This window comes from Cornus florida, unplaced genomic scaffold (genome assembly GCF_030987335.1).
Source record: "Cornus florida cultivar Cherokee Brave unplaced genomic scaffold, ASM3098733v1 CherokeeBrave_3.0.0_Hap2_Chr05, whole genome shotgun sequence".
NCBI lineage: Eukaryota > Viridiplantae > Streptophyta > Magnoliopsida > Cornales > Cornaceae > Cornus > Cornus florida.
In genome coordinates, this window is record NW_026775575.1 from 78,424,029 (window position 1) to 78,488,099 (window position 64,071).

The following is a 64,071-nucleotide window of genomic DNA, read 5'->3' on the forward strand; positions in this document are numbered from 1 at the left end:
ACCCAAAGGCTTCCGCAACTCAAAAATCGGATCATTTCTCAAACCGCAAATCGCAACCCCAATTGAAGCCAACACCTTCTTCTCACCCCCAACCGTCTCTTCGCTAACCAAACCCTTGAAATACAACCTAAAAGTCTCGAAACTTGTGTCACACATCATATTGGGACGAGTAAATGGGTAGGTATGTATAAGTACTTAATAGTTTAAGTTTTCTTTTTGGATAAATGGTAGGAGCTCATTTGTTATATTTGATATTAGAATGTATAAGTACTTAATAGTTTAAGTTTTCTTTTTGGATAAATGGTAGGAGCTCATTTGTTATATTTGATATTAGAGTCAGATTTAATCACTGATATGGTATTACGAAGGCGTTCGAGTGTGTCATTCAGATAGGTGTAAAACTCGGAACTTGTGTCGCATATCATATTGGGATAACTAAATGGGTAAATATGTAAGCAGTACTTAATAGTTTAAGTTTTTTTTGATAAATGATAAAAGTTCATTTGTTAGAGTTAATATTAGAGTTACACTCAATCATTGATCTGGTGTCACGAAGGCGTCTGGGTGTGTCATTCGGGTAGGCAGAGTGGCCCTGACCGTAACGAGGACATTGTGAATTCGGGTGAGGGAGCTTGTCATACATTAGATCTGGATAAAAAAGTGAATGTGTATAAATGAGTGACTATGCAGCACTACCAAATAATTTAAATTTTTTTTTTTTGATAAATGAGCGTTCACCAGTAATTTAAGTTTTTTGATAAATGAGCACTCACCCGTTATAATAGGGTTGATCATTTATCATGTGTGGTCGGTTATTGTGAGGAAGAGAATAAAATGGAAAGGAAATTATTTTAATTAATTTATCACAATATTATTTTATATATATATTTTTATAAAAATAATTATAAATTTAATATTAATAAATTTTTATTAAAAATACTTATTTATTTTTTTTTATTTTTTTTTCTGTCTTTCAAAATTTTATACCAAATTAAAAAAATTATATCCTTCCTTTTTCTTTCTTTTCATTTATATCCACCCCAATTGGGTCTTAGAGCATCTCTAATGAGGTTGCCATATAGGCTACCACTTCAAAATATTGTAGGTGGGCTTAAAAATGAGTTCTGCAATGCAATGCTATATGAGCTGCTATTTTTTAACTTTGCTATTTCTTATGCCAATTGTAGCAAAAGAAATAGCAATTGCTATATGGCTGGGGCTACAGAAAAGAAGGGACTGACTCCTAATTTGCTTCTGAAGGTGACGAAAGCAGATGCATTACTTGAGTGCCAATCCTAAAGTATATGCTTCCCTGTAGAATATAAAATAAATGCCAAAAATGAATTCTTGCATACTTTATTTTGTTGTTAATTGTAAACTATTGATAATATATTTGTTGTTGAATTAATAAGCTCAATTTATTATAGATAATAAAATATAAGACAACTTTTGTGCTCCAAATAGTCCAATCAATTAAAAAGTCAAAAAAAAGTAATAATAAATTAATAAGCTCAGTTTATCTTTCAATTTATTGGAAACTTGAAAGACATGGGTTTTGAACTTCTGATTCTCGTTGATTTTGTAGTTTGCAGTTGCAGGGGAGGGAGTTGAGAACGAGAATAGAGATGGAGGCGATTGGGGAGGCTGAAATGATTTGCCCTAAAAATATATATATTTTTAATAATAATATAATCAAATATATATAATATATATAAATTTTCGAAAAATATATATATATATAATAATATAATCAAATATATAAATTTTTATATATATATATATATATATATATATATATATATTTTGGTCATTTTTTTACCAGATATTTTAGATTTTTACTTTTTTTTAATTAGGTTTAATTTTAGTTTCCTTCTAATGTCTATAACTTGACTTAAAATGTGCCTAATATTAATATTACTGATGTAAATATGAATGGTGGAAATGATAGTTGAAAAAGAATGGTGGTTGTGTCAAAAAATAGCATTTTGCATGAAATGCACTATTGGAGCAAAATTGCTAAAATATAACATTTTGACACTGTAGTACTTATCAAAATATAAATTTGGCATGCGAAAATAGTTTTTAGCATTAGAGATGGCCTTAAAGAGATTTTTTATGCCCAGAGTCCCACACGAAGAGAATATTTATATCTGTGCATATATATGTATAGGGTCAGGAAAAAGATGAAAATATTGTAAAGCAAAAAAAAAAAAGGATTGTATCAACCTTTTGCTTTTATGTGGGGATAAGTCATAATCACATTCCACTCAAAATTCTAATTAATAAAATGATTCAATTATTCTTTAAAGTAAGATGTGTAGTACATTTTAAAGTCATTCAAAAAATTACTTTAATTTCTTTTTGAATAATTAAAAATGAATGAATAAATAAATAAATCAATAGTGGTGTTTTTTGTCAACAAAGATAATGAAAAACAAAAAGAAGAAAAATACATTTTTTTAAAACAATTGATAAGGGCAAACCGACAATTCATTTATTATTAAAAATTAAGGACGGAACTAATAATAATCACTACCAATTGTATTTAGAATGACAGGTTATAACTTATAATGGGATTAATATTTTAAATGAGATTTATACTGCTTCAAATTGACAGAATGGTTATGAAAAATGAAACTAAATTTGAAGTTTAAAATATTTTTCTTTATTTTAGTCATATAAACATTGAATTTTATTTTGAATTTCTTTCGCTCACACCCGCTCTGGCACCAGTTATGTAAAATGATTGAAATTTCTTTTGACTTTGTCAAAAAGCTCTTTAACCTCAAAAATTATATTAAAAGACTAAATTATCCCTAATTAATGCTTTGTAAATTTACAATTATATATATATATATACATACATATTTGAGGCAATTGGATACCCTTATTAATACTTCCAAAGCCAAAAAAAAAATAAAAAAAAATAAATTTGAACAGAAGTGAGAAAAAATAGAAAAAAAGATGCCTAATTTATCTTATATATTACTCCTAGGTTTCTTTCTTTTTTCTTCCAAGTAATGCAACTACAAGATCTCCCACGTCGCGATTTTGAATGCAGGTGTTGAAATGAGAGTTTGAATGTTCGATCATCATACACTTTAAAAACACAAATTATCTAAAGTCTAATAAGATCAATTAAGAACATAAACACAAGTAAAAAATTAAGACCAAAAGAATTTTTTTTATCAATTTTGAGAAGGTGCATGTTTCTAATTACTAAAAAAAATTGCACATATACAAAATAAATATATTAAGATTTTTTAAAAACAAAAATATATAAATACTGCCCCATGTTCACAACCCATAATGTTTTGAACTTTGGGGATTCACCCATGCTTAAAACAACAAAACATCATATCTAGTCTTACCTAAAGAAACAAAGTTCATGATATATCAATATAAATCATATGCATGTAAAGTTTAATTTCCACATAGTAGCCCTAATGTCCTTGTAGTCCCTCTCCTCCACTGAATGTTTGCTCCAGTTTCTTTGACTCCTTCAATCTGAACACGTACAACATAGAATGCAATTAGAAGACATTCAATAATATAACAAAGTTTGAGAACCATACAAAAGACACAAAGTATTTATCACAGTAAATCATGTTTAGGAAGAAGATGACAGAACCAACCATTAAGTTTAAAATTCTATCATATAAGTATTATAACATCTTACTTTGGATTTTGTTAATGACCTAATCTTTTAGGCAATAACCCGCTAAAGTGTTATGTTCATCGACTCTTCAAATGATACAAAACTTAATAATGTGGCTATCGTAAGTTGTTAAGAGAATTTAAATATTTAAATTACACCGTTTCTAATAGCTGAAGCTTTTAATATGGTATCAGAGGCTAATATTTAAAAAGTATGAATAAAATTTTTTTCTCGGCAACAAAAAAAAGATACATATGACCATAGGGAAAGTTAAATTTAAATTCATTATTTGTGTTGGTTCACACCCATGACACCAAATCACACCCAAATAGTAAGCTTTAATATTTTTTTTATTTATTTTTTGTTGTTGCAAATGTATGCTTTTCGTTTTTAGACCAAAATTTTAGATTTACAAGCTTCACCATCCTAAATTTCTATTGTTAGATAGGATTAATATCACCTTTTTTTTCCCCTTATACCAGGCTCCTCGAGGAATTTGATCAAAGCGGGCAGAGAATAAGTGAGTGAGTGTGCATGCAAAGATGAATGTTTACCTATCAAAAAAAGAAAAAGAAAAGATGAATGCTTACCTCAATCACTGTCAAAAAAAGGATCCGTCTTAGAAACTCATATACTATCTATATCCGCCATCATTGCTAGTAGTATCGGGATTCCATGGCGTGAAGAACGAACGGTCCTTTTCTAAGAAGGATAATAGATCTGAACAATCAAAATTCTCAACATCCACCGTAGAAAGCAGTATCATCTGACACAAAACAACGTACACATATACAGAAGATCGAGTTAATTTTAAAATAATATATTTGAGAGAGCTCTTGAAATATTTTAAAAAGTTTCGAGAATCTTACGTTTTCATAACCCAACAAGTTATTGCATTTGTTACAGTGAAGACAATTAATTGTATGGTTTTTAGAAATTCGTGTTATCACATTGCACCTGCATATTACGTGCAAAACCATATACAAATTTGAATTAGGCATGGGAACAGTACCATATACTGTAATGTTCCTCTGATTTTTAGTAATGATTGAGCTCTTACATTTCACTGAAGTGGGCCAATTGAACTCCAGGGGTACCCTTCATAAAAAATAAAAATAAAAAGTGTGAGAATGCATAATAGATAGAAAGTGAAAGATGGTGATGGATGATGATAGTTATGTACAACATAAATACATCTGTATCAAGGTTCTTAAAATTAGAATTCTATTGTGAAGCCCAAGGGCCCGTTTATTAACACTTTTAATTTCTAATTTTTACTATCAAAATTTGAAGTAAATATAAAGATTATGTTTATTAATGTAATTTACTTTTCACCTTTTAGAAAGCACTTTCAGCTTTCACGAAGGAAAGATAAAAAGTAAGAAAAGGATGCTTTTTGTGATTTCTCCACGCTGTATAGGAATTACTTTTCCTACTGTAGTTTTACTGTAGCACGGTTTATCAAAAAAAAAAACACAAAATTCCCAAAATTATCGTATCATCTCCACCCACGCTGCCGCCTCCTCCCACCATGGCCGCCGCCCACAACCATCTCCCTCCTCTCATACACAAAGATTCTTCAAAAACCCATCAACAATATACCCAAATCAGTAAATCAACTTGAACCAGTCACATAAAATAAAAAATCGAAAACGCAAACCCTAGCTGCCGCATTCGTCGTCGTTGCTGCAGATCCGGCCACCACCATCCCTGTCGCACAACCGCCACCACCGCCCCTTTAGTCGATAACCAGTAGTAACACCAACAACAATGGGACCAGATTGATAGATATACATACACTATATACTTGAAAAAATGTCTACGACTTCTTTCCTACCCAAATCCATCTCACCTTTTCTCACAAGGCCACCTTCAATCCCTTCAACCCACTCCAGCACACCTTTTCTCACAAGCCCACCTTCGATCCCTTCAACCCACCTCACCAATTTTTTTTGTGGCAAATTAACAAGCGGCCATGGAAGGTAAGCCACGGAGAGCGGTTTTTTGAGAGAGAAAAACGACCATCAAAAATAAAATTAAAAAGTATAATTACTAAACTTATTTCTTATTTTTTTGCTTTCAAAATATTAAAAGTAGAAAAAATTATTGAACACTATTCTACTTTTTATCTCAGTTTAAGAAAATAAAAGTGTTAGCAAACGGACCCTAAAAGAGCCTATCAAAACAGTGTGTCGCAAAAATACAGGGCAATGACAATGGGCACTGAAAACCACTCACTGTAGTCTAGCAGGTTAGTGTAACACTTTAGAGTGCCAGGCTTTGACTATTGCATCTACTAATCTAATTTCTAACACTTGCCTGGTAAAAAAAATAAAAAAATAAAAAATAAAAATCTGGAGGTAGAAAAAACATACTACTTTGCGTATTGACGTCATGCTAGTTCGTAAGGCAACTGGTACTCGGCATTGTCGACAGACATAATGTGGATCACCTCGAATTCTGGTTTCATCCGACATTGTTGTGTTTCAAGGCTCGATCTTCAAGAAAGATACAGGGAGTACCGAATGAGAGAGAGGACAAGAATGTATTGTACTAATCAAGGAGGAGAATTAGACAATTTTTGATTGTGATGGTTCTTGGTCGATTCGGAAGTATGCACTTCTAAGTCCAATATATGGAATGAGAGAACAAGAGAGAAGGAAGGAAAAGCTGTAAAATTGAGGAAGACGAAAGAAAGAAAGACTAATTGAAAATCTTCGAACATATTTAGAAGAATGAAGGCAAGTTAATATATAAAGAAATTTTTAAGTCCTGTTCTCAAGTTACCATATCGAGATCGGATGTAGAATTGGAATGTTGTTCAAGTTTGATAATCTTTAATCTACTAATAAGGTATGAATAACACTTTAAGAAGTTGTTTCTCACTTATTATATTCTTCAAGTTACTAAAAAAGAATTCTTTCCAAGTTTTAAACCTTATTTAGGATTCTGTCAAATGGGAACCCGTATCAAACTTGGGAACTGGTTCAAGAACCATAATTTCAAAGAATACATTTTGTCATTAATTTGGGAACGGGTTCCAAAGGTGGCTACCGGTACCAACTGCTCATAGGATTTCAATTTCCTGATTCTGTTCAAACTTCCTAAAGTGTTGTCAATTGAAATAAAAAGAGTTTTTAAAATAGTTTCTATAAAACTTAAACACAAATTACCTATTTATTTATTTATTATGAATTTTTTAATAAAAGAAAATCTAATTAGACAATGATATATTTAAAGAAAATAAAATGAAGGGTGCCGTGATCCACCGGTGAATTGTCGCGGTGACAGAAGTAATTTCCAATAGCAAAACTTTCAATATCATAGTTTTGGCTATCAAGTGAGTATTTCCAATAGCAAAACTTTCAATATCAGAATTTTGGCTATCAATGAAGTTTCCAATATCATTTTGACCTGCTTTGTTTTTGTTTTTTTTTCGACAAAAACAATTCTTAGTCTTCACACAATCGAAGTTTCCAGATTTATTACATGGAGATTACCAAGTATGAAACAACTTTGACATAAATGTGTTAATTTTCAATATAAAGTAGTTTGAATTTCTTTTTCTCGCAAGTTATAAGAACCTTATACCTAATATTTAATAAAGTGAGGTAGACAAAAATAAGAAAATACCTCTCAAAATTTTCTTTAATTAACTATTTGGAAAGTCGTGGTCTATTTTTTAGGTTTAATCTTCATACAGTATCTTTATTGGCGATTAAAGTTTCAATCACTATGTATATCAAATTGTATATGTTTTTTATATATACATCACATTGCATCTCTCTAACACATAGATATTTAAGATTGCATCTCCTATATATAATTAGATAGGCATTTGTTTCTTGCTATAATGATCAAAACTAATGATCTATGTGACTCCAGAGACAAAAACAAAGAGAGATATTTAAAGAAAAATTGCAAAAGCATTGAAAAATTGAATAAAATTGCAGTTTTTGTTCTAGATTTTGTACCAATCAAATTCTTATATTCGAGTACCATAAAAGATATTGTTAAAAGAAAAAAAAAAAAAAGATAAGGAAAATTGACATATTCTATGGAATCAAATAAATATCATTTTCCTAATTAGAGTACATTTTGGGCAATAAATAAATAATGCACATATTACATTGTCATGTAAACTGTGAGAAGAAAAGAAAAAAATCAGCTAAAATAAATATCAATAAAATTTTACAAAACAATCAAAATGATAATTTGATTTGGTCAATGAAGTCAAAAGACACAGAACTGCCATAAAAGTTTGTATAATTACTAAAAAAAATAGAAATAAAAGAGAATTCATGACAACTGTCACCTTAACATTGGTTAAATGAGAAAAAGAAGAAAGGAATGGAGACTGTGACATTAGCCTCTCCTCACGTTTGAAAATAATAATAATAATAATTATTATTATAATAGGGAATTATAAAATAAAGTTCTTCAACGATAAATAAATAAATAATCCTTTTAGCAATCCTCAACAACCAGAAAATTAACCAAAAATAGAGGTGGGTGTGGAAAATCAAGCCTGCACACATTTAATTTGACAAAAAGGCTACCGTCACCCTCAATAAGCATCTGATTAATTTGATCCTTCTTTTTTTTTTTTTGGAAAATGATTAATTTGATCCTTCCAGCATATATAAACATTGTTCTAGAGAAGATAAAAAAGGGAGAAGGGGTGGGGGCATTTGGAGTTAATGGCCTATATACCAGCAAAACATGTTAATCTGAACCTTCACAGTTTTCATCATCACCTTCTAATCTTCTATGCACACCTAGCCCTATCACGCTCGTCAATTGCGTATAATGTTGCGCTCATCCCAGATTGGACAATTACAAGTTGCTTTCTTCTTCTTCCACTCGATCTGCTCCACAAGTATAGCAGAATTCATTTCCACATCTGCAACAACAATGCAAACATAAGGCCTTGTTTAGATATTGGTATAAATAACAGTAACGGCAATCAGAAACATTTTACTTTGTGTATATTTGATTTATAATGGTTTTCCTCTCCAAATACTAATGAATACATGATATCAATAAAAAAATTGGAAAAAGATCACCATCTTCAAGATCATACCACAACATTCGCCCAATAAATTCTTATTTCTTATTCTAACCAAGAAAAAGGTAAATAAATCCAAGCCAACAGTTACAATGATCTCATATATTCTAAATCTCCTAAACTTCTTTAAACTGGATGCAAGAAATATAAATTAAAACCGACAAGACAAGAACAAGACATTATAGTACCTTTATTTGCGCTCTCTCTCAACTTTCCTAGTGTCATTGTAGTGCCTTTCAGCTTAAACCAAGTAGCTATTATACACACACACACACACACACACAAAAGGGTAGATGCTTCTTGCTGTTGCAATCGTCATTAGTTTTTATCAAAAATGCCAAAGTATCAAGAAAACCATTTCAGCTTGTTTGCAATTCACATTACATTATGATTTCGGTTTCAAATGGAAGAGTACAATAGATTATAGGCTTCAGAAAGGTAATTTCCATCATGATGTTGTCTAAAATTAACATTGATGCTTAGTAATCAATATTTTATGGATTATAAGAGGAATGCATCACACAGTTGATAGGCTGTGCTCCTGGTTAAAAGAAAAAAGTAAAAAAGAGTATAAGTCATTGGAAAGAGAGATAAGGGGGCGTAATTTGTCCGAAACTGCTATGATTGCTATCTGATTTTTTTCTTCTATCCCTCTCCCTCTCTTAACAATGTGCTGAACCCTAATAGATGGTACAGGTTTGGGTGAGTCAAATTGAAAGCCATTGCCACTCCGGCAACACCACCAATTTTGAATCTCTTATTCGACAGTTGCGTCCTGATATTGAAGCAATTTATGTGACATTCTTAAGATGGAGAAATAAATCAGAATTATAATTATATTTTTAAAAAGGCCAGCATCGTTTCAGAGCATAACTCTGGCTAGGGGAGGAATACTCATGAAGATCAGAGTACACTTCCATCCCCGGAAGTAGATTCAACAAAGTTGATTACTGTATATTGGTTGTTAACTTCTGGAAATAACACTTTGTTCATCTTCTACTAATATCTTCCATTTTGAAACATCAAGGTGTCTAATACAACATATCAGACTGGAGAGGGGGGGTGGAACAAAATACCTGCAATAAATGTGGTAGCAACCTTCTGCAAGTTCAACCATATGGTTGCATTTCACACACTGCCGCCAGGCGTTCCTTCTTGCAACAGACTTCAGTTTTGCGTCTTCTTCACATGGATAAGGATTTAACCTTTTGTAATCATAGCAGGTCATGTTATTATGCCAAGCAACCTTGCAATTCACACAGAAAAAGCCACCACATTTTGCACATTTTCTGGCTCCAACTTGAGTACCTGCAAATGCATTAAAAGGCACTCCCTATCATCTCAAATTTTGACATTAATGCCGAGCACCTAGGATTTGGGCAATAGACTTTATCTGTTGCAGGAATGGAAGCTTCCTTTATGTGCTGGCTCAGAATATCATATAATTCAGATGTCAAGAACTTCCTGCAGCTCTCAATTTTCAGCAGAGACTTGCATCCTTCATGAGGGCATTTAGGTAGCATCCCTTGATGCAGCTTAACTTCAACATGCTGTTTCATACAAGAAAAGCAGTACCGGTGCAGGCAATAATCAATCCAAAACATCTGAGTAACATCAGTATCTTCCATACATATTACACAAGCCTCAATCAAATTCTTGCCATGGCTATTTTCTGCTGGCCGGGTGATCTGAGAAACTATTGCATCCCTTGCAATTTCAAATGCAAACTTGATATCGTTTTGTGCCACGAGAGATGAATTGCAACATGTAAATTTTCTACGGAGAAGAGTCACCGGTTCAACTAAGGCAGCAATGTTGCACTGTCTTGGGCGCCCTTGGCCGGTGAGCTGGATAGCAAAATACAACATCAAACACTTATATATTCAGGTTTTCTATGACTTATCAACGCTATTAGTTGCTAAAGTGCAACAGTAATGGCCTTAAAAACGAGTTTCCTAGACACAGCAAACATTACTAACTTGACAAACAAACATAATTATAATGATTGTATAATTAATACCTATCTTGCCCAAAAGAATTTTTGAATCCTTCAAATGTAAAAGAATGCAAATCCATCATCAACACCTAGCTTGCCCAAATGGATATTTAAATCCTTTGAATGAAAAAGGATGCACATTCATCATTAAAAATTAAAAAATAGAATTTATTAAGATACATTGCAGCAGAAATTTCAACACAGTGACAACATGAAAATACCTAATTTGAAATAATAATTTAACATATTAATCTTATCGGTCAACAATTCGGACAACATGATGCAAATTAGGTAAACACTGAAAAGGCAACTGGAGATATGCTTTCCAGTTGTTTCTACCATGCAGCTTAATCATATCAAGAAATTTCAAAAAAGAAGTCTAGAAAATGGCATATGCATTGCATATGAAATGCTTGTTTCACTGCCAAATGATTAGCCCAGGGCTGTAATTTTCTCCTCTTTTAGTTCTCAAGGATACATATTGTTCAAGAAAATTTCAGGAAAGCGATGAGATAATAATGGTGAGAAAAAGGCAGGGAAGGGTAGAGAAATTTAAAAGAAAAATTACTTCTATTTATTGTGAAAAAGTGAAAGGGCAAAAAATTATGAAATACTGAAACAATTTCAGACTTCTACAGCTTCCAACAATTTCATTGTGTAAGGAGGGTAGACGAAATTATGAAATAATGAAAAAGTTAGTAATTTCTTTCGTTTTGTATTGATTTTTACAAATCTACCCAACAGACTATTTTTAAGCTATAAGGACTACTTTATAAGTTTTCTCCTAAATTTTTCCTATTTCCTATTGTTTCCACAACCAAAAAAGAGAAATGCAAATAATTTATTTAAGTAAAAACAATGAAGAAATCTCCTTTTTTTATTTTTTATTTGAGAGGTCTTAGCAATTTCATTACATCTTATTTACGGCTCTTAGCAACTCATTTGAGACTCTATTCGTGAAGAAGGCGGAGAAAAGGCAGACTAGGTCCTTCCAAGTAGCTGTACATAAAATAGCAAAATGGGAAGCTTTGCTAAAAAGTTGGCCCTTTGCTGTTGGCATATATTAGTTCTTCGAAGAAAAGGCATGCACATATTCAAAAAAGAGACACACCAGTCGGGTTTTAATCCTAGATGACTAATGTGCAAAACTCTGTTTTTGTGGATGTCATTCAATATCCAAAGCCTCAGGCATTTGCCATCGAGTAGTCAATGCAAAACTAATCACCAAAGAGAACTTTTAAAATCAAAAGATACTTTAATTTAAAAAATTACGAATAAAAAATAATAATAATTTCTTGGGAAATACATGCATCTTAGTTCTCCCAATGCTGTTATCATTGGTCTAATAAATTTTCTTTTTCGATCTGCAAGTTACAAGTTGTTTCCAACAGATGTGACAATAAGGCTACATGGCATACTAGGCCACCTCCATAAATCCAAGAGTTTCAGATCAACTCTTTTAAACTTAAACTCATTTAGAGGCTCTTATTACAAAAAACAATGTCAAGGACCACATTCTGTTGGATTTTGAGTTACTTTCATAAACTTGTCAAACTAATTTGCTATTTCAATTAAACAATGATGGTTAAGTTTGCCCTTTTTTTATTTTTTTTATTACTAACTAAGATAACACAAACATGTCGCCATGGACTAAAAAGCCAATCAGAAAATTGGCCAAAATAAAATCCATCTCCATGTTAGTTTAAAAAATTCAAACCAAACTCGAGATCCTCTACCTAGTATATGTCTTTCTAATCCAGTGTGCTAATGGACTTCGTACATATCCAACTTCCGGATTCATTTGTGCCAATTAGCTGTCTGAGCTTTTCACAGTTTGCAACAAAAGAAGCACTAGTTTTATCTTATATCAATGCACTATTTGCAACAAGAAATAATTACACTTCATTACACTGTACAACTAAAACTAGCCTCCTTCGAACCTGAGACTCATGAAGATGATCCCACCGACACCTGGGTAATAAAAAATAATATTTAAAGCTTGAACCTTTGTGGTGTCTGTTTGCTAAAAATTATGCATTTGAATTTCTTTAAAAAAACAGTTTTAACTTTTAACATGAAGCTTCAACACCAAAAGGGTTAGCGCAATGCATGAGGCACCCACCATTACAGGGTCTGGGAGGGTCAGCCGTAAGCAGCCTTACCTCCACACGCAAAGAGGCTGTTTGCCTGATTCCAACCCATGGAACTACCTTACATGTATCTATCAGGGACTTTAGTGGTATCAAATTGCTTACATATATCAAACTAGAATAGCAACATATATAATAAATGTTTCAGACAATGCACAATACAAACACACACAAACACACATGTTTCAGAATAGCTAAAAATTCAATTATTTGCCTCAACCCATTACCCACCCACACACAAACAAAAAATACATGCAAACAATACAATTGCGTGCATGTATTAACAGGGAAGGGCTTCTCACATATTGGAAGTGCGTATTGTCATCACAGTAAATGGTGACCCTCTTTAAACCCAGAGTGACAGCCGCATTGAGGCCTTCGATCAACGCTTTCACCTCTCGTCTCGCCGCCACCCAAAGGCTTCCGAAACTCAAAAATGGGATCATTTCTCAAACCGCAAATCGCAACCCCAATCGAAGCCAGCACCTTCTTCTACCCCCAAACGTCTCTTCGCTTACCAAACCCTTGAAATACAACCTAAAAGTCTCGGCATTGGCCTCTCCCGCCGCCAAGGTACCCTCGCCGTACGGTCTGTGGAAGTAATCGCCGGTATTGATCCACTCCTCCTCGGGCACACCAAGCAGGTCGCGAGCGAATATCTGATCGTGCATTTGACGGTCGATATCGTCGCGCATTCGCCTCATCTTGGCTTCGACCTGCTCGCGATCGCTGCGTTCTTGCTCGAAGCGATTGATCTCTTCTGCGAGGAAGTGAGCGAGGACGGAGCCTGTAACGTCGTCGTCTGGGAGGTGAACTTGCGGAGGCGGCGGCGACGACGAGGAGGAAGAGGAGGTTTGAAGAGAGAGAGAGAGGCGTTCATGAGGTCGGAATCTATGGCTTTGACCGCCATGATTTCACGCCGTTGCTCTGAGAGCATGCTCTGTAGTTTGTCAGTTTCCATTTTCGCGCCAAATAAGGAAAAGCAAAACCAAAAGCTGCAAAACGATTTCTCACTTTCCCTCTCTACTTTCTCTCTTTGGTTATGGGCTTATTAGGGTGAGGAGAGGAGTAAGGACTGGGGACTGATATTCTATTGTTAATGTTGAAGAAATGGAAGATAAAACGATGACCAGGTCTTAGAAAGTCTATTTGGTATGTTTGGTACAGTTCCAAAACGAAAAGAAATTATGCTTGCTTCTGATGTGTAGGAATGAAATCTAATGAAAATGGTAATAAAATGAAAATGGTAATGAAATGTGTAAAAATGAAATGATAAAAAGTATTTAGGTGTATCAATTTAAAATTTAGAATGAAATAAATTTTAAATTAAATTTGTCAAAATATTATTTAGTAACAAATAAATTAAATTAATAAAATAACATTATCTAATAATTTTTTAAAAATAAATAGTAGCCGTGACAATGGTGGATGGTGGGTGACAATGGTGGTGGAGGTGGAAAGCGGTAGTGGTGTAGGCGGTGGTGTTGGAAGGCGGCGGTAGTGGCAATGGTGGAAGGCGGTGGTAGTGGCAATGGTGGCGATGGCACTATTGGAAGGCGGCGACGGCAGCAACTGTAGTGGAAGTCAATAGAGGTGACTGTGGTGGTGGTGGTGGAAGGCAGGGATAGTGGCAGTGGTGGAAGGCGGTGGTTGTGATGAAAGGCGGTGGTAGTAGTGAAAGGTGGTCGTACATTATGGCGACAGTGGTGGTAGTGAAAGAAGGTGGCAACGGTGGTGGTAAAAGGCGACAACGTTTATTGGAAGGTTGTATTGGCTACTTTTATTTCTAGCCAGTGTCCAAATTTTCTTTTGTGAGGGGAGGTGCGAAATCTCTCTTCGATCAGGATTTGGTATGATAATTGGCTCCCGACCCAATGAACCCCAAAGCCTCCATTCCAATACAACTCCCCGCATTTCAATGGTTTGACGTTGATCAAGTCATGAAAATGCCGTCAACCCGCCTCATTTTTCAATTAAGCCAGCTTACATATTTTCTCGCATCATATGAGCAAGTTTCCTCCCTTCACCATCTCGATCAGGTTAGAACTCGCATGTGGAAGGAGATATGGAAAATCAAAGATACACCAAAAAATGTGTTATTTCTTTGGCAATGTTGTCATTAACGGATCCCCTATTAGGTTTTTTTTAATAAAACATAAAAATTTTTGAAACTTCTTATTTTTGAAGAGGTATGACCCTTATGATTAGTTGTGTCTATTGGCTAAGGGTGTGAAAATAGCCTATAAATATATGATTATTCTAACAAATTAAATACGTTTTTTACTTCCCTCATTTAGATTTCAACCAAAATACTATATGTATATATATAATATTTTGGTTGAATGAGTAGAGATTTTAGCCTATAGTAATATTATTATTCTAACAGATTAAATACGTTTTTTACTTCCCTCATTTAGATTTCTTTATGTTTAAAATCTTTATTCATTCAACCAAAATATTATATGTATATATATATTTTAAACATAAAGAATATATATATGAGTTTATGGGCAACATGACAATGGACTTGGTGTTCGTCACTCTGTGAACGTGTTTATGGAGGACATTGGAATTATATCTTGGAGCCTTTCATAGTTGTCACAACCTGTACATAGAGAAACTATAAAGGCTTTAGAACATCGCAAATTACTTACATCGCAAATTACTTGCTTCTCTATTATATAGGCAAGGCGTTTCTTTACTTTTCTCTTATTAATTTTATATAATTTTACTCCCTTACTACTTTATTATATTATTTTATTTATACTATCTATAACATGCTTCCATTACATTGTATAACACAATGGAATGGAATGTAACAATCTAAAGCCTCTTTAATAAGTATTCAACGTGTTTATTTAATCATTTAAATTCTTTCATGTATATTTGTTTTAGTGAATGATGAATTTGTTATCTATTCACACTTCTTTTACTTGTTAACAGTGTGTTTTATATGAAAAAAAAATACGTTGCATATTATGATCTGCTAAGGCCCTTGGAGAGTTAGGAATCTCTATGAGACCTTGAACAACAAAGACTATGTGATTGGATATAACTATCGTGTATGTATATATATTCATATGGTTACGTGTAACAAGGGTCATTTTGTCTCACATCGAAATCGGATGGAAAAGAGATTGAGTATAAATGGGTGGGTATGCAGCCTTACCTAACAGTTCGAACTTTTGGGTAAATGGGCAAGCACCCACCCGTTACAGTTAGTATCAGAGTCAAACTCAGTCCTTGATCCGCGCCCACCTATTACATTATGCATTGTTATAACTACAATGCTATTTGAAGACTCTGAATAGCGGTTAAGAGACACCATTTGGTTCAGGCGTAAGTTGTCCAGTCTTCAAATTTGCATTGTTATGGTTTTGTTGTCCAGTCTTCAAATTTGCAAAAGCTTGGTTGGACGAAGTTGCTCATGCGCTTAGCCGTTGGAGTCAAAGTCCACAATTTATTTATTATTAATTTTTTTTTTGCATCTGGCTCCTCCAACCTTGATTTGTCTCTTGGCCACATTTGATGGTTTTTTATATATTTTTTTCTGTCTTACTAAATTTGCCGTGTTTCAAAAAAAAAAAAAAAAAAAAAACAAAAGTCACTTGGGAAAAAATATTAATAATATGACAATAATATACCATAATACCATACAATGTGGCCATTGGACGGCAACAAAATAATTATGGTGACACCTTAACATTAGCCACTGCATGGTTATCTCCTTTTGTTTTTCTTTTTGAATATATTTTTTTTTATTTTACCACTGGCTTAATTTATGGTGACCTCATTGACATGTGTACATCATGCATGTTCTGTCAACTTAACTGCTGCCACCTGGCCAAGTTTATTTATTTATTTATTTATTGGTGGCAATCCTAACAAGGATTCGTATTTCAATTGTGTTTTGTTAGTTTTCAAAGTTCCAGTAGTAGTAATAGAATGGGTACAAATCTAACCAATGGTATCACCCGGACAAAGTAGTTAGGTGGACGCTTGTTAATTTATTTAAAAATTTAAATTGTTGGGTAATACTGCATATTCACTTATTTATACATACTTCAATCTCCATTCAAATTCAATGTGGGACAAGTTTCACTTGTAACATTCTTCCCCATCCGAACTTACGTAACGCCCTCATTGCAGCCGGACCACCCTGCCTATCCAGGGACAGATCCGGATGCCCTCCTGGCAAGGCGCTTGGCGTGACACCGGATTAAGAACTGAATCTGTCTCTGATACTAACTGTAACAGGTGAGTGTTTACCCATTTACACAAACATCCCTAACCAGAGCTTTCACAAGACTCCAGATCAAATCTCATCTTCCTCTTCTGCATCTCCTCCAAAACAAAGCAAGCATCACCCGTCTTCCCACACTTCACTAGACCCACAATCAACAAAAAGTTTCCAAACGAGGATAGTGCTTACTCATCAGCATTGCATTTAAAACCATCACACCTACCTCAAATTCCCCAGTTTGACAAAATGCGTCCACCATCATCCGGTGTGTAGCTGCATTCGGCTTACAACCTTGAACCTGCATTTCCACCAAATCTTTATAAGCCTCAGCAACTCTACCTTCCTTGCACAAATAATTAATCAATATATTGTATGTAACAACATCCGGCTTAAACCCCCTTTTCCTCATCTCAAGAAGCAAAGCTTTAGCTTCCTCAATCTTTCCCCTCTTTCCTAGGTCAGTCATCAAAACACCATAATTCACAAGGCGTTATTTACACCCTTGATACTCCATATCAAACATCATCTTTTTCGCTTCCTTATGTTTACCTGGAGAGCACAAACCTTTCATCAACAATGCATATGTGACAGCATTTGGGCGTTTCCCTTTCACAGTCATGTCCTCAAACAAACTCTTCGCCCTATCCACGTCACCCTTTTCGCATAAAAACCCAATTAAACCATTATAAGTTACAACAGTTGCATCTACCTCTTTCTCAAGAATTTCTTCAAACACTTGGCAAGCTTTTTCCCACTCACCCCTCTTAAGCCACCCATTGATTATAATATTAAATGAAACAGAATTTGGGCGAAAACCCATTTTTGACGAACGCTTAAACATCTCATTGGCATCATGAAACCGATCACTGTCAACAAGAACATTGAGAAGGGCATTGAAAGACTGCATGTCCAGACACAATTGAAAGAAGTCATCGATGAAAGAGTTGGACAGCCTTTTCGGGCAATTGGGACTTCCCATAATGTTGAATCAATGCAATAAAAAGGGTGTCTTTGCAACGAATGTTATAGTTTTGAATGCAACGAAGGACGGTTTGAACAGCTTCGAATTCGCGACGGCAAGCGAGCTGTAGATGAGTGCAGAGTATGACGGGTAGTCGTGTTTGAAGCCTGTTTGATGGTATTGATGGAAGAGAGCCACTGCTTCATCTGGATCGTCGACTTCTTTGATGTCGTTGACGAAAGGTATAGGTCTGCGAAGAACCTTTGAGGTGGGTCTGTGAGGTCCTTCATGGCGAGGTTTTTTGGTGGGTCTATTGGGTCGAAACGTGTGATAAGGTTGCGGAGGTATGTGATTAATGTGTGAAATATGGTGAGGTATGATGGTTGATGGTGTCTGGTTGATTGGTTTAGCTCGTGAAATGATCATGGAATGGAAGTTTCATTCACCTGCTGCAAATTGGCGGGAAGAGAGTGCTTTTACAGTGTTTCCGAGGATGGAAATGCAGGGAGCCAGGGAGGAAAATGAAATGGAAAGAAATGAGTATTATTCAGGCCCAGTTGGTTTGATTGTGAACATGAAGTGGGGTTGAACTGGTCGGGTCCAAGTTCAAGGAATGGCTCAAGATCACTTTAAATTGCATGCATTTATATGAACTAAATACATTTACATATGCGTTCACCCAAGTAACACAATTCTTCTAAATGAATATTGCTTTCACATTTCAGGTGTTTATGCTTTCAAGTTTCTTGGGTGCTTCTGCTCCTATTCCTATGTGACTTAGATTTTACCAATGCTCCCGCTCCCGTTCCTGCTCTTACTCTCACGTTCCAAGCGCACTCTCGCTCTTAAGCTATGCGTGTCGCTCTCATTCCTATTCTGTATGAATTGAATTTTGCTGCTTCTACTCTCAAGTTTCATGCACACTCTCGCTCTTGTTCTCACTCTATGTGATATAAATTTTGCCGCTCACTCGTGCGTTGTGTAACTGACTTAGTTCGTGCCTAATGTCACGATCCGATTCCTAACGACGCCATGAGCATAGAAGATACGCATGCTGGTTGGCTAAGAACATTCATTGACTGGGAATGGTTCCAGGGAAGGGGCGTGCAGGACCACAGGATGGTACCTCTTCAGAGTTCAGGCAGGTCGATTCGGTTCAGTTCGAGGTGCTTGTCGCTAGTCTTGGACTTGACTATGAAGAAGGGAGTTGGCCATCCCTGCACAAACTGGTCGGGAGCTGGAGCCGTTCCCCTGACGAGGCCATGGCAGGCCGAAACCAGTCAGCATGTATCCTTGGGAGGGCAGGTCGTGGTGGCTGACCAGGGCGCTTGCGCGAGCTGAAGCAACGCCTTGGTGCCGCACGGGCCGTGCCGCTGCGCCAAATCTCTAGGCCCGTGACAAATGGTATCAGAGCAGGACTTGGGGAAAAGCACAGAGGTGTGCCCTCTTGTCGATCCGGGGGTCTTGAGAATGAAGACGGTGCACTGAAAAAGCGTCGGTGGGTAATCAATGCTGTTGGAGGAGAGCCTCCATCTCCCCATGAAGACGCGTCCTTTGAAGCCGGAGGGCCGCGCTCATCGGGTGGCCGGAGGGCCGCGCGCACCAAAGTTCTTGCAAGTTCAAGAGGCGTGCAAACCGTTGTGAAGGGCGGGTATCAAGTCAGCCGGAGGGCGCTTGTTTGCTCGGGGTGTCGCGGAGGCGGCATAACGTGGGGTTGCGTCCCGAAGAAGTGGGCGTCCCTTTAGCCCGAAACCCTATCATTGGGCGAGTGCAGCCAGGGGTTGTACAAGGAAGCGATGGTGGGCAGGCGAGCATACCACTTGGAGGAGACAGGCTTTGGAATGTTGGACGCAGCGGAGTCAGCGCCGCACTGCGACGAGGGCGTCGCAGGATTTGGGTGGGGGAGAATGTCACGATCCGATTCCTAACGACGCCATGAGCATAGAAGATACGCATGCTGGTTGGCTAAGAACATTCATTGACTGGGAATGGTTCTAGGGAAGGGGCGTGCAGGACCACAGGATGGTACCTCTTCAGAGTTCAGGCAGGTCGACTCGGTTCAGTTCGAGGTGCTTGTCGCTAGTCTTGGACTTGACTATAAAGAAGGGAGTTGGCCATCCCTGCACAAACTGGTCGGGAGCTGGAGCCGTTCCCCTGACGAGGCCATGGCAGGCCGAAACCAGTCAACATGTATCCTTGGGAGGGCAGGTCGTGGTGGCTGACCAGGGCGCTTGCGCGAGCTGAAGCAACGCCTTGGTGCCGCACGGGCCGTGCCGCTGCGCCAAATCTCTAGGCCCGTGACACTAAGCTAGATTGTCCATTCCAGGTTTGATCGTTCTCTAGGACAGGCCAAAAACCTCCAGGTTTGATCATTCTAGATTTAGATCAGGCCCAAATCCACGCTTAACATCGGGCCCGGTTGAGGGATGAGGCCAGGAAATGAAGACATAATCAGGGGCAGGCACATGCCAAACTCAGCCAACCTCCCACTTTTAACCTTCTATTTCGAAGGAAGAGCATATATGTCAATTGAACTATATTTTTATTTTAAAGCCAGAAATGAAAACCTACCACAATTAGTTTTAAAAAAATTGGCAAAACAAACAAATAATCGAACAATCTTCAAATCATACCCATTGTTGGAGCTGAACCAAAATGCCGAAGTGTAATATATGTCCTCTGTAATTCAAATTGAACTTGAAGTAAAATACTGTTTACAAGTGCTATTATTCTAATTTATATTACAAAAACAGTTTTGCGTATATTAAACATTTTCCTTCCTTCACTTCCTTTCCATTACAACTGTTTGGAACAACTGAAATCGATGGGTCATAAAATCGTAAGCATCACCATGTTATCAGAAGTCTGAGAAAGTAAAAATAGTAATAGAACAAATGTTAAGACAGATTAACGAGCAGAGTAACGCTTTCAAGGGAGCTCCCTCACCATGAACTCTCCATTTTAACCAATGAATTGAAAGATGTATTAAATGATTCATTTGAATTTTCACAGATAAAAAATAAAAAATCAAAATCAAAAATGCCTAAATCCCGTAATTAAATATGGAAAGCTCATAACTTTTCTCATGAGAGTGCCCCAATGAGAAATAGAGTCGGAGTGGTGTTTTATGCAAGGAGATGGTGCTCTTATTCCCTTCAATCAGGGTGCAATGAGGTGTTTTAGGTTTGGATTATAAACAGGAAAGAATAAGAGATTGTTGTAAAGCCGTGCACCAAAACAGAGTATGTGTGCTCAACATTAGGATAAATAAGGTCAATTTAACGTACCATGTATGGGTGTGTAAGTATGGACATCTTGCAAATGTTGCTGCTGTGGTCACGGGTAAGCTGAAGCCGCACATGTGGGAGGCTCTTCCAACTGTCACCCAAAAGCTGGTTTAGTAATACCCATCTCCACTCACCATGTGATTGGTCACCTTAAAAACAATTTTCAGTATTTAGTATTAATCTAATGACAAAGAACAACGTCGGCCAATCAAAGACTACGAATCTGAGAAGCACAGTGCTAATTTTTGACATAAGGCCCCCGCCATTGAAGAGTTTGGGGAAGATCAGATGTACACAAACTTACTTCCACACATGGAGAGTCTATTTTCCATTTCAATCCCATGACTTCCAAGTCAAAATGGAGCAACCTTACCGTTGCGTCGAATCCGTCCTCATGTTCAAAGACAAAATATTTTTTATATTTATTTTTAATTGTTTTTGGGAAGTTACAAACACTCCCATTTGTCTCATTGGGGAACCTCAACATTCCAATTAGAAGGAGGAGATACCACTTGAGCCAAAATACTTGGTGGAAGTAATTTCTCTATATTGTTGGATCCGACATTCACAACATAAGAAAGAGAAAAGACCTTTCATTTGGCATGCGCATTCAGAAATTCAAATTGCTTATCAACTAAACGTCAGGAGAACAATTAAGAGAAGAAAGGAAGACAATGGATATGAAAGGAACAACCTTAGACTAAGAACTTGCATAAGTCCTTACAGCAATTAATTAAAGCCCTTTTTTTAATAATTCAAATTCAGGAATTTTGTGGATGGGTTATAAAAAAATAAAAATCAGTAATTTTGGAAATCCAGCAACTTCTTACAGATTCATTTAAAAAGTTGTGTGCATGCCATTGTAAATTACAGGATTAATTCTACTACTAAGCAGATCACTAACCACAGTTCAGCCCGCTAATGCAGTGTGTTATAAAAGCTATGCCTGTCAATAGAGTAGGTGATTTTGGATTAGCTCCTGGGATTTCGGGTTGAACTACATTAGTATTAACCTCTAAAGTATTTGCATGAAGTGCCCACCAAGCATCAAACCCAGATTCTTACAAGACAACCCATCCTTTACCGTCTATCACTATAATTATATTGTGATAAAATTCTTGAACTTAATGAAATATTGTAATAGTTCCAAATTTATTTCTTGAGCATGTAAAATTCATAATACATAGACTTAGTACTGCACAACATTTTAAGAAAATGACAACTCTTTCTTTCTTTTTTATTTTTTATTTTTATTTATTTTTGGTGGGTGGCTGGGGGGTGGGAAAAAATTAAGACAGTAAGGAACTAATATCCTCAGTAACATAACTCTACAGACTTCATACCCTTTTTTACAAGCTAAAAAGTTCCATCATTTTAGAGTTGAGTCTATGACCATGGTTCTAAATCATGGTCGCGGTGTAATGGGCAAGTGGTATAAACGGGCATTATGTAACAGTATTGGAAACAGCTGCTGTGAAATTTTCTCAACCTTGCTCACCATGAGATATGCTAACTCGACTGAGTCACTGGGGACTCATACGAGACCCATCTCGACTGAGTCTGATGTAATTCTAATTCCAACCATATCAGTGAGTATCAGATATGGACTCGACCAAGTCCATTATGACTCGACTGATACAACAATACTCGACTGATATGCGGAACCATGGTCATGACTTGAGTCAAGAAACTTTGAAGAAGTTGTGGAGGAGCAAATGTAAAACCTCATCCTATGTATCTAGTAAAGTATGATTTACATGCAAGAGTAGGTAGCTTTTGAACCCTGGCCACCAAGTATTGAGGTAATTAGTGAAGATATAGAATCAATGACAAGTAACTGCACCCGACAATCTCTCTGCATCTGAACCATATCTCAAATATATAAGAACATGGAATTACAAAATTCCACAGGAAAAGAAAACAAAAATATATGAAAGCGTGATTCATTTAAGTGAAAACCTGAGACCTCAAACTGGACTCCAGCTGATGTAACACATCTAAGAGCGTAAAAAAGTCGAACACAGATTGCATGATATTCTACTCATTAATTTTTGCAGAATTTTGTAGTTCCCCTGCAAGAAAGATCCCTGAGAAAAAAATTAGAGCCGGAAGAGGAATCTCAAGAAAAAGGGTGGGGACATGCACGTAGATCTTAAGAGAAGACAATAACCAGAAATGTCACGCACACACAAGCTCTCCCAACCCAGAAAGTCACTGGATTTTTACGTACCATGTACTATGAATTATATTGGGAACAAATCTTCTTGGAAAATTACAATGGAGCAAGCATCAACAACATGCCTAAAAAGGAAGTCCAAGAGACTTGTTTCCTGAATTCATTTCCAGACCCAAAGATGACCATCTGAGCAAACAAAAAGAAAGAAAGAACTATAACAGCGAGACAAGATACCTGACCTCTTTATCAGCATGATCTGAGATCTGGCTGATGTAATGTGCAATGCGTTTAGGAGAAAAGGAATTTCCTGTGTCTAAGAACACAACACCACCCATATGATTCTTTGCAACATATGAGGCTGCTTGTAGGCAAACCTGGACAGTTACAATATTTTAGATCAATAGCATAACTCTGGTAAATCTGGTGATCAAATTGTGGGCCAATAATAGTATAATAATTTAGTGATTTAGAGGCCATAAAACAGCTAGAAACATAATTCAGAAGCATCTGAAATTTCAATTGTATCGTTTTAATGATTGTAATTATAAGTGAATGGAGTTCTTACTTGTGTTTTCCCAGATGATGATGGCCCAACTATTTCTATTAGATGTCCCTCACATAATCCACCTTGAAGTAACATGTCAATCCTGGTTCATAAAATGATAATTAATTACTTAGGTGTCTTAATAGCATCACAATCTTAGTGTGGTAAAAAAAACAAATAGTGAATATTCAGGCTCAAGATACTTTTCACATCCAGTGGATAGAACATGCTTATTCTGTTGAGCATCTTCCAACAGCTCCATACCATTCAGCCAACGTTGATGCTGAGCATCTATGATAGAGAGGACCTGGGTAACCCCCTACTTGCTCAAAACAATAAAATAAAAAATAAAAAAAATCATATATAGTACTACCATAAAATACTGATGTATAAGAAAAACAATACTTTGAATAGCGAACCTGCTTTAATCTTTCTGAATTAGAGTGTTGTTCTGCCAAAGCAACTAAGACACAGATGTCATGAACTAGGAAATCTTTAACTACACAATAATACACGAGGATAAATTAAAAATAACAGAAATTTAGTTAGGCATGCAAGTATTTGTAAGTAAAATGGACCTCAGACACACACACACACAAATAAATAAATGGACCTCAGACTTCAGGTTGAATCTAAGTACTAATGCAAAATGGAAAGTGGCAATAAAATCTGATGTCCAGCCACAAATTCGCAGTTTCCATCTCCACCATTATGAGATGCTAAACAAGATAATTTCAATAAGTAAATAACTAAACATACCAAACTTGAAAATAAATGCACATTTTTGGACATTAATTTCAGTGTACAACAAGATGGCTAAACAAGATAATTTCAATAAGTAAATAACTAAACTAACATACCAAACTTGAAAATAAATGCACATTTTTGGACTTTAATTTCAGTGTACAACAAGATGACCGATAACTTCTGTCCTGAACTTGATTTCTTTCAAATGAAGGATGCCCCAGCACTTATATTACGATTTTCGGCTGAAGCATAATTTTTTTTTAAATTTTTTTTTGGTTCACACCATAATGCTGCTGTTATGTAATATCATCATAAAACCCCATCACCTTTACAGACGTAGCAACTGTTTTGGGATGTTATGGTCAGAATTTCAACTGTAATTTTTTCCCATGAATCATGATAACTAGTGAAGAGTTTAATAATAGATTTTTATTGTAACATCACTCAGAAACCAACTAGTGGAGTTTTACTGACACTTGATTTAGAATTCAATACAAGAAGAGAAAAAAAAAATCAAGAACATTGAAATTTATAGCACACCGAGATTGCTATATGCATATTAGTTAGTCTTCAGGATTTGCTAAAAAAAAGAATATATTCACTTCTTCAATAACCCACTAATGTTAAGCATTGATCAATACCCCTTATACCATTACAATACAACCGCTACTAACCAATACTGCATTAAAAACCAAGGGATGGAATGTTGATATAATAGTCAATAATTTGAGTAAATAGGCCTATTGAAATTAACAACTTTAAAGTGGCTGTGTTCAGTAGAGGGAACAATCTAATGAAATGTTTACTGCACATCAACCCTATACTATTTATTCAGTTATACAAAGAAGATTATTTTATACAACACTTCAGGTATAATGGAAAACAAACCTTGAATTTCTCAAACTTATAACTTTGAGAGATAAACAAATAAGTCAATTTTTGTGGTAGTAGATTCTTGTTAAGACACATTTGGGTTTTACTTTCGAAACACAATTTCTGCTGCTTTCTTTTTTCTTTTTTTTCTTTTTTTTTTTTAATCAATAATGTATAGTGAAACACGTTATGAGATGATTCCTAGTTCTTAGGCACATCAAAAACCATTTACTCTCTAGTTTCTCAATCCGACTACCACCATCTACCATCTAACTTTAAACAAAATTGAATTATCCGCAATGTAACTTATCTCTGTAACCTTGTTAGAGGCGAATCAAGTCTTTCATATAGAACACAATCATTAATTAAAAACGTTATCTATAAGAAACACAACGTTTCAATGTTGAATGCCAAGAAATTCACTGACCCATTACTTTTTAAACTAGGTACCAAAATCCCCACCCAAAAGGCACCACATGAAACCTATAAGGCGTCGTCGATACAACCATTCTTGAACCATAGCCTAATCTAAGGTTGTTTCACAATCATCTTATATCCACCAAGTGTTAACTATCAACTACAACCAGGAATACAATTTCCCGTCCGTCTCACTCAAAACACTAGTTAACTCAAATCACATGGTACAACTCAAATTCTTTAATTCTTAACATTGATGTTGTTTTGTCTTCCAAACAATTAAAAGCTGAATTCAGCTAGCCAAATTGTTGTTCCTTGTTTCTAGGTTATTTGTCCTTTAAAGTCCCAACAAATGAAAGAAAATATAAGTTATCATATATGCATTATTTTCTTTCTTTTTTACACTAACTCCACAACCAAACAGAGAATTCAAAGAAAAACAACACAAACCAGTTAAAAAGGAAAGCAAAAAATAAAACCAGCAAATTGATGCAAAACGCACAATCATTAATCATACGATGAAGATGATTCTAACAAGCAATCATGATTGGGGACCTCTTATTGAACTAAGTACTCTCAAAGTGTTATTCAAGAAACAATCATTTTCTGGAGAAAAATGAGGACGGAAAGGAAATGGAGAGAGAAAGTAGACCTGAGAAGATGTCGTGAGAAGCACAGAATTGCTGGAAATTGAAGTCTATTATTGGGAACTCGTGCTCCAGAGATTTTAATGGTGCCATCTCTCTCTCTTTTCTCTCTCTAAACTATACACATACTCCTATATACAGACATGTATACATATTACATACACACACACATTTCGATTTCACTGGCAAATTTGAGAATTGTGGCGGGTTGTGCGAAATTGACGTTAGAACTTAGAAATGAATAGGGTAATTATCCTCTACGGTTAGGACCCAGTTAAAACTGGTCTACAGAGCTCTAATTTTGACATGTCAGCATCCATGGATGGATGTGAGTAAGGCCAGTAAATGGATGGATTATTTAGTATTAAATCCTCATATACGATTTTGTTAATATTTGAAAATCCTGAAAAAATACAATTTTTTTGTTGAAAAAATACAATTTTTTTGTTAAAAAAATTTGGAAAAAAACATTCATTTGGAAGAAAAAAAAGAGAGAGAGAAAAACTAGAGAAGAAAATAAAATATAAAAAAACATAGTAGAAAAATGGGTATTTGACTTTTTTTTAAATAAAAAACACTAAAGAGAGACAAAATAGAGAGAAAAAAGAAGAAGAATTAAGAAATGATAATATATGTATTATAGCATTATATAATATATTTATACTATATTATATTATATTGAATTGGATTGTTATCGAATTTCCATATCCAGTTTGTGTTATCGAATTTGGATCATTATCACAAATTGAATGTTCCAATTTATATATTTATTAGCTTAGATTTTAATGGATTCGGATCAAAATTCAATCCATTAATAGGTAGAATATTATGGGTATTTAATATTTATAAAACCCACCGATCAATACAATCGACTATTCACATAGGCATCAATTGTATCAAATAAAATGCATTTTTTTTCTATAAATAAAATATGACGTAGATTTAGACAAGTGTAAATTTATCTGAGTCCGTTCGACTAGGTCAAGACTCACCTAGCATAACATGTTGAACTCATCATTTTGTGATCGAAAACTTGATTCAACAAGTGACCTTTAGAGCTCCCCATTTTGTAATGGAAAACTCCATTCAAGAAGCGACACCGAGTGCGAGAGTAGATGTGGGGCCAACATAACCGCATGGTGCAGCTGTAGCGCCTCACAACGATTGTTCTCAAAGTTGGTGTCGCTTTTTCACAGTGAATAGCGTTGCTCTTATGTGAATAGCCTATTTCATCATCAACAAAGACAAGGAAAAAAAGAAGAAAAGTGTACACACACACACATATATATATTTAACAACTGATAAGGGCAAACCGACAATTCATTTATAATGAAAAAATAAGGACGGAACTAATAATCACTAACAATTGTATATATATATTTTTTTCCAACTAACAATTGTATTTCGAATTACAGGTTATAATGGGATTAATATTTTTAAATGAGATTTATATTGCTTGAAATTGACAGAATGGTTATTAAATAGTTATGAAAAATGGTCATATTTTTCGGATTTTAGAATTACTAAACTAAATTTGAAGTTTAAAATCTTTTTCTTTATTTTAGTCACATAAAAATTGAATTTCATTTTGAATATGTATATTAGCTAGAGTGGTGTTTCATTTATGCAGGAGAAGTTGATGATTCAAGTCCCTTATGACAACTAAGGCTTGTGATTTAGTAACATTTCAAAGCAAAAGATATTTGGTTCAATTTTTAAAAAACAACTCTTTACATGTGAAATGAAAATCAGATAGAAATAAAAAATTTTGTTGGTTGAAGGTTTTAAATTTATTTATTTTTTAAATAGTTTTTATTTTCTAAATTATTTTATTTTATAAGAAGTTAAACTCTCTAACTAAAAGACATCCAAAATGAGTTTAATTAACAGAAAATATAATTTCATTTTTCTATTATTATTATTATTGAACTGAGAAGTCCCATACTCTTTCCTTTTTCTTTTTCTTTTAAAAGATTGTGATAAGAAATACTAAATTTTTGGTGCTCTAACTACAGCTGACCGGTCTTTTCCATCGAAATTAAAAGTCTAGAAGTCTTTCCTTTTTTTATTTATTTTTTATTAAAGAGACCTAGAGTTATATTATTGAGTTGACTATCCTATTATTATTTAATGTTATATTAGCTTTATTATTATTATTATTATTTTTTGGGTAAGTAAATGAATATATTAGCTTAATATTTGGACAGTTGGATTGGGTCAATTCCCTCCAACAAAAGATTAAAAATGACCATGAATGTGAGTCTGTGACTGCCCAACCGCTAAATTTGAATTTTTATTTGTGTTGGAAGTTGATTTTACGGAAGAGTCAATGTAACAAAACTACTAATGCTGAGCAATGTCTTTAGTCTGATGAGGACGTACAGTGCAGAGAAGCCTCAACACAATGCACCAAATTGTGAGTGCCAACTAAAAAAAATAAGGTATCAACAATTCTTTAGAAAGTTGTTTCTCAGAGTATATTTACATGGTATGTTCTTCAAATTACCAAAATAGAATTCTTTCCGAGTGTTTGATTCTGTTCAAACTTCTTACTTTATTTAGAATACTACCAAACCTCCTTTCTAGATATTTGAAAATTCTATATAAACATTGATTTACATTTAGGTTGATACGGTTTTTGCTTTTTGCACTACTTCATAATGTGGTCTGGTCTACTTTATTTTGGTCCCTTCTTAATTTTGTCCTTTTATTTAGTGTAGTTGATTTAACAAATTACATCTTCGACCAACTGAGTGCATCGTCTAACTACAAATTACATCCTCGCTGAACAGAGTTTGAACAATGTACGATTATAAGAATTAAAAATTGTAGTAAATACTCACCACTTGGCGTATTGACCCTATGCTTGATCTTGATTTTAAGGCAACTTGTACTCTGTATTGTCGATAAACATAATGCGAATGTATTGCACGTACTGATCGGTCCAACTGAAGAAGACGATGAAGACTGTTTACCGAACTTGAGAGAATACAGACCTCAGAAACAAACTTGAAGTAAGTAGTCCGGTTTACTGGTCATGGTGGTCAGGCACAAATGGATAGATTTTGATTTTGCTTTGTGACTTGTCCGAATTTACGACTTGCGTTCCGTCTACAAATTAAGATTAAAATTTTATTCTCATACATTTTGGCACACCCGTGAAAAGAAATCATAACATGGTTCGGGTCAATCATCTAAAAACGGCTTATCTTATTAGGTAATTTATTTTGGGTGAACTATAATCCAGGGGCTTAATAGCCACACGAAATGGCGTACATGTCATGACAATGACAATAAAATTGATTTAAAATCAACTTTGTCGCATGTAATTCTTGCTGAAGATTCTCATAATCAGATTGAAACAAACTTTTATAAACACAAACCTTTTTGGTATCACATTTTTCACACACAGATTTCAGCTTTCATTTCCCGTCTCATGGAAAACCCTTTCCGCTCCGCTTAGCCTTATCCCCCTCTAGGGGTATTTTAGTGATAGGTTCTATAGGAACTGTACGTACATAGCCCGTAAGTACTAATAAGTAAGATGCACAAAAATCTGCAGCAGAGTCTCAACCCCATCAGTGTTGTGCTGGTTTGTAGCTGGAAACGTCTTCACTGTGGCAAAGCCCTTAGCATTCACATACTTTCCTGTACCACCCATGATGGCAAGTTGGGACTCCGAGGCAGCAGTCCTATGGACACCGAAGAAACTGAGGCTATCGACGTAACTCCCACTCACAAACATGGCGGTGAAGGCCATGGCCTGGCTGCTTCCATCCTCTGAACTTGCTACATAGAACCCTTGTGCCTTGCCCACCAAACCCGACCCGAGCTCATGCCCTTCAGTGAGCTCATCGTCGAAAACTGTCATTGTCCCGAACATAAGCTTTTGAATGGTACTCCCTGCAGGCAGTTGGCCACCATTCAGAATTGGAAACCTTGATCCTCCGTTGATATCGTTGTTACCATTGTTTTGAATCACATTTGACGTGCTTCCACCAAGGCCAGTGAGAAATGGGATGTTGTTATTGTTGATGATCCCACTGTTGCCATTATTGATAGGGACACCATTGTTAACTGGGAGGACAGCACCATTAGGCTTGGCAAATGGGACTTGACCGCTGACAGCCGGATTGGTCACGATCCCAGTCACAGCTCTAGTTGAGGGGTTCGACCCGCCTAGTATGTCATGCATGAAGAAGGACAATCCATGGTCAGGAGTAGCAGTTACACTCAAAATAGGTGTCCCGACTGAACCAGGTGAAACAGGCGTCCCGCTGAACCAGGTGCTGCAGGTGCGGTGGTGGGAAGGATTTGGGCCGATGTTGCTGATATGATAACGAGGGCCAAGAGAATCGGGGAGAGTACGCCCTCGAGGGCATTGTTTGCCATGACTGTGAGAAGAGAACGAGGAGCTCTTTTTGAGTACTACAAAGCGAATGAGAATGTTTTCCTTGTTATGGTGATGATGGGTTATGGATGTTTGTTTATGTAGAAATATATTCTGTGAACTCAACAGCCAAAGATCAGGAAAATAAGATGGAGTTGATGAGATGGAGTAGGTATTTGAATTTCCCACTTTGGGTGTGTTGGTTAGCACTTGTAAACCCAAGTTTCATGTTTCAGGTAGAAATTAGATTTAAAAAATAAAAAATAAAATACAATTCTTTATACCTCAAACACCAATTTAGATAGATTTCATAAAACATTGTTCTTCAAAACGTAAAAGTATGCAATACCTGGTGGTATTTACTATGTGGTACCCCTAATTAATTGACAGTCATGTTTTTTCTTGAAAATTCCTTATTTCTCCTTATCAAGACATATTAAGAGTTTCGATAACTGTCAATTGACCAGAGTACCACGTGTAAATACTCACGCGAGTATTGTATGCTTTCTCATAACCAAGTCCAAAGCTCTCCAATTCTCATTAACTAGGCTGAAAGTGCATAATACCCAGTACCCAATTATTATCACATATTTCCTTCACCAGTACCCCAAGAATAGGAAGAAGATCAACTTCAAACATGTAGATTAAACCACCTTTCTAGGTGTATGGTATGGCATCAAATTCAAAGTACAATGCAAAAGGTACAAAGAGGGATGGAAGAGCCTTAACTATGGAAATCTGGCGAAGTTGATGGCAACTGCTCCAAGCTTCAGTTTGCCAAATAAACAGCGAAGTAAGCAACAGATCAATCATGAGGAACACTATCAAAAGATTTTGCAACAGTTCATCTTCAACTCTGTGCATTAAAACAATCATAACAAAACTGGTTACATATAAAGGGTCACCTGGACACGCTTCTCTTTTCTTTTTCAGAGTCACGGTTCTGAGCTTCCAGGAATGCTCATTGCAAATTCGGTGAAAGCTGAAAAGAGTGACAAGTCTGTAACTTCAATGATTATGTTTGCACATCTTGATCGACGAATGGGTAATATTACAGATGATCCCAAACAACAAATCGAGCAACATATCCACTTGCATATTAGATATTTCATTTGTTATTATTTCTCTGAAACTTGGACCATGACTACACAGCTATTGAAGTCCACAATTCCAAGAATTGATTTGGGCCACTTTGACTTCACAGGAAGTTTAAATGTTAAACAAGAGTGCTGATTCAAGACCAGGCATGAAATCGAGAATAAATTAGAAAGGTAACAAAATTCTGCAATCTCGGACCCTTTAGGCTCCTTTCATCCTTCACAGCTCAAATGGATGGCTAAATTCCAGCTCTAGAAAGCTTTATACGAGAATGCAGACACCAATAAACATTAACATGAAGTAGGAAAACCCTGATGAAGGATCTCTGAGCTCTAGAATCCCATGTCATAAAAAAAAAAGACTAGGGGTTGCTAACCAGTCAGAATGCGTTCACTCATGATAGCTTTGTTTGACATTAGAATGCTTGTTACCATGGACCATCAATTTAGAATCCATTGAAGCCAATTAATGCGCAGAGACCAGTTGAGCTACAAGTCCACTTGCACCCCCATCCCCACTACAAACATCCCTAACCAGAGCTTCCCAAGACTCCAGACCAAATCTCATCTCCCTCTTCTGCATCTCCTCCAAAACAAAGCAAGCATCATCCATCTTCCCACACTTCACTAGACCCACAATCAAACAACAAAAAGTTTCCAAACGAGGATAGTGCTTACTCATCAGCATTGCATTTAAAACCTTCAAACCTTCCTCAAATTCCCCAGTTTGACAAAATCCATCGACCATCATCCGGTATGTCGCTGCATTCGGTTTACAACCTTGAACCTGCATTTCCACCAAATCTTTATAAGCCTCAGCAACTCTACCTTCCTTGCACAAATAATTAATCAATATATTGTATGTAACAACATCCAGCTTAAACCCCCTTTTCCTCATCTCAAGAAGCAAAGCTTTAGTTTCCTCAATCTTTCCCCTCTTTCCTAGGTCAGTCATCAAAATACCATAATTCACAAGGCGTGATTTACACCCTTGATACTCCATATCAAACATAATCTTTTTCGCTTCCGTATGTTTACCTTGAGAACACAAACCTTTCATCAACAATGCATATGTGACAGCATTTGGGTGTTTCCCTTTCACAGTCATGTCCTTAAACAAACTCTTCGCCCTATCCACATCACCCTTTTCACACAAAAACCTAATTAAACCATTATAATTTACAACAGTTGCATCTACCTCTTTCTCAAGCATTTCATCAAACTCTTGGCAAGCTTTTTCCCACTCACCCCTCTTAAGCCACCCGTTGATTATAATATTAAATGAAACAGAATTTGGGCGAAAACCCAATTTTGACGAACACTTAAACATCTCATTGGCATCATGAAACCGATCACTGTCAACAAGAACATTGAGAAGGGCATTGAAGGACTGCAATGTCCGGACACAATTGAAAGAAGTCATCTGATGAAGAGTTGGACAGCCTTTTCGGGGAATTGGGACTTCCCATAACGTTGAATCAATGCAATAAAAGGATGTCTTTGCAACGAATGTTATAGTTTTGAATGCAACGAAGGACGGTTTGAACAGCTTCGAATTCGTGACGACGAGCGAGCTTGTAGATGAGTGCAGAGTATGACAGGTAGTCGTGTTTGAAGCCTGTTTGATGGTATTGAAGGAAGAGAGCGACTGCTTCATCTAGATCGTCGACTTCTTTGATGTCGTTGACGAAAGGTATGGGTCTGCGAAGGACCTTTGAGGTGGGTCTGTGAGGTCCTTCATGTCGAGGTTTTTTGGTGGGTCTATTGGGTCGAAACGTGTGATAAGGTTGCGTAGGTATGTGACTAATGTGTGAAATATGGTGAGGTATGATGGTTGATAGTGTCTGATTGATTGGTTTAGCTCGTGAAATATCATGGAATGGAAGTTTCATTCACCAGCTGCAAATTGGCGGGAAAAGAGTGCTTTTACACTGTGTTTCCGAGGATGGAAATGCAGGGAGCCAGGGAGGAAAATGAAATGGAAAGAAAAAGGGTATTATTCAGGCCCAGTTGGTTTGATTGTGAACATGAAATGGGGTTGAGGTGGTCAAGTTCAAGGAATGGCTCGAGATCACTTTAAATTGCATGCATTTATATGAATTTACATATGCTTTTACCTAAATAACACAATTCTTCTAAATGAATGCTGGTTTCATGTTTCACGCGTTGCTTTTAAGTTCCTTGGGTGCTTCTGCTCCTATTCCTATGGGACTTAGATTTTGCCAACGCTCCCACTCTCTTGTTCCTTTTGCTCCGAGCGCACTCCTGCTCTTGAGCTATGCGTGCACTTTCGCTCTCGTTCTCATTCTGTATGAATTGAATTTTGTTGCTCCCGCTCTCAAGTTTCATGCACGCTTTTGCTCTCGTTCTCACTCTATGTGACATAAATTTTGCCGCTCTCTCGTGCATTGTGTGACGGACTTAATTCATGCTTAAGCTAGATTGTCCATTCCAGGTTCGATCGTTCTCATCCTCCAGGTTTGATCATTCTCTATTTAGCATATGTCAATTGAACTATATTTTTATTTTAAAGCCAGAAATGAAAACCTTCCACAATTAATTTAAGAAATATAGACTGAGATCATGACATTAGATAAAGCCGAATTGAAACACAAACATAATTTATCTAGTGGATCCCAAATAATTGGTTGGTGTTATTAAAGGCTTTGGTTGTTATTGTTGGTAGCAAAATATGATGAAAGAACAATCAATTAGTAAAATACTATCCTTTACCATAAACAAAACAAACAAATAATCGAACCATCTTCAAATCATATCCATTGTTCGAGCTGAACCAAAATGCCAAAGTGTAATATATGTCCTCTGTAATTCAAATTGAACTTCAAGTAAAATACTATTTATAAGTGCTATTATTCTAATTTATATTATAAAACAGTTTTGCGTATATTAAACATTTTCCTTCTTTCACTTCCTTTCTATTACAACTGTTTGGAACAACTAAAATCGACAGGTCATAAAATCGTAAATATCACCGTGTTACCAGAAGCCTGAGAAAATAAGAATAGTAATATAATAAATGTCAAGACAAATTAATGAGCAGAGTAACACTTTCAAGAGAGCTCCCTCACCTTGAATTCTCCATTTTAACCAATGAATTGAAAGATGTATTAAATGATTCATTTGAATTTTCACAGATAAAAAATAAAATAAAATAAAATAAATTGCCTAAATCTCGTGATTAAATATGGAGAGTTCATAACTCTTCTCATGAGAGTGCTCCAATGAGAAATAGAGTCGGAGTGGTGTTTTATGCAAGGAGATGGTGCTCTTATTCCCTTCAATCAGGGTGCAATGAGGTGTTTTAGCTTTCGATTATAAACAGGAAAGAACAAGAGATCGTTGTAAAGCCATGCACCAAAACCGAGTATGCGTGCTCAACATCAGGATAAATAAGGTCAATTTAACATACCATGTATGGGTGTGTAAGTATGGACATCTTGCAAATGTTGCTGCTGTGGTCACGGGTAAGCTGAAGCCGCACATGTGGGAGGCTCTTCCAACTGTCACCAAGTGCTGGTTTAGTAATACCACCATCTCCACTCACCATGTGATTGGTCACCTTAAAAACAAGTTTCAGTATTTAGTATTAATCTAAGGACAAAGAACAACGTCAGCCAATCAAAGACTACGAATCTATGATTGTTAAAGCCTTGCAACATAAAATTTCATCTGAGAAGCACAACGCTAATTTTTGACATAATTAATGTAGAGTACAGGACGAATCAAAAGGATATGATAACATTGATTTTGCAAGCTAGATTGACCCATCTTCAATCCTAAAGACAACTAGACCACCACTGATACCCACTCGTCATTAGTAATTATAGGATTGGGACTTCAGTGGATACCTGATGAGAGGACAGCAGAAATTACAAGTGCAGGCAAAGATTGGAAGATGAATTTTTATTTATCTATTTGTTTATTAAGTCCATCAACAAAACAGCAAAAAAATAAAAAAGCGAGGGAGGAACCTGAACATGCACCCAGCTTATCAAGGATTAGGGAGTTGGAAAATCAGAGCTTGTTCCCTAAATTTGAAGGCCCCACCGTGTAGAAGCATAAGAAGATAATGATGAGAAAAACAACAGTGACAATTCAAAAATAATCTCGATGAATTTTTAAAGTTATAGAAAGTCACTAACATTTTAAAGATTAGAATATAATTAATGAAAAGATAAGTTTTGTCTAGAAAGTAAATCATCATTCAGCAGCAATTTAATCAATTGGTAAAATGGGGTCCTCAAAAAATTGCATAGTGTTGAGATAAGTACTTGGCATTCAATAGCTTAGCAACGAACTCGAAGTAATAATCAATTGGTAAAATGGGGGCCTCAAAAAATTGCGAAGTGTTAAGATAGGTACTTGCCATTCAATAGCTTAGCAACGAACTCGAAGTAACTTAAGTTTGGCATACATCATATACATTACAATTCTAAACACAGTGTTGATGACCGCGCCACGATAGCTGACTAAGTGGCGCCACCTCTGCAACATAGGCACAACTGGCCAGTGCTGACCTGGCGTGCCCACGGTGGATTAGGTATTCTCGAGCTACCTATCCAATAACGGAACTCACTGGTCGAGGGAGGGGTCGCTACCCTTCCTCTACTGTGGACGCGCCCTGCTCCAGTCGGATGGGCTCCTCCCCCCCTGGCTTACTCGAGGGTGCTCTCTGAAAAAGCAACCTCGACTAACCTGTGTACACGTTTCCCTTCTTGACAAAGAAGACCTCGGGATAGAACTGGGATGGGAACCTGCGAGATCATGAAGGCAAGACCTCGAAAGGGGCCTATCCCCGCTGAAGCACGGGAATTTGAGGACATGTGGATAGGTGGCTGAGATCTAAGGGGTCGCCTTAATCCGAGGCCAGCACGAGAGGGAAAGGATACCCGGTACCTAAGCTCGAGCGATAAAGGATAAGCAATGCATTAATTGCGAAAGACATTTGATAAGACCCGCATTAATTAGGGTGCGCCGTTACCTCCTTTGTCCGGGGGGCAAAGCGCCGCGGCCCATCCATCAATGTCTCATCCGTCAGAGGAAGAGACCATTAAACCTGTGGATAAGAGCGGACTCAGCTAAAGGACCAAAAGATATTGACCGAGGAGGAAAACACTATAAATAGGGGTGTTAATCAGCCTTAAACACACACAACCACCACATTAACACTTATCCTCTGACAAGCTCGAGGTTGCATGGTACCGAGGTCGGCCTTCCCTTTCTTAATCTCCATACTTAGAGAATCCCTTGTGTTGCTTGGATCTCCACTTGAATATTGATCTCGGATCTCTTAGCTTACGTGGAACGATCTCCCCATCCTATTCACGAACTACCATCAACATTTTAGCGACTTCACTGGGGAGGAGCGCTTCGCATATGTCAAGCATACGGGAGATCAGTCCACCTTCTCAAACTAGCCCTGCTTTAGATGAAGGCTATAACGAATCTGTGAGTATACCTGGGTCGTATTTCCCTGGGACCAAGATTATCTATCCTGATGCCCTGGTTGAAGCTCACAATGCTTTATCTCATAGAATGGAGCAGTTAGAGGGCACGCAAAGAGAAGTGGTGACATTGCTGCGGGAGATTGTCGATAAAGGGGTACCTCGACGAGATTTAGGCCCAAGCAGTGTCCCCTCCGACGAGCTTACTGGGGGACACGTGACCCCAGAAAACTTGACACGACATTCGCTCTCATCATCAGCTAAAGTAAGACGAGCCGCTGGCCGATGTAGACGGTCACGAGACCCGCCGCCTCGGGCCCGCCGAACTCTTTTCAGCACTCCCCTCACGGCACCTGCAAGGTTGAGTATGCCAAGTACCAGCCGAAGAGAGGCACGGCGCGGGAATGGGGGATCAGGGGAGCTCGGATGTCAACAAGATCTCGCGCAGCGGTCGCCGTATGTAACTGTGGCGGATCTACAAGCACTGCTACGAAATGAAAAAAACATGCTGATGCAGAAGGCAGCTCCCGAACCACCCTATGTGCAATCCATCGCACTCCTCCCTTATCCCCCGAGGTGTCTGACCCTTAAGTTTAGCAAATTTGATGGGAGGAAAGGGAATCCGCGGGAGCATGTGGTCCGGTTTATTGAAGCTTTGGGGCCCCTTGGAAACGATCACACACTGCGACTTAGAAAGTTCTCAAAAACTCTCACAGATAAAGCCTACAAATGGTATGCGAATTTAGAGTCTAGGTCGCTCACTACCTTGAACCAATTAGCCACGATTTTCCAATCGAAGTTCTTTCAGGCGGAGGAAAGGGTGACTACTCTCTTCTTGACCAAGGAGATTCAGGGACCTGGTGAAGACTTGCTTACGTATGTCCATAGATTTCATGATCGAGCCATGGAATGTTACGAAACCCACAAAGAAGAGGCACTAGCCAAGATATGCATACAAGGCATGCAGGGATCCTACCGAATCCATCTCATTAACTTAAAGTTACCCACTTTCGCCGATTTGATAGAGCCATCTCGGAATCTGGCAAGTAACCTCGCTATCTGTGCGCAGGGTGCTACGCAAGAAGAGTACCGAGGCAGACGTAGACCTCAGGTTTCGGCTGCAGATGAGCCGAACAGCAAAAGGAATGGGAGGCCAACCCGCGCCCCTCGAACAAAGAATCCGGACGAAGCACCTCCTTCATTCCCATGCACCCCGGAAGAAGTGGAAAACATACTTAAGAAGTGGATCCAACATGGAGATATCAGACTGCCTGAGGTTCTTCGTGAGCCTACTGCGGAAGAAATGGCTCACCCCAAATACTGCATGTATCATCGGCATACTCGCCACCCTACCTACGATTGTTGGGCCTTGCGAAATACTTTCCATAGACGGATTGCTAATGGTGAACTCATTCTCCCTCCTAGGGAAGTGAGGGAGGAACTGTTTCCTGCACATGATCGAGGGGCTGCAATGATGGTCTCCGACGTAGCAAATGATGGAGGACGAGTCGAGGAGGATGTTTCCTCCCCCAACAATGACTACCATCAGCATGGGGACAGTGTCGCCCAGGTCGCGCTGGTAAGGGAAGACGATCTCAATGCATTCCGATTGCTGGAAACCGCTCCAGTCAAAAATATCCTTCAGAAGATGGATTTCTCTCCTCTTGGTCAGAAAGAAATTGCTAAGTTCCTGTGGTTGGCGGCGAAGGAAGGTATAAAGGAAGTCGCATCGATCACATCGCTCCCAGTACCTCAGAGATCGACCGGGTCGGCCATAATCTTTACTGAAGAAGACAAATGTGTTCCTACACCGCACAACAGGCCGTTGTATGTTACGGCCTCTCTTAATGGGGTCGAACTCAAGCGGGCGTTTCTTGACAATGGTTCATCCCTCAATATCATGCCATTGGAAATCTTCCGTCACACAGGATTGCCAAGTGAGAAGCTTATCCGGAAGTCGACTGAAATTGCCGGGTTTGGGAGTGATATTCGAAGAACTAAGGGATATGTGACAACCGAGTTGGTTATTGGAAAATTCAAAGGCCCAGTTAAGTTCCATGTCATTGATTCAGACACTTCTTATCACTTACTTATGGGTCGCGGTTGGATGCATAAGTTTGGAATTGTTCCATCTTCGTACCACCAGTGTATGAAAAGGTTCTGGAACGGGAAGCAAGTAACGGTCCGCTGCTCTGATCGACTGTTCACCAACAGGGAATCTCATATGGTGGAGGCTGCATTCTTTAATGAACTAGAGGAGGCGAAGGAACCCCAACCGTTGAAGGCCTACTCTTTGCCGAAGTGGGAGGCCATCGACCGACAAAGAAGTGAAATGATGCCAAGAGCGAATATCAGTCAGAAGGGACCGGCCGTTTGCAAGAGAGTACGTCTGGCCGACGGGAGGATCGCCTACCACTTATGACAGTGTTGGGGGGCACGATCTTGGGCGAGGCCGCGCCCCCGTGTGGAGACATGTCACGCGGAGTCTCCTTGTCATGAGGACGAGGTCAAAATGGAAGCCGAGTCTGTCCGGCTTACCCAGGGAGAGCTGGAAGAGGTCAATCTAGCCACTGACGGTTGTCACCGGGTGATCTATGTAAGCAAGCAGTTGGAACAAAATGAAAAGCTGGCATTAATAGCCCTACTAAAGGAATTTGAAGACGTCTTTGCCGGGACGTACGAAGAGATGCCAGGATTGGACCCTCGGGTAGTGGCTCATCATCTTAATGTGTGACTGGACGCATGCCCAGTCAAGCAAGCGCAAAGGAGTTTCCGGTCGGAACTCGAGTTACAAATAACAGAGGAGGTACAGCGACTTTTGCGAGCAGGCTTTATCAAACCAATTCAGCATCCTACGTGGCTGGCGAATGTGGTCCCAGTAAAGAAGAAGAATGGAAAGATCAGGATTTGTGTTGATTTCAGAGATTTGAACAAGGCATGCCCTAAGGATGATTTCCCGCTGCCCATGATTGATAGCTTGGTAGACTCCACCTCAGGGCACGAAATGTTCTCTTTCATGGATGGATATAGCGGGTACAATCAGATTAGGATGGCGCAGTGTGATGCGAAAAAAATGGCATTTCGTACCCCCATGGGGAATTTCTACTTCACGGTCATGCCCTTTGGCCTAAAGAATGCCAGGGCCACCTATCAGCGAGCCATGACAGCTATTTTCCATGATATGTTGCATAGGCAATTAGAAGATTATGTAGATGATCTGGTGGTAAAATCGGGAGCTCGAGCTGATCATTTGGCTGACTTGAGAAATGTTTTCGAAAGGTGTCGAAAGTACAAGTTGAGAATGAATCCGTTGAAATGCGCCTTTGGTGTCGAAGTCGGCCGATTCCTGAGATTTATGGTTCATCGGCAAGGTGTGGATATTGAGGAAAGTAAGGCTCGGGCCATCATGGAGATGCCCCCGCCGCGGTCTCTCAAATAGCTAAAGAGTTTAGTAGGGAAGGTCTCGTACCTACGACGCTTCATACCGGCGCTTGCCGAGATAACGCATACTTTTGGCACCTTGATGAAAAGAGGCTCTGAGTTTAGGTGGAATGAGGATCATTAACAGGCTTTTGACCAACTTAAGAAGTTGTTAGCATCGACCACTACCATGATGGCTCCCCAGATCGGGGTCCCCCTCAGGCTTTACATCACGTCGACTGAATGCTCTATAGGAGCGCTTCTCGCCCTGGAAAAGGATGGCCGAGAATGCCCTGTGTATTATATAAGCTGAATCATTCAAGGAGCCGAAGCACGCTATTCTCCGATAGAGCGCCATTGTCTATCTCTAGAATTTGCGGCCAAAAAGTTTCGCCATTACTTTTTGGCTCATACCATTCACCTCATCACCAAATGTGACCCCTTGAGGTACCTGCTCTCGCGACCCATTATCTCAGGAAGAGTGGCGCGCTGGCTTCTAATGTTGGCCGAGTTCGATATCCAGTGCCTCGCACCCCTCGCCATCTTAAGTCAGCCCAATTCCCTTCTAGAAACTTCAAGCCAGTGCACGATGACTTGCCCCATGACGAGTTCGGGTCAGTCTGTTGCGCGGATCAAAGCATGATGTGGACCCTGTCGTTTGACGGATCGTCAACCTCCACGGGAGGTGGCGCGGGAAAAGTGTTAACACCCGAGCAAGGGAAAGTCCAAAATCTATCATTTAAACTCACTTTCGGATGCTCCAACAATACGGCAGAATATGAAGCCCTAGTATTGGGCTTATTGGCAGCGCGGGAAGCTAAGATCAAGCGGTTGTGTGTCCAAGGTGACTCAAATTTGGTGGTGAAGCGGTTGGATGGATCCTATGCCATCAAGGAGTCAGCATTAGGGGCGTACAAAACAATCATTCAAAAACTTAGCAGTAATTTTGACAAGCTCTGTATAACTTATGCACCTCGGACAGCCAATCGACACCCGAATGCCCTGGCAACCTTGGGATCTAAAGCTGAAATTACAGGAGAATCGGTGGATATTCGAATCCAAAAAAAAAGAGGGATCCTGCTTACATAATGAAGAATTTGTTGAACGAAGGAGTGAGGAGGACTGGCGAAGCCCGTATGAAGCCTAATTGAAAGGCAATGCAGGAGAAATTCCCTTGCAAGTACTCAAAAACTATACTTTGTACCTCGGAGTGTTCTATTTTAGAGCACCCGGTGGAACCTTGGCGAGATGAATCGGGAAACGGGAGGCCAGCCAAGTGTTAAACGAGGTTCATAAGCACACGTGTGGCGACAACTCATTGAGCCTGTATCAAAAAATACAAAGGCAGGGATACTACTGGTTAACAATGGCAAAAGATGCAGTGGTTCTTCAAAAAGCATGTCCAGAGTGCCAAAACCAACTCGAGGAAGCCCAATGTGTGGCTAATATTGAAGAGGACTGGAGGCAGAAGTATATGGAGTATCTTGAAAAGCGGTCGCTCCCGCAGGATCTTGAGGAGGCCGCGCTGCTTAGGAAGGATGCTGGGCGATTCTTTATCTGTAATGGCGAGCTAATGAGGCGAGGCTTTGATGGTAATGCTAGGCGGTGTGTCAGTCTGACCGAAGCTCGTGAGGTTTTGAAGCAAACACACGAGGACGAGCACCAGGGATGGAAAAAATTGTACAATCGCATCATACAGTTGGGTTATTACTAGCCTACAATGCAAACTGATAGTAAAGATTATGCCCGAAAATGCCGGGAATGCCAAGTTCACAACCATGTTATCCACGCACCAGCTGTGGAGGTACATCCCACGGAGGCTCCTTGGCCATTCCACACTTGGGCCATGGATCTGATAGGTCCAATCTCGCCCAAGTCCAAAAAGATGAAGTGGATACTGGTGGCAACAGAGGTTTACACTAAATGGGTCGAGGCGACTGCCTTGTCAACAGCAACTGGCCATTTGTGGCAAACTTATCAAAGAGAATATTATATGCCGTTTTGGCATACCTCGGGTCATTGTATCGGATAATGGAACCCCCTTTGTCAATAGCAGAGTCCGTGCGCTCCTTCGAAGATATCAGGTGGCCCATTGAAAATCAACACCTTATTATCCAAAGGGGAACGGACAAGCCGAAGCCACTAATAAGATGTTGATTCGAATTTTGAGCAGAACGTTGAAGGAGCAGCACAACAAGTGGGCTGAGCAGTTACCGCTCGCCCTTTGGGCTTACCGTACCACCACAAGGGGCTCTACAGGCACTACACCCTTTTCCTTGGTGTATGGGACAGAAGCAGTGCTCCCAATTGAGATAGCAATCCCATCTGGAAGTCTAGCCGAGCAAAGCCAACTGCAGTTCGATCAACGGATTGGCGAGCTCGAGGGACTTCAGGAGCGGAGGAGGCAGGCAAAGGATAAGATAGTGGTGTATCAGAGAAGGGTGGCTCGGGCCTACAACGCCACTGTTCAACCTCGAGCATTTCAAGAAGGTGATTTGGTCCTGAAGGCCGCAATGCATGTAATGCGAAACCTGGCCGCCCCAAAATTCACTCCAAAATGGGAAGGACCCTTCGAAATCAAGGCTGCTAGCCCCAGCGGATACTATGACATAGGGAAAGTGGGAAGCAACAAGATACTGGGTACATTTAATGCCGAGTGGTTGAAAAAATTTTATTCTTAACCTGTAAGCCTTACTCGAGGCCCTATGACTGTATTAAAAGTTCTGAATTTCAAGCTACTATATTAAAGGCCCGAGGGACCCTGTGCTTCCCTATCAATGTCTAATGACTGAGTAATTCCCTTTGAACCAAATTCCTGGATTGACCTCATCTCTGGTAAAGATCATAAAGGCATGTGTAATGAAACTCTGAATGGGTGTTGGTATGCGCCTCTAACCTCTTACCCCTGGAAGAGGTCTTTCATAATCGCCATATCATATATATATATATATATATATATATATATATATATATATATATATTTTGGCGTCTGTAATAACTACTATACACAAAAATGAACAACACAAAAATGGATAACACTTTAAAAAAGAGAGAACTATTTCATTAATTAAAAAAAAAAAACCGTTTACAAATAACTGATCCATTCCTTATACATAAACTGTTCTCAGCAATACATCATTAAGGTAGATCGCCTAGGACTAGAAGGGCAGGGCCGAGTTGTGCCGACCTGCGCTCGATCTCGTTCTTCAAAAAGGTGATATGCTGTTCCCTCAGATTCACTTGTTGTTGCAGTTCGACCAAACGTATCCTCTCATTTTCAAGGATACCTTCTTCTTCAAGGACCTGATCACGAAGATCCTTAATTTCCTCCACCATTTTCTCACGCTCCCCAAAGGCCTTGATTCGTGCAAAGATTTCCTCGGCCCAAGTCACGTCAATTTGTGCTCTTTTCAGATTTACAAGAAGGTGATCTAGGGATTCGAGCTCCTTTCTGCCTAAAGAACGATCCCTGGCTCCTCGGAGACTTACCACGAGCTCGCACGTGGTTTTGTATACAAACTCCAGGAATAAAGGCAGCATCCCTTCGAGATTTCCAAAAGTTTGCGGATACTTGGCCTTTATCTCTTCTAGGATCTCTACCTCTTCCCTCGAGACAACAGTACCACCCCACGAAATGCGTGAAGTAACGCGATCTCCTTGATCTAGCCTGTTAGGACTTTGTTCGGTGTCTTCTCTCTCCTCGTCACCTTCAAGGGAACGGTGTCTCTCACTGGCCGCATGCGCATCCCGCCCTGGTTCGGACAAAGCCATGGCCTCGACTTGATTAACACTTGGATCATTTTGCTCCGGACCATGTGAGCCCGAGGCCTCATCTTTGGAAGAGTCGTTGAAGGTCGAGCTCCCCGTCTCATTTAAGCTATCCTCTTCAGGGGGAGGGAGGGATTGGATGGCTGACTCAACCATCTCCCGCAACTCGGCAATAGGCTCTCGCGGTAGTACGTGGACGATCTCAACATGCGAGCTAGTGCCGCTGTCCTCACCTCGTTGACCGGAATGATGACCCTCAAAACCATTAGCTGCCTCGGCTGCATCAGAGGCGGTCGCTTCGACGTCTGTAACATCATGAAGACAAAGGTGTCTTTTAGAAAAAATAATAATAATAATAATAAATAATAAAATAAAAAAAAATTTGTACCTGCGTTTGAAGGCGAGTGAGTTGGGCTTCTCTCAAAGTTAAAGGTCCCTATGGCAAGGTCCACCTCGGTATTGACTTCTCCCGTCTCCTCGTTAAGACGGCCTAAGCCTCGAGCCAAGGGGATCAGCTCTTTCCCCATCCCGCGACGGGAAGGTATAGGAGGATTTAGGTCCGATGCCAGAATCTCTCTTGCTGCTCGATCGGGGTCTTCAAGGACGCTTGCAAGAGTGTGAAGTGGATCGGGAGGAACTGCCAAGCCAGTATGAGTTGTTGAAACATGAACTGTGGCACCTGCAGTAGAGGTCTTCTTAAGTAGCACAGAGTGGGATCTTGTGCTCGAAGCCACCCCCGCTCGAGTAGATGGAAGAGAAACATCCGCGGGAGCAATAGAACTGTGAACGAGGGGGGGATCCTTTGAGGTGTTTAGGAAACAAACGAGGAACAGTTTAAGTATTGAGAAATTATGGAAATTGCGAAGACAGTAACTTGCACTAACCTTAGGTTTCTTGGAAGAAGTGGCCGCGGGGACAAAAGTACTAACGTCCCGATCGACTTTGCGCTTATCTCGACGAGTCTTTGTAGCTCGGAGAGCTATCACGGCCGCTGCGGCACTAGATGAAACTAAGGGAAGCAAACCCGAGGTACTGCAAATCTTCCCGCGAGCCGCTATCGACATGTTCTTGAAGGGACGAAATGAGGCGTCACTTTTCAACAAAGAACGAGCAGGGACAAGAACTGGAGTGCTAACCACAAATTGCTTAAAAGAATTGATCACTTCCTTCCAGTATGCTCTCGTTTGCGCCCCCCATCGTCCCACTCGCGAGGTCAAGGGAACATAAAGAATCTGGCGATCTCTCAAGAGCTCGGCCTCCTCAGAATCAATGAAGCGTAGAAATCCCAAGGCATAGGTACTATGGTCTTGGCGCGCACCATATCCATAGTCTCGAGCAAGCCCTTGATCCAATCCAAACTGTCGAACCACCCTATGGGGATTGTAAACTTTACCCACACCCGAGTTAGGAGGAAGGAGGGCAGGAAGGTAACCCGCAGTGTACAGAGCAATCATTGTCAAGGCTGGGGTACGTCTCAGAGACTTGCCTGAGATAACCATGCCATCCTTTGAGGCACAGCACTCTACCCGCGGCCCTTGAGTATAAGGACGAGCTAGAAAGCAACTCTCCCTGTCAATATACTCCGCCAATTTCTTTTTTGTGGAATGTTTGTGCCATTGAAAAGATCGCTTCAAACCTTTGTCCCGAGGAAGCGCTGTCGGGCGAGGGCCATAACAGGGAAAATGCTCATATAAGAACATTTGAAGGAAGATTGTATTGACAGGAGAAACCACGCTCATATGCCCAACGGAGCGTTCCATCCGGGCATGCGCCAAGTCGAGCTCATGATAGAACGTACCAAGAAATAGCGCGGCTAAAGGAAAGCTGTTGCCGCAGGATAACCTAACAGCCAAAGGAATAAGATCCGGACACGGTCCATCATCAGGAGGACCTGGAAAAATGAACCTCGATAGCCAAGATAGAAGAAATGCAGCGAGGTGAGCTGAGTCTTTGCATTTAGGACCATTGAAGGAGGCCTCTCCTTCTTGGTCCTGAGGAGGAAAGTCCCGATAATAGTAACGGAGGAGCGACACGAAAATGCATTTCTTTCCAGTCTCTGAAAACTCCTCGCGAAGACCGTCATCCTGATAGCGCGAAGCGATCTTCCCGGCCGCGGTGACACCGCTGCGAAGCTTAGCAACGAGTTTGACCTCGTCTTCAAATGCACCCAGGAGCCAGGGTTGTGCTCGCCAAACACATTCAAACACATAAGTTGTACTACATCCTCTATCGTGGGGGTAAACTCGCCCCATGAGGTAACAAAAGTATGAGTATCGCGACTCCACCGAGATATGAGAAGGGCGAGATCATGCACGTCTCGGGGGATGGTTAGCTCGCGGGTGTTCCGGACCGCGTCTGCAATCCTTGAAGCCTTCAAAGTCTCAAGAAACTCGGCATCAGATAATATGGCATCCGTCCATAGATCCCAGCCTCGGCCGTGACCGGTCGACTTGTAAAAGCGAGACTAGAATGGGGAAAGTCACCGCGTTCGACTCTGAATCGCAGTACCGAACTAGGAAGGATGGGTATTCCTGCCTGTGCATAAGGCTCGCCCTCAAATAGGAATGTGCCCGCTGGGGTCTCATCCACCTCGCTAAGCTCATCGCTGATCGCCCAAAAGGTATCGTTCGGGCCAAAATAGGGAGCAACTCGCCATTCAGCCAAGGGAAGGACGTTAGGGACATCGTCGCGCAAGGCCATCACTGTTATCCTACCTCGAGTAAAAGTGGGGGAGGGTGAGATTTCTAAGAAGTCAAATTTAATTTGCACGATCTCACAAGAAAAAAACAAGTGTGGGCTTAAATAGTAGGGGTCAACACCCCAAGCGTCGTGCCTCTGACAAACGAAAAGACAGAGGCTCGGCATTCGAAGCGTTGCAACTCGGCGCACTTGTAAAAAAGCGAGACGTGGCCTAGGAAGCCAAAGCGACATGACTCCTCAAGGTAATGTGACTCCTCGAGACTGAAAAGATGCGACTCTTTAGTACCAGCAATAATGACGGCAAACCTGAACCAAGTTAATAATTTGCTCGAGCTCCCCCTTGGCGACCTCGAGCAGGGGGGCAAAATGTTGATGACCGCGCCACAATAGCTGACTAAGTGGCACCACCTCTGCAACATAGGCACAACTGGCCAGTGCTGACCTGGCGTGCCCACGGTGGATTAGGTATTCTCGAGCTACCTATCCAATAACGGAACTCACTGGTCGAGGGAGGGGTCGCTACCCTTCCTCTACTGTGGACGCGCCCCGCTCCAGTTGGATGGGCTCCTCCCCCCCTGGCTCGCTCGAGGGTGCTCTCTGAAAGAGCAACCTCGACTAACCTGTGTACACGTTTCCCTTCTTGGCAAAGAAAACCTCGGGATAGAACTGGGATGGGAACCTGCGAGGTCATGAAGGCAAGACCTCGAAAGGGGCCTATCCCCACTGAAGCACAAGAATCTGAGGACATGTGGATAGGTGGCTGAGATCTAAGGGGTCGCCTTAGTCCGAGGCCAGCACGAGGGGGAAAGGATACCCGGTACCTAAGCTCGAGCGATAAAGGATAACCAATACATTAATTGCGAAAGACATTTGATAAGACCCGCATTAATTAGGGTGCGCCGTTACCTCCTTTGTCCGGGGGGCAAAGCGCCGCGGCCCATCCATCAATATCTCATCCGTCAGAGGAAGAGACCATTAAACCTGTGGATAAGAGCGGGCTCAGCTAAAGGACCAAAAGACATTGACCGAGGAGGAAAACACTATAAATAGGGGTGTTAATCAGCCTTAAACACACACAACCACCACATTAACACTTATCCTCTAACAAGCTCGAGGTTGAATGGTACCAAGGTCGGCCTTCCCTTTCTTAATCTCCATACCTAGAAAATCTCTTGTGTTGCTTGGATCTCCACTTGGATACTGATCTCGGATCTCTTGGCTTACGTGAAACGATCTCCTCATCCTATTCACGAACTACCATCAACACACAGTAATCAGTAATAATACATGTTTAAAAAAAAAAAAACTTTACAAGTCAACACAAAACCCTTTGACGGGGCCACATAACTAAGAAAAAATACCATCAACTTTTAGCTGCTGAATTGGATCCTATGACAAGTACTGGGAACTTGCCAATTGAATAAAGGTGTTATTGGAAAAGAATACAAAAGAATAGAAGGAGTGCACCAGAATGGGGAAGACATATCTATCATGCAAATATACACGATAGTAATTTAAAGTGAACAACTTACCAATACACAGAGGTTATGCTCATGTGCTAACTTCTTTAGCAAATATCCAGCAGAAATCATCAAAGCATGTCCTGTTGGTACCATCAAGCATGCTGAAAAATTCTTGCACAAATACATGTATAAATAAATAAATAAATAAATATATATATATATATACATAAGTGTTTGTACAGATATCAATTGTACAAGAACAGTCCATCAGTAATTAACCTAGATGTGGTTATAATCACCATGGAAAGCAATCAAGGGAACCATAAAGATAGATCCAACAGGCTAGCCACCTGGTAGCTAGGTGTTTTATACGGTGAGGGACAATGTTACCTGAAACTTTTTTTTTTTTTTTTTTTTTTTTCTTTTTTTCTTTTTGTAAGGTAGAAAAAATTTCAGGAATGTCATATAGCAGCCTAACCCTTGTAATTTCCAGGATAGATAGTGATGAATAAGTTCAAATTCAAAATAAAGGGCTAATGCAGCACAATGCACATAAGGCTCCGTCATTGAGGAGTCTGCGGAGGATCAGATGTACGCAACCTTGCTTCCACATATGGAGAGTCTATTTCCCATTTCAATCCCATGACCTCCAAGTCAAAATGGAACAACCTTACTGTTGCGTCGAATCCGCCCTCATGTTCAAAGACAAAATACTTTTTATATTTATTTTTAATTGTTTTTGGGAAGTAAGTTACAAACACTCCCATTTGTCCCATTGGGGAATCTCAACATTCCAATTAGAAGGAGAAGGAGATACCACTTGGGCCAAAATCCTTGGTGGAAGTAATTTCTCTATGTTGTTGGATCCTACATTCACAACGTAAGAAAGAGAAAAGACCTTTCATTTGGCATGCGCATTCAGAAATTCAAATTGCTTATCAGCTAAACGTCAGGAGAACAATTAAGAGAAGAAAGGAAGATAATGGATATGAAAGGAACAACCTTAGACTAAGAACTTGCATAAGTCCTTACAGGAATTAATTAAAGCCCTTTTTTTTAATAATTCAAATTCAGGAATTTTGTGGATGGGTTATAAAAAAAATAATCAGTAATTTTGGAAATACAGCAACTTCTTACAGATTCATTTAAAAAGTTGTGTGCATGCAATTGTAAATTACAGGATTAATTCTACTAGTAAGCAGATCACTAACCCAGCAAGCTAATGCAGTGTGTTATAAAAGCTATGCCTGTCAATAGAGTAGTTGATTTTGGATTAGGTCCTGGGATTTCGGGTTGAACTACATAAGTGTTAACCTCTAAAGTATTTGCATGAAGTGCCCATCAAGCATCAAACCCAGATTCTTACAAGACCCATCCTTTACCGTCTATCACTATAATTATATTGTGATAAAATTCTTGAAATTAATGAAATATTGCAATAGTTTCCAATTTATTTCTTGAGCATGTAAAATTCATAATACATAGACTTAGTACTGCAAAACATTTTAAGAATATGACAACTCTTTCTTTCTTTTTTATTTTTTATTTTTATTTATTTTTGGTGGGTGGCTGGGGTGTGGAAAAAATTAAGACAGTAAGGAACTAATTTCCTCAGTAACATAACTCTACAGACTTCATACCCTTTTTTACAAGCTGAAAAGTTCCATCATTTTAGAGTTATGAGTCTATGACCATGGTTCTAAATCATGGTTGCGGTGTAATGGGCGCGTGGTATAAACGGGCATTATGTAACAGTATTGGAAACAGCTGTTGTGAAATTTTCTCAACCTTGCTCACCATGAGATATGCTAACTCAACCAAGTCCATTATGACTCGACCGATACAACAATACTCGACTGATATGCGGAACCATGGTCATGACTTGAGTCAAGAAACTTTGAAGAACTTGAGGAGAAAATGTAAAACCTCATCCTATGTATCTAGTAAAGTATGATTTACATGCAAGAGTATGTACCTTTTGAACCCTGGCCACCAAGTATTGGGGTAATTAGTGAAGATATAGAATCAATGACAAGTAACTGCACCCAACAATCTCTCTGCATCTGAACCATTTCTCAAATATATAAGAACATGGAATTACAAAATTCCACAGGAAAAGAAAACAAAAATATATGAAAGCATGCTTCATTTAAGTGAAAACCTGAGACCTCAAACCGGACTCCAGCTGAAGTAACACATCTATGAGCGTAAAAAAGTCGAACACAGATTGACATGATATTCTACTCATTAATTTTTGCAGAATTTTGTAGTTCCCCTGCAAGAAAGATCCCTGAGAAAAAAATTAGAGCCGGAAGAGGAATCTCAAGAAAAAGGGTGGGGACATGCACGTGGATCTTAAGAGAAGACAATCACCAGAAATGTCACGCACACACAAGCTCTCCCAACCCACACAAACACAAACTTATTCTTCTGTGCTAGCAGATGTGTCTATCATGTTTAAAAGTATTCAACAAGAGTTAAATGCCCTAAACCATAAAGTCACTGGAATTTTTACATACTATATACTATGAATTATAATGGGAACAAATCTTCTTGGAAAATTACAATGGAGTAAGCATCAACAACATGCCTAAAAAGGAAGTCCAAGAGACTTGTTTCCTGAATTCATTTCCAGACCCAAAGATGAGCATCTGAGCAAACAAAAAGAAAGAAAGAACTATAACAGCGAGACAAGATACCTGACCTCTTTATCAGCATGATCTGAGATCTGGCTGATGTAATGTGCAATGCATTTAGGAGAGAAGGAATTTCCTGTGTCTAAGAACACAACACCACCCATTTGATTCTTTGCAACATTTGAGGCTGCTTGTAGGCAAACCTGGACAATTACAAGATTTTAGATCAATACCATAACTCTGGTAAATCTGGTGATCAAATTGTGGGCCGAGAATAGTATAATAATTTAGTGATTTAGAGGCCATAAAACAGTTAGAAACATAATTCAGAAGCATCTGAAATTTCAACTAACTTGTATCATTTTAATGACTGTAATTATAAGTGAATGGAGTTCTTCCTTGTGTTTTCCCAGATGATGATGGCCCAACTATTTCTATTAGATGTCCCTCACATAATCCACCTTGAAGTAACATGTCAATCCTGGTTCACAAAATGATAATTAAGTACTTAGGTGTCTTAATAGCATCATAATCTTAGTGTGGTAAAAAAAACAAATAGTGAATATTCAGGCTCAAGATACTTTTCACATCCAGTGGATAAAACATGCTTATTCTGTTGAGCATCTTCCAACAGCTCCATACCATTCAGCCAAGGTTGATGCTGACCATCAATGATAGAGAGGACCTGGGTAATCCCCTACTTTCTCAAAACAATAAAATAAAAAATAAAAAAATCATATATAGTACTGCCATAAAATACTGGTGTATAAGAAAAATAATACTTTGAATAGCGTACCTGCTTTAATCTTTCTGAATTAGAGTGTTGTTCTGCCAAAGCAACTAAGACATAGATGTCACGACTAAGAAGCACGGACACGGATACGACACGACACGACACGGACACAGCGACACGGCAAATCCAAAAAAATTAGGACACGGACACGGCGAATAGTGTGTGTGTGTATATATATATATATATATATCAGCATTAATAATTTAAAAAAAAAAACACTGATATGTTTCGGTTGGAATATATATATATATATCACTGATATGTTAGTATATATATATATCAGCATCTTTAGGACACGGACACGGCGAATTGTGGCATCTTTAGGTTAGTATATATATATATCACCATCTTTAGGGTAGTACAAAACAAAAAATAGAACATATCAGCATTAAAAATTTAAAAATAAAAAATAAAAAAAAATAACATATCAGCATTAAAAATTTAAAAAAAAAAAAAAAAAATCCAGAAAAGTGTGTCCGAGCCGTGTCTGAGCCGTGTCCGAGCTATCTGAGCCGTGTCTGAGCCGTGTCCAAGCCGTGTCCGAGCCGTGTCCAAGCCATGTCCGAGCCGTGTCCAAGCCGTGTCCGAAAATAAAAAAAATAAAAAAATTCCAGACACGTTTTTTGGCGTGTCCGACACGTGTCGGGGCGTGTCCGACGCGTGTCCGTGTCCGACACGTGTCGGACACGGATTCTTCGCCCATTTTGGAGTGTCCGTGCTTCTTAGTGTCACGAACAAGGAAATCTTCAACTGCACAATAATACATGAGGATAAATTAAAAATAACAAAAATTTAGTCAGGCATGCAAGTATTTGTAAGTAAAATCTTCCTCAGACACATACACACACAAAAAAAAATGGACCTCAGACTTCAGGTTGAAGCTAAGTACTAATGAAAAATGGAAAGTGGCAATAAAATCTGATGTCCAGCCACAAATTCCCAGTTTCCATCTCCACCATTATGAGATGCTAAACAAAATAATTTCAATAAGTAAATAACTAAACTAACATACCAAACTTGAAAATAAATGCACATTTTTGGACATTAATTTCAGTGTACAACAAGATGACCGATAACTTCTGTCCTGAACTTGATTTCTTTCAAATGAAGGATGCCCCAGCACTTATATTACGATTTTAGGCTGAAGCATAATTTTTTTAAAAATTTTTTTTTGCTTCACACCATAATGCTGCTGTTATGTAATATCATCATAAAACCCCATCACCTTTACAGGCGTATCAACTGTTTTGGGATGTTATGGTCAGAATTTCAACTGTAATTTTTTCCCATGAATCATGATAACTAGTGAAGAGTTTAATAATAGATTTTTATTGTAACATCACTCAGAAACCAACTAGTGGAGTTTTACTGACACTTGATTTAGAATTCAATACAAGAAGAGAAAAAACAAAATCAAGAACATTGAAATTTATAGCACACCGAGATTGCTATATGCATATTAGTTAGTCTTAAGGATTTGCTAAAAAAAAGAATATATTCACTTCTTCAATAACCCACTAATGTTAAGCATTGATCAATACCCCTTATACCATTACAATACAACCGCTACTAACCAATACTGCATTAAAAAACCAAGGGATGGAATGTTGATATAATAGTCAATAATTTGAGTAAATAGGCCTATTGAAATTAACAACTTTAAAGTGGCTGTGTTCAGTAGAGGGAACAATCTAATGAAATGTTTACTGCACATCAACCCTATACTATTTATTCAGTTATACAAAGAAGATTATTTTATACAACACTTCAGGTATAATGGAAAACAAACCTTGAATTTCTCAAACTTATAACTTTGAGAGATAAACAAATAAGTCAATTTTTGTGGTAGTAGATTCTTGTTATGACACATTTGGGTTTTACTTTCTAAACACAATTTCTGCTGCCTTTTTTTTTTTTTCTTTTTTCTTTTTCTTTATGATAATCAATAATGTATAGTGAAACACGTTATGAGATGATTCCTAGTTCTTAGGCACATTAAAAACCATTTTCCCTCTAGTTTCTCAATCCGACTACCACCATCTACCATATAACTTTAAACAAAATTGAATTATCCGCAATGCAACTTATCTCTGTAACCTTGTTCGAGGCGAATCAAGTCTTTCATATAGAACACAATCATTAATTAAAAACATTATCTATAAGAAACACAACGTTTCAATGTTGAATGCCAAGAAATTCACTAACCCATTACTTTTTAAACTAGGTACCAAAATCCCCACCCAAAAGGCACCACATGAAACCTATAAGGCGTCGTCAATACAATCATTCTTGCACCATAGCCTAATCTGTTTCACAATCATCTTATATGGTACAACTCAAATTCTTTAATTCTTAACATTGATGTTGTTTTGTCTTCCAAACAATTAAAAGCTGAATTCAGCTAGCCAAATTGTTGTTCCATATTTCTAGGTTATTTGTTCTATAGAGTCCCAACCAATGAAAGAATATATAAGTTATCAAATATGCATTCTTTTCTTTTTTTACACTAACTCCACAACCAAACAGAGAATTCAAAGAAAAACAACCCAATTCAGACAAAAAGGAAAGCAGAAAATAAAACCAGCAAATTGATGCAAAACGCACATTCATTTGTCATATGATGAAGATAATTCTAACAAGCAATCCTGATTAAGGTCCTCTTATTGAACTAAGTACTCTCAAAGTGTTATTCAAGAAACAATCATTTTCTCGAGAAAAATGAGGACGGAAAGGAAATGCAGAGAAAGTAGACCTGAGAAGATGGCGTGAGAGGCACAGAATTGCTGGAAATTGGAGTCTATTATTGGGTACTCGTGCTCCAGAGATTTTAATGGTGCCATCTCTCTCGCTTTTCTCTCTCTAAACTATACACACACTCCTATACACACGCATGTCTACACACACACTTCGATTTCACTGGCAAATTTGAGAATTGTGGCGGGTTGTGCGAAATTGAGGTTAGAAGGGCATAGGGTAATTATCCTCTACGGTGAGGACCCAATTAAAACTGGTCTACAGAGCTCTAATTTTGACATGTCAGCATCCATGGATGGATGTGAGTAGGCCAGTAAATGGATGGATTTCATCAGGCCAATTCGATCCGAATCCAATAAGAAATATAGGATAGATTTGATAGTCCGACGAATTATTTACTATTAAATTCTCGTGTACGGTTTTGTTAATATTTTAATATCTCGAAAAAATATAATTTTTTTGTTAAAAAAATTTGGAAAAAAACAATCATTTGGAAAAGAGAGATAGAGAGAGACTAGAGAAGAAAATAAATATAAAAAAATAGAAGAAAAATGGGTATTTGACTTTTTATTAAATAAAAAAAACACCACGGAGAGACAAAATTGAGAGAAAAAAAGAAGAAGAATTAAGAAATGATAAAAATAAATAAATAAATATATATATATATGTAAATATTATGTATTATAGCATTATATAATATATTTGTACTACATTATATTATATGGAATCGGATTGTTATCGAATATTCATATTCGGTTTGTTTAGCTAATGAATTATCGAATTTGAATTGTTATCAGATTATCCAATTGAATGTTCCAATCTATATATTTATTGGCTCGAATTTGAGTCAGAGGATCAAAATTCGATCTATTAACAGATTTAGATGTGAGGATATTAAAGGTATTTATAAAACCAATCAATATAACTGACTATTCACATAGGCGCCAGTTGTATCAAATAAAATGCATTTTTTTTCTATAAGAAAAAATATGACATTGATTTAAACAAGTGTAATTTTATTGAGTCGAATGGACTGGGTCAAGACTCACCTAGCATAACATGTTGAACTCATCATTTATATTTACGAAAATAACTGAAACAATATTTATATTTACGAAAGTCCATCCCAAACACCATGGTAGAAGAAAGAAGCTAACAGAACAGATACCAAAACTAGGAAATCCTATAAAATGCTAGCTTTATTTCCACTAAAATTTCTAATTAATAAAATGATAGAATTATTCTTTAAGTTAAGATGTGTAGTACATTTTTTAAGTCACTCAAAAAATTACTTTCATTTTTTCATTGTCTTTGTTGACAAAAGGACACCACTACTGATTTATTTATTTATTCATCCATTTTTTATTATTCAAAAAGAAATGAAAGTAATTTTTTGAGTGACTTAAAAAATGTAATATATATATATATATATATATATATATATTAACAATTGATAAGGGCAAACCGACAATTCATTTATAATGAAAAAATAAGGACGGAACTAAATAATCACTAACAAGTGTATTTCGAATGACAGGTTATAATGAGATTAATATTTTTAAATGAGATTTATATTGCTTGAAATTGACAGAATGGTTATTAAATAGTTTTGAAAAATGGTCATAATTTTCGGATTTTAGAATTACTAAAATAAATGTAAAGTTTAAAATCTTTTTCTTTATTTTAGTCATATAGAAATTGAATTTCATTTTGAATATGTTGATGATTCAACTTTCAAGTCCCTTATGACAACTAAGGTATGTAGTTTAGTAACATTTCATCTCATTTCAAAGCAAATATATATTTGGTTCAATTTTTTAAAAACAATTCTTTACGTTTGAAATGAAAATCAGATAGTTATACAAAATTGGGTAAATTACATTCACCTCCTTTCTAGTTAGTTAAAAGATCAAACAGCTCCTCTCAATTTTTAAAAATATCATTTACCTCTCCTAAAATGGATGTCCGAAGTCAATAACAGACCATACGATTTTTACCAAAAAGACCTTACATTTTACCTAATTATTTTAATACAATAATAAAACTATTATTATATGACGATCGTGCCCTTGGCATCACCCATTGCAACAAGTCCCTCAACCTCACCATCATCACAAATTCACCCTATGAATCATGCAATTAGGGTGCCATCTTCCTCACCTCTTACACCTTAAAACATCAATCGTATGTGTTGCAAAGCCCATAGACCCCAAGAAACATAGTACATAAGGAAAAGAAACAGAGTACGTAACAATGACATAGGCTTCTTTTTTAACCAAAAATGTCATTTTCAAACTAAATATGTGGCGGGGTCAGTGGTCTACAAGGCGAAAGAAGGAAGAGTAAGGCGGCAAAAACGGCATACAGTATAAGAGAGAAGAGGAAGCACACGTGTAGGGAGCGTGGGGGTTTGCAATTTTGACACCATTTTTTGAGACTTCTTTATAAGAAGCAGTGCATATAATTTACAGAGATGAGTACTATAGATTTAGGGCTTGGGTTCAAACTGTCGATTTAGGGCTTATTATTGTTTATTGTGATAGTATTGTGAATGGAGCAATTTGTTGCAAGGGTGTTGGTGGATTCCCTGTAAATTACAATACCACATAGATGAATCTGGGGCATTGCTTGTTAATCTCCATGGTCAAGGGGTATAGAACAGCGATAAGTACATCAGTGTTTTAGTTTTTTATTTTTTAAGGTTAAATAGTTCTTTTTGACAAAGTCATGGGGGCAATATGGACTTTTTTGTGTTCTCAGCATGCTGATAGCATTAGTTAACATCTTGACCAACTTTGACTTGGACGGACATTATTTTAGGGGAGGTAAAAGATATTCTTGAAAATCGAGGAGAGCCATTTAAGCTTTTAGCTAACTAGAAGGGAGGTGATCGTAATTTACTCTACAAAAATTTGTTTGGTTTAAGTTTTTAAATTTATTTATTTTTAAATAGTTTTTATTTTCTAAATTATTTTTTCAGTCTTGGGCCGGGTTAAACCAGTAGGAGATTTTGAGTACATAAGCCTCAAATCCGATTTTACCCCATTCTTATCAAAAGCCCATATTGGACCCGTTATTTTATGTAGAGACAAACCCATCCCAAATTGGGCCAGTTTTAGGAGATTCCCAGAATTCTAAAAAATATGCGACATATTTTGATCCTAGTTGAAAAGAGTCAAATTTTCAACTCTAGCTAAAGCAATCACATTAAAGGCCCAAATTGGGTCAATTAGAAAAGTTTGCTACTCAAGGCCCAATTAGTGGCTCGGTCTGTACTCACTGATTTGCATGTCAAAGGAATTTTGAATCAACGTCTATTTAATTAAATATATTTGATAACGCAATTTGAATTGTTAAGCTCTACTCAAATTAAAATTAAATTTTAAATGATTATCACTTAATACTAAACCATGAAAATTTAAAAAGATAGATATAAAAAATATTTATTTTTTATTTAGCACAAACTCTTGAAAATTTCAATATTTATCAAACAAAGTTTCATGGTGAGAGTTCATGAATATGATACTCCGTATTTATTTAGTGTGACATATGAAAATATACGACAAAGGTAGAGTGTTAGTGAAGCAAAGTGAATGTAGGAGTGTAATGCATTTTTTGCCAAAAAAAAAAAGTCAATTTATTCAACTTGTATGACACTTTCCAAAAAAAAAATACTCACTTATTCATAACAAGTAGAACTCACAAAACCCACGTATAATTATAACTATAAATGGAGTCCTCTTATCCATGAATTCATACGAATGGATAGACTGGACAAATGTGATTAGTCGGATGATTGACGAAAGATTCTCATTTATCGTAAAAACTTCGCTATCATAATTTATGTATTAATTTGAAACATCGGTTAATCAAATCTTTTGATTTTGATCAAACAATTCATTAGCTTTATGTGTACAAGTAGATTCCAAATCAATGAAGTCGATGCCATCAATTAGCTTTTCATTTTTTTTTCAATTACAAATCTCACCTATTATGTTAATTATTATTATTATTATTATTATTATTATTTTTATTATTATATATATATAATTTTTAATAACATCATTCCTAACTCTAATAACTAATTGCCTCCATCAGCATAACAACAACGTTGACAGGATTCGGGAGGTGAGTCAGGTCTTTCTTTCGAGTTGTACTTCTAATTTGGATATGTAGGGCTGATATATATACTCTAAGGGGAAATAAAACTCCAATAACTAATGTATTATTTAAATTTCAAATTTCTTTATTTCAAATCCATGCATTTTATTATAATTTTACATTATACTTATAACATGAAACCTTTTAGTTGCATGAACGGTCATATTTGTTACGCATAAACTCCACAATGGATGGATCACATTAATTTCCACCCTAGCCAACAAAATTTTCCACAAAATTAATCGGAAAAGTCTTTCCCACATTACACATCAAAAGGATTTGCTCAATTCCATGCCCAAACAAATTAAAATTTTAACTTATATAACCTAACAAATAACAATCCAAATCATGAAAATAACTGAAAATATTGTCACAAGGTCGATTAATGTATTATTTAAATTTCAAATTTCTTTATTTCAAATCCATGCATTTTATTATAATTTTACATTATACTTATAATATGAAACCTTTTAGTTGCATGAACGGTCATATTTGTTACGCATAAACTCCACAATGGATGGATCACATTAATTTCCACCCTAGCCAACAAAATTTTCCACAAAATTAATCGGAAAAGTCTTTCCCACATTACACATCAAAAGGATTTGCTCAATTCCATGCCCAAACAAATTAAAATTTTAACTTATATAACCTAACAAATAACAATCCAAATCATGAAAATAACTGAAAATATTGTCACAAGGTCGATTAATGTATTATTTAAATTTCAAATTTCTTTATTTCAAATCCATGCATTTTATTATAATTTTACATTATACTTATAATATGAAACCTTTTAGTTGCATGAACGGTCATATTTGTTACGCATAAACTCCACAATGGATGGATCACATTAATTTCCACCCTAGCCAACAAAATTTTCCACAAAATTAATCGGAAAAGTCTTTCCCACATTACACATCAAAAGGATTTGCTCAATTCCATGCCCAAACAAATTAAAATTTTAACTTATATAACCTAACAAATAACAATCCAAATCATGAAAATAACTGAAAATATTGTCACAAGGTCGATTAATGAAATGTCATGGGACTTTCCGTGCCATCATAAAATTCCACCGCATTCTATTTTAGTCTCTTGCTGTGACCAAATTTCTGAACTCAATATGAAGAAAAATGAATCTTTTACGAACCTTATTCTAAGAAAAATAAAATAAAAAAATCGTTAACACCGTAAACCCATTTGACTCAGTCTAAGTGTTCGTGTCTGTGGTTGAATTTTAATTAATTAAAAACGATGGCAAACTCATGATTTGCGTTATGGGATTGAAGATTTTGAAATTTCTTGTCATGAAATTTCAACACACAGTCACACACTCGTACCAATCCAAAAACATTTTGTGTAGAGTCCATGTCATGTGTTTGGTAGACACTTGTCTTAGTTGACTCTCGATCTCAAAATTAATTATTCTAGATGGTCAGAGGCAGTAGAAGAGAACTGGACCGCAAAAAGTAGAGTAGAAATTAAGAAAAAATGGGATTTGAGTGAAGAAATTCATAAAAATTACAAGAAAAGCATGATATATATTGGCATTTAATTTGGAATATATAATAAGATTAAATACTGCAATATATTGATAGTCTAAAATGCATGGCCAACTTTATTAGTATTTGATTCATACGGATACTAGTCTAGATTTGAAAATGGCACAAGAAAACAAAAGGTTGGCGAAAGAATTTTTACATAAAATAAAGATCACGAGGGAACTGATTTAGCGTACTATAGTTTGACTAATGCGCTCTCTCTCTCCACACGCGCAAATACAAGTGGTTTATTCTCACACACACACTCCTCCCATTGTCTCGCGTCGGTTCTAGCTGCGTCGGTTGGTCGATAATGCAACAATTTTTCATTAATAACATGTTAGTTTTAAATTATTAATACAATAACTATATAAATGTGTTAAAATATTGATGATGTAGAACATATTATTGATAATTTTGAAACTTGCGCCAAAAGGTCAAATGGGTTGACTAACACAATTTTTTAAAGGAATCCATTTTGATGCAAAAAGATCATAATTTGATAGGAATGATCTAACTCACAAAACTCGTCAGCTTGATGTAGAATACTTTTCGGCCCGATCCAATCATTTAGGGCTTGAAAATTAAGTTTTCTCAATTCTTAATATTTGAAATTTTTGTTAGAAATTTAGACTGATTTAAATTAATTTTATTTTTGGTATTTAGTAATTTTTAGTAATTCGGATTCTTCTCCTTCTTTTTAAAGAATTTTTAAATAATGCAAGTTTTATTTTGAATAGTTTCCTTATGTTGTTAGTTTCCTCATGTATTTAGGGTTTATTGTTAAGGTTTCTTATTGGGATAATTTCATAAAAATGGTGTTTTTGTGGTCAAATGCCAAAAAGATGGAGTCAAATTTAAGTTTTCCAAATTAATGGAGATTTATGAAATGATGATGTGGACATGGAAAGTTACTGTAGATTTGTTTTTAATTCCTAAACTGCCCTGTTGCAAAATCACCTAACTACCCTATTACAAAATCACCTAACTACCCATTCAATTGATTGCGCCCCTCTTTCTTCACCTCTCTTTTATCACTTTAGGGTTTCTTATTGAATTGTTGCTGATGCCTCTCTGCCTCGCCATTGACTTAGCTGAAGAAGAGAAAAATCCGCTACCAACGAATACTAACTCCGACCATTACTAGATCCGACAGTAAGTCACTCTGACGACACTTCTCAAGTTCACATGTAGGTGGTTTATGAGGCTACTGGATTGCTGGTTTTGCCGTAGAGCATTTTGAGCTGCCGGAAGAACCTGTAGTGTCTCCCAACCTTCCCTTCCTTAGTCTTCTTGTAATACTTGTCTAAGTTCTCAAACTTCTCTTTGCATTTCTTCCCACTCCTCTGACATCCATGTTCCTCGGACATTATCCCGTAAGTAAAAATAAAAGGATTTTTAAAAAAAAAATTATATAGGAATGGAACTATTGATGAAGAGAATTAATACAAAAAAAATAAATTAAAAGATCCTAGTTTGGGCTAAAAAACGAAGATAATATTTGTCATATGTATAAGCCAAAAAAGTTCAAATGATAATGATCTTTGCTAGTACTACTAGTATATAATGGTTCTCACGAATTTTCTTGAATGGCAGTTGTGCCCTTTAATTACATGAAACTGACTATTTGATGATTTCATTATAGTTTGTAGAACTAATTTCATTACTTTTTTTTTTTATTCTTCCTATTTGTGTTCTGGTCCTATTTTTAAGCTTTTTTTTCATGCAGTTTATTTGTTGAATAAAAACCAGACATTTAGAAAAAAAAAAATTAAATAAATAAAAAGAAAAATAAAATAAAATCAAAGAGACAGTGATATGTAATGGCAAGATATAGATGTAGTCAATTAGTAAAGTTGGTCAGGGGTAGTAGTATAATTTCACAACAATAATAGGATGGGCAATTTGAAAATGTAGTCGATTAGTAAAGTTGGTAAGGGACAGTGGTATAATTTCACAACAATAATAGAAATATAGAATGGACAATTTGGTAATCAAAAGAAAATCTACAATAAATTTTCACCGCCAAAACACCATTTTTATGAAATTATTCCTTTCTTATTCTTAAATGTACCGCAGAAAAGATCTTCATTCAATTATCAATATATATGCGATTTTTTCTTCAAATTTTTCTAAAGTTATCCCTTATTTCTCTGTGAACTTTTTTATAAATCCCGTTTAAGTATATTGCATGTATAACTTTTACATCATTATTGTATGCCCGTTGCATTTGGCGTACAAGTGCACAGAATCCCTAAACAGAGGGTATCTCAGTCCCTTAAACATTTAAGACTTAAAAGATGGCATGGGAAAGAGTTTAGATTCATATTATGATTCGTAGTATCGATGTAACGGATTCGGACAAAATCAATATAAATTGACTGATACGAATTACGTATCAAATGATAAAGTGAACCATAACTTAGACACCAGGAACGTGCATGGAGAGCTCGATATGTCGTTCCATCATCCTTTCTTATAACAAGAACTAATTATAACATCACTTGATTTTGCCCCCCTAAGGAATAATTGAAGGGCTAATCAATATAACTTGCATTGAAAGAGACCGTACAATTGAATGAATAAATAAACTTTGAACACGTATGAGCCTTTTACAAAAAAATTAACTTTTGAGATCGAGCGATATGCCTAAAAAAAAAAAATGGGAGACAAAAATGGATGATGGCATGCACGAGTTTTATGGTACAGGTGATTAATTACTAGACAGTCAACGTAATTGGTCATAATTTGCGATCAACTTTTTATTACCTGCTTTGCTGTTCAAGTGAGAAAAAATGAAAAGACTAGGCAACAAATGTTTGGATATGTATGCCCTAATCTAAAAAAAGAGAAGGTTGAATTTCTCGAAGTAGGTGAAATAAAAAAAGAAGACGAGAGAAAGATGGAAAAAGGTGTATATAGAATAAAAATAAGTAGTTTGTCATAGGATCCAAAAGTGTTTCCTTTTAGTAATTTCAATTATAATGTCTGGGTTCTAATTAATTAGTGAAACCTTTTCTCATAGTTGTTCATAAGTTTACATCAGTCCACTCAATTTTTTATTTTAATTTATTTTTTTACAATAATCTATCTTGTGCTTATTTTGAGTTCGT

General features: G+C 37.4%; 2 protein-coding genes and 4 pseudogenes across 2 annotated transcripts; all 6 read right to left on the reverse strand.

Annotated features, from left to right (window-relative positions):
* Positions 1–7,515: 7,515 nt before the first annotated feature.
* Positions 7,516–13,833, reverse strand: LOC132309523 (E3 ubiquitin-protein ligase RSL1-like; annotated as a pseudogene).
* A 2,472-nt stretch (positions 13,834–16,305) lies between these two features.
* LOC132310245 (pentatricopeptide repeat-containing protein At1g07740, mitochondrial-like) lies at positions 16,306–18,583 on the reverse strand (annotated as a pseudogene).
* Positions 18,584–21,922: 3,339 nt separating this feature from the next.
* On the reverse strand, positions 21,923–26,134 carry LOC132309524 (DNA repair protein RAD51 homolog 4-like; annotated as a pseudogene).
* A 3,967-nt stretch (positions 26,135–30,101) lies between these two features.
* On the reverse strand, positions 30,102–31,267 carry LOC132306996 (dirigent protein 25-like). Its single transcript, XM_059804632.1, has one exon. It carries the CDS (start codon positions 30,960–30,962, stop codon positions 30,300–30,302), a length of 663 nt encoding a protein of 220 aa, XP_059660615.1. The 5' UTR covers positions 30,963–31,267; the 3' UTR covers positions 30,102–30,299.
* A 101-nt stretch (positions 31,268–31,368) lies between these two features.
* Positions 31,369–34,425, reverse strand: LOC132306995 (pentatricopeptide repeat-containing protein At1g07740, mitochondrial-like; annotated as a pseudogene).
* A 471-nt stretch (positions 34,426–34,896) lies between these two features.
* Positions 34,897–55,405, reverse strand: LOC132306997 (DNA repair protein RAD51 homolog 4-like). The gene is made up of 11 exons (XM_059804633.1): positions 55,252–55,405; positions 53,234–53,249; positions 52,503–52,566; positions 52,288–52,403; positions 52,110–52,187; positions 51,775–51,913; positions 51,232–51,345; positions 51,046–51,133; positions 49,140–49,210; positions 35,685–35,834; positions 34,897–35,262 (listed from the first exon to the last, which is right to left on the reverse strand). The coding sequence occupies exons 1-11, from the start codon at positions 55,337–55,339 to the stop codon at positions 35,227–35,229; spliced, it is 960 nt and encodes a 319-aa protein (XP_059660616.1). The 5' UTR covers positions 55,340–55,405; the 3' UTR covers positions 34,897–35,226.
* Between the last annotated feature and the right edge of the window lie 8,666 nt (positions 55,406–64,071).

Coding starts and splice junctions, on each gene's coding strand:
- LOC132306997 (XM_059804633.1), bottom strand. CDS start 55,339: ATGGCACCATTAAAATCTCTGGAGCACGAGTACCCAATAATAGACTCC. Junction 52,404..52,502: donor ATTCAGAAAGATTAAAGCAG/GTACGCTATTCA, acceptor TTGAGAAAGTAG/GGGATTACCCAGGTCCTCTC. Junction 52,188..52,287: donor TTATCCACTGGATGTGAAAA/GTATCTTGAGCC, acceptor TTTGTGAACCAG/GATTGACATGTTACTTCAAG.
- LOC132306996 (XM_059804632.1), bottom strand. CDS start 30,962: ATGCATGACATACTAGGCGGGTCGAACCCCTCAACTAGAGCTGTGACT.